Source organism: Centropristis striata, chromosome 7 (genome assembly GCF_030273125.1).
Source record: "Centropristis striata isolate RG_2023a ecotype Rhode Island chromosome 7, C.striata_1.0, whole genome shotgun sequence".
Classification (NCBI taxonomy): Eukaryota; Metazoa; Chordata; class Actinopteri; order Perciformes; family Serranidae; genus Centropristis; species Centropristis striata.
Genome location: NC_081523.1, coordinates 27,854,638 through 27,906,642, shown reverse-complemented (window position 1 = coordinate 27,906,642; position 52,005 = coordinate 27,854,638). Strand labels below are relative to the sequence as shown.

The window sequence follows — 52,005 nt, the reverse complement described above, 5'->3', positions numbered from 1 at the left end:
ATAATTTGCCTATTAAATCAAGACTTTGGTAACTTTAAGAAGAGGGAACAATGTAACCTTCTCTTGACAGAAAAGTCAGAAAAGGTGAATTTGTTAATAATAAAATAAAGCCTTACTCAATTCAGTACACTTAAACCTTTGTTACTGCCTCACCTGGTCTGGTGATATGCTGGCTAATGTCATCAGACTTTAGACACTGCTGTGTAGCTGACATCACTGCCTTGTTTGGCTGTCTTTATGGTTCTTCTCTTGTGCTACATTTGAACATGTTACAGATTTAAAGCAAGACTATGCAATTTTTGCTGAACATCAACTACTGTGGCCAAAAATATTAAAATATTGAACTGGTAATGTATTAATTAACAGATAATAATACGCCTTAAAATGTAATATTAATGTCATATTAGTCTAAAAGGCACTAGATTAACTTGGTACTATAGACTGTAAAAGACAGATAGACATAGTCACCATGACATTGCCCATTGCTTTTGAATGAAGCCTTGAATTTTGCATTTTGATTGTCGCTATCTTGGTTTTTTTGTCCAGAAGTGACCATATTTGGATGAGAAGGTGGATCTGGGAGCATCACAGGAGCCGAACCAACCCTGGATAAGATGAAGAAAATTGATGCATTGATGGATGGACGGGACTATAATTTACAAAATGAACATATATCAACTTGCAACTGAGACCATAATCTCTTAAAAAAAATGTTTACTGCGATATTAAATCAAGTGTGAAGTCGGGTTGTTTCCTCATAGACCCCATTAATCTTCTTCAAGCAACCATTGGGCAACCTCAAGGGCTGAAAAACAAGTCAAATTATATTACATTATATAACATGTGAACACAAATAATGTCTAAAAGTCTTGTCACTTTCCATTGACCGCACAATGACAGCCATCCCTGCAGTTCATAAGTCTTACTCCAATTATTATTATTATTACATAGAAGAAAAAAGTAAATTGAGATTTTGATTTAACATTTGTTCCTTATTGATCCAGTAGTCCAGGCTGCTAGGTTGTAAAACAAAGCCTTGATGTATATCTCTATACTAGGATTAATATCATCTGCTCTCAAAGTCTCCGTTTTCCTGTCAGTCACCATTGTCCATAAGATTTACGGATCAAATACAGCAAAGTCCTTTCAAAGCTGCTTAGTAAAACAAGAATGCAGGTTATAATCCCTCCTGTAGGTTTATAAAGCCTTGCATACATTCTCTGTTATTTACAGCTAGAAAATCCAAACACAGATTGTTCAAGATAAAAGGTAGTGTTTAACCTGACCTTTGCTGATATGATTACACATATACAGGATGTGCTCAAAATAAGCGGACAATGGCCTACCTTATCACTCTTTATTTGTTTGTTTCCTCAACTACCATATATGCATTTACCTTATAAAATATTCAGTAAGTGCAAACCATTAACATAATAAACCACCACACCAAGACTCTGTAGTGTACTCATGTAATCTTCAGACCGCATCAATACAATAAGGTGTAACACAGACAATCAGGATTTTGCATCAATTTTAGCTGATCATCATTTTGAAATACTAGCATGTTTGACTGCTTCTTCTTATCAGCATGTGTCAGTCATCTAATATTATAAAATAAAAAACTGAATTAGAAATGATAGAAACACCAAACTAATGTATTCTCAAAATTTAAGCAAGAACAGAGTTTGTAGGATTAGAGTAAATAAATTAGTTGATAACAGGAACATGCTTACTTTCTTAGATGCCAGGATTGTTGATGACAAATTAGGCATGGGACTAATTTGCACCCTTGCAGTATTAATTCATCAATACTGACTGTTGAGGTGTTGCACCTGTGAGCTCAGTCTGACAGCATGTGACACTATGAGTAGGATTCACCTGACAAATATTGACTTTTTAAATGTGGTACTTTGACAGAGCCAGCATTCACCGAAAGCAAAATTATTTACTTTTTCGAGGTAGATATATATATTTAGATGTTGGCTGAGAAAACTTTCAATCTCAGCACCAATAAGCAACTATTGTGCATGCTGGCTCACTCTCACACTGTCATGGCTAACTGGGTCACTTGAATACAGCAGAGCCATTGCTAATGTTATTAGTAATTTGATTTTCCTTCAAGTCAAATTTCAAGGTTTCATACCCGACCTTCCTTCCAAATAAAATCATTGTAATTTGTGACAGCTGGGGACTCTACAGCCAAGGGAGGGCAAATACTTTCACATGTTTATACCAACTGTTTTAATTAGAGAATAGATTAGATTATCTTAAGGCTGTCTCACAGAAGATATTTTGACTTGTCATTGGGGGGAAAGCACAGGTGGTACTAATAACATTAATAATAGTTGTCTTATTTTCAAGTTTCCCAGGAGAGAGAGAAAACAAATTTCTCATCTGGGCAGAACTTTTTTCTTGTGTGATGTCCAAGAACTATTGTGTGATTGATCAGAAATTTGAATTTGACGTGTGCTGCAGTGGGAGGGCCCTATGGGGACTTCCCGGGAGTTCTGTACTTGAGTTTCTGGTGAAGTATGCCACCTTGAGTGGCAAGAACAAATATCTCTGTTCTTGCAGAGTATGTATTAGCCTTGGGTGTGACAGTGAGCCAGCATGCAATACCAGAATTCAGTTCAGTTATCATGACTCCATGCCTCTGCTTTTCCTATCAAAATGTATTCAATGAAAAAGGCCAATTTAAATGTAATCAGCAATAATAGTTTTATTATATTTTTATCAAATCACATTTTCTTGCAATTGCATGACCATTAAAATGTGTTTTACTCAATTAATATGTTTAAAAGCTTATATAACTTTATTTATGTTTTAATTTAAAGTATACCTTAAAAGTAAGATAAATAAAAATACTCTTACATTTAAGTATATTCCAGCTTTTAGTTATGTAATACTATTTGAATTTAAAAATGTAAATTCAAAACTAATTTTAAAATTGCTTTTGAGTTTTACTGTCTGTTATTCCACTGAATTGCCTTCATCAGTATTCATTTGTTTTCTACTAATTTAAGTCTAACCGGAAGAGCTGCTGAAATGAAGCTTTCAATGGACAGCTGTTATGTGTGGGCGGGAGTCTTGTGTGTCAGAGCTAATTACTGTTATTAATTGCACATGTGCTTTTCCTGTAATGACACGTAAAAATGACTGCAACGGAAAACCACTTTGGTTTGACATACAGAGCTGCATCCTTTTCATCATAAAATCCCAAGAAACAAAAAATATTATTGAGCCACTTTTAATGAAACTTCGAAAGATATTTTGACAGCCACGGTAAGACGAGCCCGGGTATAAATAATATTAATGATCACACACGTCTTTCAGAGATATGTGTTTAGTGAGAAAGCGTATTTCATTATTTCATTATTTCTATAAGCTACATATTTAACAAACTGAAATTATCATCTCATTTCTCTCAAGAAAGCCATTTCCCATGCATGCAACCAGGTATGTAGTCTTACAAATATGTTTCTTGGCCTATCATTTTTTTTTGAAGTGTAATCGCATTGCTCTTGTATTATGTCGGGAGGTACGTTACCTTTTCCCAGCTTTGATTCAAACTTCTCATTGGTCATTTTCACCAAAAACTACAGACAGAGGTGTCGCGCAGCAGGGCCTGACAACGCTGAGAGCTGCGTCAAGTTACTTACACCAGGATAAGACCAAAGATTATGCCAGTGTACGACAATAAAAGCGCCATATTAATATAAAAAATACTAATATCAAGATAACGGGACTGAACTCTGAGTAAAAGTTTTGACGTAAATTAAACTGACTTGTAAGGAGATTTATTCTGGTTGGCACCGAAGGCGCAGATATCTCTTTTACTGCCTGGCTGGAGGACAAATCCGGTGATGGGCATAGTTCCAAGTTGTTACTTTCATTCACTGTTTTGTTTGTGTGAACACGTTTTCTGTATCTTTTTCGTTGCTCCGCAGAGCATATTCTATATTTCTACTTTCATTGTCATCAACGGAATGGGTTTGTAAAAAGAAACATACATTTTTTGTATAAAATCCTCAACGCTATTCTTACAGTGAAACTATTTTTTATGTCTTATTTTGAAAAGCACAGCCGGAAAATAGGTTTGCGGCTAGCCTGGTCTGTAAGAAAAGGCTGTTTTTAAAGGGAAACCAAGGTTGTTGAGGTCTGTGGTGGGCATAGCAGGTTGAAGGTAGGTGCATACTGCTTTTTGTGTACTGACTGTCCCAGAAGCATCAGTGTTCTGGTCCTCTAACTGTCTTTTGTTTAGCATCTTGTCGCTTAGTTTAGCGGAAATGAAGAAGCGGTTAAGTCAAGACAGCTGGTAAAGTGCAGGCTAACTAGCTAGCTAGGATGAAGCTAACAAGGCTAACGGTACCGTTACCAGGTTCAAGAGAGCCAGCAGCCGAACTCAGACAGAGGTGATGCTCCTTCTGTTTGGACGCGATTCTCCGCTGTGGATGAGTGGATACATTTAATTCGGTGTTTATTAAAGTAAATTGTTACAGTTTTATCGAGTCTTACAAGTACAGTGGCGAATATTTCCTCTGAATGGCTGCGGGGGTTGGGGGTGTTATGGCCCCCCGTACATATATACAAAGCATTGACAGGATATCATCACACTGTTAAAATAATCGCCCAAGTCATTTTTTCAAGTTTTGTATGGATGCAACAAAGGATGGCTATTGGCATAGTATTAACACTGTGTGTAAATTATGTAACTTAAGATAAATAAAAGACTTAGGCAAGTTTTTGAACATGCTTTTGTGACTTAAGCAAGATATGGTAACACTTTATTTTGAAGGTGTCTACATAAGAGTCACAATTTTGACAAAAAATGACTTGGGCAATTATTTTAACAGTGTGACGATATAAAGAGTCCATGGCACAAACAGACAGACAGTTATGATTAACAAGGTGAATTTAAGCTACTCAATGAAGGCTAGTTATGAACAATTCAAGAAATATAGTTAAGTAATGCTATATATTACTACTGAGAGTAGTTGACTCATACTATATAACATAGACTTAAACTAAAGCTGCAACCGGTTTTAGAGAGGAAACATTTACCAATTGCCAATATGTTGTTATAGTGTATTGTTTAGCTGGAATAAAAATAGATATTTTCTATGTGGATTGTGAACCAACATGACTATACAGAGGCTCTTTTCATAAACAAATAACTTTATTAGAGAAATATGTAACATTATAAATTACTTATATAATATTATAATGTGAGGCAGTTCTAGAAATGCAAAATGTTGAAGAGTAAAACTTTTTTATTAAATAGATAAACATCAGTACTGCATGTTCAGTATCAGTCAATTGATGCCTTTAATTAACCAATATCATCCAATAATGTCTGCCAAGTTAATCAGGCTCTAACTGTGAGGTGTTAAATTTTGTCTCTTGATATTAACAAGTAAACACAAAAGGTGTTATGTGGGTCATATTCCAAGGCCCAAACGTATATGTATATGTTGAATAACTAATATTGATGATTTGACAACTGACATCACAATACAAAAAGCAATTACATTTTTAAAATCCAAGTTATTTACCAACCATTATCAATTAAATTTTCATGCCGATTTGTTGTATTTGAAGCAAATAAAGAACAAGACTGTCAATTCTAAGATTTAACTGTTATTAATTACAGATGTTTAAAAAACAAACAAACAAATAAACAAATTATGTAAGAAATCATATAAACTGCTCAAGTCCAGTCACACCCAGGTATTGTCACCATTAGTATTATACCACAATACATTTTTATACTGTAAGCAGGACAATGCACACCTCAGCCCAGGTTTTGTTTTTTATATTAAGACCTTAAAGTGACAGTGGAAAATATCTGGCTTTGTATCTGGTAGTTATGGTTTGCTTGCTGTGGGTCAACAATGAGAGGTGATTGGCTGTTTTTTTATGTGAGCCATGAAGGCTGCTTGTTTTTATTGTTGCCTTTTATATATTCTCCTTGCTGTGATTAGCAAGTTTCACTGTCTGGTGAGAACACTGTAAAACAACATTAACTTGCAGTGAGTTTTCTGGCCTTTGCTCAAAGCGCTGTATTTGACAGCACTTAAAAAGCCTTTGCAAGCACTCTTCTGCTGACTATATATTCCGGAGAGGGAACAACTACACTAAGCCATATGAGGAAACGGCTACACTTGAATGCTGAGGGTAGGAGAGCAACATGGATGTATGAAACAAAGCTGCGTGTGAACATGTCCTAGTGCAAATCTAGTCCGTGTGTGTTTGTGAAAATTACCAGAGAAAAGGAGAATACAATTTAAATATAGGAAATAAACTGAAAACACATTTTACAGGAACAAATGTAGCATAGTGTAATATAATTTAGCATAATAAACGATATAGATGTATCTTCTAATACACTCTTGACTCAATGCTGAAGCCAACAACTACAAATGAAAACTGATTGCTCACAAACTGCAGTTTTTTTAAAAACTAATATAAAAGTAAGAGGGTCTTTCATCTTGGGTGAAGGTTTTATTTTGGAAAGAAAACCAAAGAAAAGATCCTGTCCAACATGTTTGCCTATTTTAAAGTGGATGGAGAGAAAACATTTTTAGTAGTGTTTGGCCAGCAGCACAGTCCAAACAAAGTTCATTAACAAAAGCTGTTGAACTGCTGTCAAATGTGATGTTGAGAGCAAATGTCCGTTCACTCACTGTGACTCAAGGTCTGTTTGTTTAATGATGTCCATGCAGATGGAGGAGCTTGTGTGGCAGATGGTAATGGTCATTGGGGTGGTGTCAGTCATTGTTTTCTGGAGTGTTGGGGGGGGGGTCACTAATAGGCATTTTTATTTCCAATGCTTTATCTTAGTCTTTAAGCACACCCGTTCCCTCCTTAGAAAATCTATACTCCTGGTGACTTCTGACAAGCTTTAGTTGAAAGCCCACTAAAATTCCATACTTGAGTCTCCATTACAGCATCATATAACCATGATAAATAATAATTTATCAGTGGCTTGTAGCCGTATTTCTTACTTGTTTATTCAGTAACTTCTCTATGTACAAACTTTGTAAAAGCATTGACATTGTTTCACATAGTTTTTTACATGGTTTACAGGGCTGCCAATAACAATTGATAAGTTGATTATTTTCTGAATATATAAAATTCTTGTCTATAAAGTGTCTGAAATGGTGAAACATTTTCTCAAGAATAATATAGATGTTTTTTGGCATTGTATGAGCTAGCTGATGCTGTCAGTAAGTCATTAATTACATAACTGATCACTTTTAACAATAGGTCATCTAAAAGTGCTGCATTAAGTGAAGAGAAATGTAAAATAAATAAATAAAAAATAATAAATATATATATATATATATATATACACACATACAAAACACAAACCCCCCATAATTCAATATAGAGCAAAGGTCAAAGCTGCAGCTGGCTTAAAAGTGTTATCACCAATGATCACATGAGGCAGATATTATAAAATGTACATTAGATTAGTTTAAACACTGCCTTATTTCTGACTTTAAGCTTTCTTTTGGAACAAGGGCTCCATTTCATGTGGATTAGTTCAAGACAAGTTCATCTTGGTCACTGTATATTCCCTCTGAGCAAAGGACACACTTGTGACTGTACACTGTGTAAAATGATATGTGTTGTCCCACGCTTCCCTCCACCACAGAGCTGACCTTGGCTGAGTCCTCATTCTCACAAGGGTACACTTTGCCCCAACAGTACCTTTCGCAGCTTTATGTTTGTGTTTATTACTCTTCAAGAGGTGCTTGTCTTTCTTCCTCATAGCACTGCTGTTATTACAGTTGGGGACATTTAGAGAAAAATCACCATAAAACATGGACATCATCAAATTGTAGACAAGGAAGTGAAAACAACCATTTACAGTCAACACTAGGGTTTGTGAAAAACATTTCCACTAATGTTAAACATGATAGAGGAAAATACTGTTGGTTTAGTGAACTGTGAGTCAAGTTTGGTGTAATTTTTTTTTTTGATCCAGTAGTGACCATATTCAAACAATGGTGTTGTAACAGCCTGCATACTAACACTAAGTTACCCGCTAACACTAGCGTTAACTTGTTAGCTTGGTTAACAAGGTGCATCTTTAATTCACTGTGCTGGTTTTGGCTATGGAAAGACAGACTTAAAACAAAATATACTTGCCAGAAAAAATGAACAGTGGACCGCCTAGAGTGTCTTTAAGAGAAGAGATTTTTAGCCGACCAAACTTACAATTCATTTATTTGAACTGAAACACACTGTTAAAAAGAGTCAAATTTCTAAGACAAAAAACACAGACAATACCCAAAAATACTTGACTTAAATAGTGTTTGAGGATTGTTTGCCAAGGTATATAAGTGAAGTGAGAATAGGGTAATTTCCTTATAGAATTGTATTTTATTTATTGTATTATATACAATTTGACTTATTTTATCTCTTAGGGATAATGCAGGTGTAAATCAGGCTGACATTCTAATGTGTCCTATGATAGGCCTTTTCCACTATGCTGAGTGTGCACCAGTTCAACAATTTGCATTCTTTGATCAGACACATTATGAATTTGTTTTTCGGCCGTATGAGAAGAGCTCCACGGATAGTTTTTTTTCCAATATTCTCCTAGGAGTACAATGTACAGACCACGTGTTACTTCCTGTCACGCAAGCAGGACGTACATGCTTGTCAGCTGTCGACTGTAGTCTTTGCTGTGTTAGGCAGTCAGTCTTTGTTGCTCCCTGTTCTTCAAAGTCAGCTTTGTATATCAAGGCAAGTTAGACACAAAGGCAGTACAGTTACAGTGTTGTATTTTGAGCAACATGCAACTGCTATTAAGAACAATGTAGCCTAGTAATGGCTTACACTGAAGGAAAGTGGAAACTCACAAAATGGTCAATTGCAAGTCTTCAGTACAAAGCAACTCCTGGAGTGTAATCACAGATGTATGATTAGTTTGACTGAATGTGTATTTTTCATGTGTAGTAAAACTTCTCCCTTTCTTCTTTCAGGTTGCTGTGGCTGCAGGGCCCTGTGGAGCAGAAGAGCTGTGCCATTCCCCCTTTTTCCTCTCATGTCCCCCCCTGTGTGTTTCCCTGTGTGTTAGTGACCCCGCACCCCCACCCACCCCCCACCTGATCCCTCCTGTCGTGTCGCCACTCCAGCCTGAAGCCCCCCTCTCACCCCATGCTTGGGACAAAGCCAGCTCACTGCCAGCCCAATGACTGCCTGGATCGTCCTGCCTGTCAGCCTGTCTGCCTTCTCCATCACAGGAATATGGATTGTGTGAGTTACATATGGTGTCACATTGAAACATAATGTGTTAATTTTATCAGGTGCACAAATGGGGCAACAAGTGCGTGTTCACTGGTTGTGTAACTGGGTATCAAAAGCTATTTGCACACCAACACATTCCTGTGTGCATTACCATCTTTAATTTTTGATCATGTAAATAATATACTGAGATAGCCACACTGTCAGTTATTATTTGAGTATATTCACATGCTCCAGTGAGTATCCATTCGTGCTGTTGGGTCCTTTCTTTGAAGCCCAGAAAAGGGGTCTTGTTTATTGACAACAGTTCACCTCATGCCATCAGGGATCAGAGCGCTGTGTCTGACCTTTCTTGCTTTAAATTATGGTGTGTTCTTGCCCACAGGTACGCCATGGCTGTGATGAATCACCATGTTTGTCCAGTGGAGAACTGGTGAGTGAGTTTCCTCTTTTGATCTGAAGGAATAAGCACAAGACTCTTAAGATCCCACATCTTAAAATACGGACACAGTCTGATTGCACACACACCAGTAGGGAATGAACTGAACTCATTGTGTCATTGCTTCAGGTCTTACAATGTAACATGCACAGAGGAGCTGCCCCGACCAGGCTTTCCCAAGACATGCTGCACCATCCAGGACATCCCCCTCATCAGGTCTGCTACTTTACCTCTGCTCCTCTCTTTGTTTCTGCAGAATACAAAAGCAATTTTGTGCCAGCAAAGGCCCAGAGGCATGAATTAGCACCTTGTTATGTTGTGGCTCTGTGACAGTCATTAACCCACGCTTTGCATAAACTGCATTAGTTTAATCTGCAAATATGCCTCTAACCACTGGCAGTACAAAAGCACTCTTGTTAGAAGGCATCATGAGACTGGCAGGCTTCTTTACAGAGTATGTAGAGGAAAGGCCTCATCTAAATTTCAGATATGATATCAGGGCAAATTGGTTTTACATCTTTGTATTAGCAAGCATAGTTTACATGTGTGTAATCATAATTTATTTGCTCCCACATATTGACTGTACATGGCTGTCTATACTGACAGATGGTAAGGGGCTGTGGCTTTGCATACAGTGATTCTGTATGTTCGTATAGGTTATTCTGCTACCTATTAATACTGAGAGCTGTTTTGTCTCCATGTGCTCCAGTAAATGTGGCTCCTACCCTCCTGAAAGCTGCCTATTTAGCTTGATCGGCAACGTTGGAGCCTTCATGGGTAAGGCTGTGTTCTAACTGAATTTAAAACAACACACACACACACACACACACACACACAGACTTTTGTCATTGAAAGACAAAAGACAATTGGTTTGAGCAAGTTTATGAATAGCATTAATAAAGAAAATGTAACCAGCCAATTCACGTTTCTGCTGAGTTAGAGAAGATTGAATCCATTCTCATGTCTATGAGGTAAATATGAATGTACTGCCAGTACATGGCTAGCTTATCTTAGTTTAAGGACTGGAAACAGCTAGTTGGGCTCTTTTTTCATACTGGTTCCTTCAAAGCTCACTTATAAATTAAGATGTGGTTTTTACAGGCGGGGTATGTGCTGGATTATTTCTTTGCCCTGGGCAGTGACTTCCCAAGGACTTGATGTCTCTGTTAGGTTGCCGGGCAACCAGTGGAGAATCTGGGAAGTCACTGTGTCCGGAGAAAAATAATTTCAGCGCATAACTCCCCATAAAACAACAACTTCTTGTTTTTACTCTTTAGTTTTTGTACAACAAATCTATAAAAATACAAAATATAATAGATATAATGCATTAATGAGCCTTGAAGGTGCTAAAAAAAAGTTTTTACTTTAGACAGAACGCCAGACTCACTTTTTGCATTCTTTGTGCAATGCTAGGCTAACTGTCTCCTGGCTGTAGCTTTATATTTAGTGTACACAGATATGAGAGTGGTATCAATCATCTGAACTATATCTCAGCAACAAAGAGATTAAGTATATTTCTCAAAATGTGGAATATATATATAAACAATTTTCAATTAAATATTATTTTATGTCTTTACTGTAGTGGATTGTCCAAATATTTCCACAAATATGGTGTAATGGATTGTAAAAATTGGCAAAATCTGATTATTAAATATGTAATGTTGAATTTGTGATCTGTTGCATTTTGCTCTTTAACACAGAGCAATGAATGAATGGTATAGCTGAGGTGTGTTATATTAATCTTCCATGGTGCCCACAGACGTCAGCCAGTAGCCTCCAAGAGATACGGAGGGGCTGGAAATAGCCTGTGCTCTCTAATCAATAATGAATGCGGCTTTCCTTCCACTTCCCCCCTCTGTCCTGCATGTACCCTTCATGGCCTCCCTCCTCTGCTCCCCCTCCTCCTGTCTCGTGTTAACACCACTCAGATATGGCCCAATTTCCCTCCTCCTGCCTTCAATTGCGTCTCGCCTGCTGTTTTCACAATTGATACATAATTCACATAATTTTTTCATTTCATTTTCATTTCTATGTTTAATTTCTGTCTGCCATTCAGTCTATTGTCAGCTTCCTTCTCTCTCACTAGTGTATAAGCTGCCTGGATGCTTTAGTTTGACCTTCTGACCTCCATAGAGTTGTTGAGTTGTTTTACTGTTTTACTGCCTTGGTGGTGGTACTGTAACTTATAGCAACCTGCGGGTTTATAGTTTTCAATGGCAATGACTGCCAGGAAAAGTTCCCCCTCCTGCAAGCAGAGATTTCAATAGTTCACAGAATAAATAGTCTCTGAGACAGCTGTAAAACAAGTGGGATCGTCCAAGCTCAGCAGAATGGGTGCAGTCACATGACAATCCACCAGCTTTAAGTTAAAAGTGTAAACAAGCGAGGAGGGCATCAGGTTCAAGGCATTTTGGAATCTTTAAAAAAAACCTTTGATTCACATTTTAATACCTACACTATTTATATTAACTAAACTATGGTGTTTTAATTGTCCTCCTGTCTTCATATCAAAGGCTTTTACAGTTGTATTGTGCAGTGTTTTTTCTATTTTGTGTGTGGATGCAATGTAAATGTTTATGTTTTCCCCTGTGACCTGCAGTGGTGATGGTGTGCTTTCTGCGATACGCCCAGATAATCGAACACAGCCACCGATGTTGGGTCAACACCAGCGCTCTGGTGTCCGGCTGCACCAACGCTGTCGGTCTGGTCATGGTGGGCAACTTCCAGGTAATTATGAATAAATCAAATTAAAATTTTAGCAACTTTGTGCTTCCTATTTGGACCTGAGATTAGCGGAAACAACCCCTCTGACTGCACGGTTCTGTTTGTCAGGTTGATCACGCCAAATCTTTACACTACGTGGGTGCTGGTGTGGCATTTCCAGCAGGGTTGCTGTTTGTGTGCCTGCAGTGTGTGCTCACCTACCGGGTGGCTGTGACCGCCCTCGACTACTGGATGGCCCATTTCAGAGTGGCTCTAGCACTGGGAGCCATGGTCTCCCTCGTCCTCAGTATCCTTTACTTAGCCGTGGGACGTCCCCCAGTTGTGTAGATTCAACAGTTATGTACTGTATGTTATTTCTAATCTGATGTGTTTTTGGTGTGTAACTGCTTTGTCCTGACTCAGTAACGTGCCTTATTCGTGGGAAGTATTTTTCAACCCAGAACCAATTTTCTCAGGTTTTTGTGATTAAGTGACTAATGGGGACAATAATTATTTTTAAACAATCCAGTATTGAGGAAGAGAGCTACAACTGGCAGTGGTGAAACGACCTATAATGTAAACCGAGGGGGGAATTGCACACGCTTATTTTACTTCCACTAAAAGTGCTTTGTTTTTTGGCCTGTGGAAGCTCATATTGTTATAAGTGTCTGGGAACATTTGGGAATGATTACGTTCTAAAATCTTGTGTGATTCTCAGTGGCAAATACGAGCATAATAATGCATACATTCACAGTGTACAGCTTATGTCACTTCCCTGCATGTCTCTCCCTCATTATTGGACCAATTTCAACTGATTTTCAGTCACTTCAACACAAACATGGGTGAAAAAGGGTCCCAGGTTGAGAAATAACAGTATTCCCCTTCAACCTTGTCATCCTGAGTTCAGTTTACTCACAGTCCAATCAGTGGTGGCGGCATGTTGATAAAACAGTGTAGAGAACCCTTGTTTTCTCCTTTTCACTGCACCAGCCTTGAAACACTACTGCGCAGATTAAGATGTCTGTCCTTTAGCTTTGTCAGGACAGCAAGGCCATGATAACATCTGTTTGGGCTCAGTCTCTTCTCCCCCTCCTGCCCTCCCAACAACAGTGATGCTGATGCTTTACTTCTCTCTTCCCTGCCTGCCTCTCGGAGGCATCCAGGGTCACCAGTCCTCCTCCACCACCGCTCATTGTCTGTATTCCTGTCTGCCCTCTAATGTTTAGTCGCAGGGATGAGAACCTTTCATGTTTATGTTTATGATCTGAGCACAGCCTACCACAGGTGAATACACTGCTCTCACTGACTGGTATCCCATTTTAAAACCCATCTGTTTAATGGAGCTGCAAAGCCAATTTCAATTCAACCCTAATCATGAAATGAATTCACATCTGGCACCCTGAGGTTAAGCTGCTTGTCATATATCTCCTGTCATTATATCATGGATTTGGCTCAGGCTCATGCCATTTTATGCTCTCCTCCTGTGCCACTGTAGATTCCGTGAAATAGGAAAAAGGCGCTGCATTTGTTTTTCCTGTTTGTCCTCTTTGACTTACCGTCCTCCCAGGCGGCATCTTCTTCATCCACGAGAGCTTCGTCCTGCAGCACGCTGCAGCCATCTGTGAGTGGGTCTTCACAGTGGACATCCTGGTCTTCTACGGCACCTTCACCTACGAGTTTGGCACCGTCACCAGCGAGACCATGATGACAGGTTTGCAGCAGAGCCACCACCACGGCTCAGGGGTTATCATGGGTCCCAGGGCCCGGGGCTCGGCACTGGGCGGAGCGACTAAGGGCCTGAAATCCCCAGGGGGAAGCAGCACATCCACACATCTCAACTGTACCCCAGAGAGCATAGCCATGTTGTAGCTGTGCATCGCTGCCCAAAGGTCTGAAAGATCACTGCAGAGATGCATCATGGGCTCCCACAGGAAGGCAAGACGACAGGCAGCATGTGGAGGAAGTTCTGATATCTTATCTTAACCATTGACCCAACACCAGGTTATCCCATCTGTAATGCTGTACTATCTTTATTTTCCCCCCCCCCAATGTTGGTGCGAGCCACTGCAGTCACATGTCCTGTAGCGATGTGTGGAGCCAGTGTGAGTCCTGCAACCATGAATGTTTTCTAAGATGGCTGTAGATTTGGCCAATTCTTCACGGGAGTCTGTTTCCTGAATGCCACTTTTTCTTTTTCTAACTGTGCATCACTGGTGTGCCCACAAAGTTTTTCTCCCCTGCCTAGACACTCCTTCATGAACTACCCAATGCTTTGCGCGGCCCACCTGTTCTGGCCTTTTGCTTATCTCTGCACGGCACACTTTTTGAATGAGAGAATAACAATTTCTGTTTGAGTTTTTGAATTCGCGTAGTAAGTAGAAAATACTGAATGTTTGAGAAGTGACTAGTTAACAGTTATGTATGTTTTACAGGCTGTAAGCATATGGCCTTTTTTTTAAATCAATCAAGCATAAATTATGTGTCAGATGATTGGCAAAAATCATTCATTTCACTTGACAAATTGATTTGGTTGCACAGATGATTTTGAATGCAAAATTTCGATGGTATTTTTTAATTAATTTAGAGACTGTGTATATGTATCTTGAGCCACTATCATTCTTGAGATCATCTCAATCACTTTAACGGAGAATCTCTGAAGTCCCCCCCGATGTCATTCCCTTATCATCCCACATGTTGCATGATCTGATGATTTTTTTGTTGTAACATTTACATTTCAAGCTACCTTTTTTATTTTTTATTAACTGTCATGTCCGGTGCAATAATTCCCATCAATTCTATGATAATTTCTACTCCGTTGGAGTGAATAATGCCTTTTTTTTCAATGTGTTGGAGTTGAAAGCAGGTTTTTTGTTCCTAAAGTGACACCAAGACATTTAAGTGACCTACATCGTATAGTAAAGTGTGATGGTAAAACACATTTACAAAATAGCATAGTTCTCTCCCACACTGATCTGATTCCAGGCTGGACCCTTGGAAGCCTTACTTGAGTTATGAGAATTATTGATGTTCTGTTAATTATGAAAGCGATGTCGAGCCTTCTCAGTAGTTCTAGGAAAAGGTGTGTTGTCATGAGTTAAAAGTATATTATGCAGGAATTTCCTTAAAAACAAAAGACTGTATAAACTCTTACAAAAATAATGAAAACCATCCCTATCAATCACCACTTTTTTAGTTTTGCTGCATTTGGGGCATTTTCTGGTGTCACTCTTTGGGCAGAAAGCTACAAAAATAGTGGACGCAGCACAGAAACAAACACTATTCCTGCATAGTATGCCTTTAACTTTGAGGTGGATATGATGCTTGTCGGCCTTGTGCCATTAACCTCATGGCATCTAAATGTCAATACAGTGTTACAAACATACAGGATGTAGACTGAAGGGAAAGTGTGTCCTATATTGAGGTTTTTCTATTATTTCCTGTTGCCAAGCCCTCTCAAAGTGATATTTACAGTTATGAATTAACACCAGACTGCCACAAACTAAAGCTGACATAATGCCACCCAGTTTAGGTTAAACTCAGAGTACGTTTTTTATTTAAGTGAGTGAGCTATTTCTCTGTGAGCCGTTCGAGAAGTATGTTTCATAACAGTGTTCTGCCCTCTGCGTAGTGTCGATACATTTTTAACTGTCTAACCACTGGATGCCAGCAATACACGTTTTTAAAAAGGTCACATCACCTACCTCTTTTATCTTTTGTGGGTTTGATGTTCTGAAAAGCTAGAGTTCCAACATGTTTTCCATCTCATGGTTTGAGGTCGGGAACAGTATTTAATATGATGGCAGCTCAGCAATCCACAGCTCCATCCACAAAGTCTGAATAAGTGTCAGCATTTGACAGGACAGTGGATGTGCTGTTAACACGAGCTGCATCATGTGTCAGGTCAGTTTTCTTTACTTTCTGTGCAAATAATGTAACTTCCCATTCTGTCTTGTTCTGCAAATCTTGCCAAAAAAGACTGGAGTCCACTTGAGTTTTTGTTGGTTCTCTGTTTGTCAGCAGTAGGTGTATGAATTGGTATGATTGCACTGTTTTAGCCTTATCCCTCGTACTGTGCCAGGGAAACATATTCAGATTTTTTTTTTTTTTTTGATCTTGTGTTCAGCTGTAGCCAATTTCACCAAACTGTAACTAAGTCACACAGTGTGACTACAAATGGCAGCTTGTATGAGCCCTCACATCAGGGTTGGATTTATTCTGTAACACCATCTGTTCCATAACACCATCTTCCACAGGCCAAAACTTAAAGGTGGATTTTACAACTGTTTTTTTTTTTTTCTTTTTCTGTCAAAATGTACACTCCAGTAAACTGTCCTATTGTTGGTGGGAGAATCCTATATTACAAAAGGCTGCCTGACCTGTACATGTCTTGAACTCTTGCAACAGAAAAAATGTCTATAAAAATGTATTAGTCATATTTCCTCGATTTGAAAAATATGTCAAAGATGGTTAATGGAGTCAGAGAAATACCCAAAAACAAGTCAAGACAGATTATTTTGTTTCCTTTTATAAATTCTGTAAATATGTATGATTTGTCTATCATTTAGGTATTTTCATTTGACAGAGATTTATATTCAAATATGAAATAAAAATGATAAATTATTAGATGTTTTGCATGGGTTGTTCTTGAAACAGAAAATTGTCTTTGTATCCCTAAGAACTACAAAAATGTCAAGTTCCTGCTGAAAACATCAAGCAAAATGAAATCAGTCATACGTATTTGGTATATAGACAGTTTGGAATAGTACAAGTACCATCCTGAAACTATGGCCAATAGTCTTTGATTTGCGGTCGTTTCTTTTTATATAAAGAGAAAATGGTTTATTTGCAAGCAGAAATGGAAGCAACTTTTGGCAGAGCACGTGACATGAAAATGACTAACTTGCATACATACATACTGTTGGTTAAAAATCACAGCTGTTCAGTGTTAGCAGGTCCAATGGTGTGTGTTAGCACATGTGCATAAACAGCAAACATTATTGCTGTATTGTGGAAGCATCAAAACATATCCAGACCATACTGGTTATGTTATTTGTTCCTCTGTCCAGGCCAGAAGAGATAAAGACATCATGGGTCAAAGTTAAAGGGGAACCAGACTCATTTTACTCATGAGGATTACTACTCAGCCACTGAAGATAGTTGTATAATGTCTTCTGTGACTCTCCAAGACCTTTGCTTGTGTTAAACTCTGGGCACAGAGTTAAAAAAATGTGTGCCTTCACCAGGAAGAACATAAAAAATGCATATTGAAAAGTGAAGAATAAGGACTAAAGGTCTGGATATGATGGCGATTTTGACATTTCTTCTTTTAATCTGTCGTTAATGAGTGCCCAGAGTTCATGCAGGTGTATATAATTTAGACTACATTTGAACTGCATTGCTAAAATGCACTCATTTCTTTTTGTATGCGTGTTTGGAAAACAAAATAGTCACTTACTTAAATATGTTCCTGACTGAATAATTAATGTAAACTTAAATACAGCTGACATGTTTTTTGTGCGTTTAAAGCTCATAGATTTATATTAAAAAGGAATAAAGAGACTGAACAGAAATGCTTCAGGGCTGCTGTCAACAGCACACTCATCATACATTATATATTCATCCTAACTAAGAAGGAACAAGCATTTAACCAACTTAAAGCATGCATTCATGCCATGTCAAATGAATGAATGAAAAAACAGAAAAAACTAAGCAATCAAACATTGACAGATGGCTACTCCAGTGGGCAGCCTTGTAGTCAAACCAGGATCTTCTTTTTATTGTGTGACATATTTGTAATATTGGATTCTACTGAGACAGACCAACAAATGCTTGTAGTTCTGTGGTTCTTTTAAGGCCAGTTAGGAGATATGGAGATGTTTTAGAAGTACAAATATGAGGCAGACATGGGCGTTAGTTCCCACCCCCTTACTTTACATTCTCTATGAAATGGCATGAATGCAGCCTTATGCATTTCCTGAAGCTTGCTTTTCTTTTCATAATTTTCTGTAAAATGTCACTGTGCCACAAACTTGCACCACAGCACTGTCATGTCATGTGTACATGGATCCATGTAGATCTTCCAGCCGATGCTCCCTCTGTTTTCTCCTCTCCTACAGGACAGAAAACACATTTCAGCCATGGACTGATACCGTATTGAATACAAAGTTAGAACACGAGGATCATTTGTACCATTATATATATATATATATATATATTTAACACACACACTTACCTTGTCTTTTTTAAACTCCTCATACTCTGGATTGTCCGTTGGTAATTCAAGTCGACAGAGTGGGCAGGAGTTAGTCTATGATGGCAAACATACAAAAGACTCATAAGGAATTTTAAGCACCCACTGAAATTTTTACATTACATGTCTGTTGTAGAATAAAACCCTGAAATGCAAATTTGTCAGCTATACCTTGCCCAACCAGGGCAGAATACATCCTGAGTGGAAAAGGTGTTTGCAAGGCATTTCTCGAACCGTCTCCTGTTCTTCAAACTCCAGCAAACACACAGGACACTTGAGACCTTTGTCTGTAAAAACAATCAGCCAGATTAAATACCTCCCTACTTTCCCTGAGCATGTCTGTAACTTAGTCTTTCTCTCTCTCTCTCTCTCTGCCATCACAAAGTTCTTCCTCTACATTTGTTAATTGTCAGTAAAATAAAGTTGGCTGATTGTAAATCTGAATATCAAACATTTCATTCTACTGGATGTGTCACCTGCTTGTTCTGGAGAAATGATGACCACAGTGAGGGTCTGAACAGCAGTTTTGGCAGCTGGAGGGGGAAGACGCTGATCCCAGTCTGATAAGTCGTATGCCCCCGAGTCAAATAAGTCCAAACCCTGCATCAAAGACCTGTACACAAAGACCAAGAGTAAACCACAACACTGTAAACTACTAACTGTATGATGTGTCTGAGGTGTGTTTAGCCTCACCTGGCCAATTCAAGTAAGGCATTCTGGCGATACTGTTCCTCAGGGTTGGTGGGCTCACAGTTGTGTTCATCAAAGTAGGATGCCATTTTGGTCCCGCCAATGTTTGTGTCCTCTTTGCATTAAGATACCAGTCTGTAAAAGAAACCCCAGAAGGGCAGTTTGGACAAATCACTTAAACTTTCTACACCCATCCTTTCCTATGTCCTTGAATGACTATGGCTGTAATTGGTGTATGTGATGGAAATTTTCCTTTCTAAGTAAAAAGATAATTATAAACTAGGACTGCAAGCAGTACTGAACGGCCCTCGCAGTACATGCGTGTCTGGGCATGCTGCCGTCGGGGTGTGTGCGTTACAGGGGTCAGTCTATACCACCCCTATGAATTTCATTGCCTTAAGTGTTATAGTGTGGCCACGGTACCAAATATGAAATTAGACTGCCACCACAGTGCCACCTAGGGGCCGATCAATAAAACCTTAAAGGGTTATCCTCAGGAGAGCATTGACAATAATTGTACCAAGTTTTGTATAATAATGCACAAACTATCCCTTTAATCCTCATACAGTGTCTGAAGGAGAACTGATATGTATATGTTAGAAGAGGCAGGTAGCAATGGTGGAGAGTAACTATGTCCATTTTCTCAAGTACCGGACTTAAAGTACAATTTTGAGGTACTTTTAAGTACATTTTATGTAACTTTATACTTCTACTCCACTACATTTTAAGGCAAATATTGTACTTTTTACTCCTCTACATTTAGCTGACAGCTTTAATTACTTTTCAGGTCAAGATTTAAAATGAAAAACATGATACATTTAAAATTATTACCCATTTTTAGAAATTAAACCACTTAAAAGTTTATTAGGTAGTTAAAATGAGCGGAGTGGAGTCATTTCACAGTGTGGTATTAGTACTTTTACTGTGGCATGCACCACGCAGCGATCCGATTTAATTTTTATTTAACTTGCCATTTCTTAACTCCCACTGTCTTAAGTTGAATGATGTATGATATGTGCCTCTTTTGTGTGCGTGTATGAGGTCTCTATAGTGCAAACAAAATATACCTCTGGGTACAAATAAAGTAACTTGAACTTGATAAAAAACATGACAAATTGAAAGTGATGAGACATTTTTTTATTTATTTAAACTTCATAAACGTATATTAAGTAGTTAAAATGAACCCTATATTGAGAGAAGTAAACACTGTTTACATAAAAACATCAAAAATAAAATAATAACTAGGACTGCAAGCAGTATTGAACGGGCCCCTTAGGTATGTTCAGGCAGTGAAAAATGCGATCATTTGGGAAGAAGAAGAAAAAAAAAAAATAATAATAATCATTCGAAATACAATAGGGACCTCGCAGGTCGTTGCCTGCTCGGGCCCTAAAAATAAAAAAAGATACCTGACAGACGTGCAGATGGAGGTTTACTCATTTGTCAAAAACAGACAATTTAAATTACAGCTTATAATTTGGCCTTTTAAGTGATGAATGAATAATATATACCTGGTGTACTCAATCAATCAATGTGAAATCGATTGACCAAAAGCGTGACCCTCATCACATCACAAGCATTATTATTTACTGCTCTACAACTGAAGACCAACGGACCAAAATACAACTTACAAACTGCGTTCTTTTATATAAAATACGGTTTGAATAGTCTAATAGAAATGTTCTTTTAAAAAAGTTTATGTTAGCTATTGTTATACTCAAAAAGTTCCCTAAATGTTTGATAAACTTAACTCATGAATGCCGAATAGAAAACCCTCACATTAATGAAGATGTATGCGATAACACTGTTAAATCTATGATGAACAATTTATTCATCTTGTACGAATGAAAATATTGTTGTTTAGAAAATAATATATTAATAATTCGTTGCCAGACTTAACAAATTAGCTCCACTTACCAGAAATGTTAGTAAATATGCTCTTCCTAAACCGTCTCTGACGATAGCAACGATAAACAAGTCATTCTTCCGGGTTGGACGACTTAACCACGTGGTACTTTGTCCAATCAAAGTAGGGAATCGCCGAGTTCTTCTTCTTCATCAATATTATAAATGTTGCATTACTGCCACCAGCTGGTACGGGGCGATGCTGCGACTGTAAAGCTATGTATTATAAGTAAAGTCTCTTGTTTTTCAATCAAAACATCTGATTTATGTTCTGATTATTTATTTACTTTGTAGTTTTAATGTGGGGGCTATAGTGATTTTCTACATGCTTATATCATTCATGCATTCAAAATACACACCCAACATCTACTCCCCTTCTTAATGTGCAATTTTCTTGTGCAGTATTTCTAATTTACAATGACAACAAATTGACTCACACTGGATTTTGTTTGTACTCTGAATGTTAGTATGGGGCCAAAGTGCATTAAAAAAAGCATCAAAAGAGAGCTTGTTTATTGTCCCCCTGACAGTGGACCAGATTCAGCCCAGACTGCCACCATGTCAAATTTGACCTGCGTGGGGCTGCTGCAACTGGCTGCAAGGGGCTGAAAAATGTACAGCTAATAAATATTATTGATTGATGTTTGTTTATTAGCTGGCCTCCTGTCAATTTGCAAAATTATCTCTGGACTACAGTATGTGTTCCAAGGCATTTCCTTGAGCCTAAGTGTAAAAAAAAAGCATATCACAAATAAAGCCATTTTAATACCAAAACAGAATTTATTTGCGTAATCAGACCAGAGGTGAGGAATCTCACTATTCATAACTACTGACATTCAGAGTGAAAGGAAAAAAAAGTGAATTGACACAAAAATAAATTCAAAGGTATGGCTTTGGTTAAATAACATTCTACTAAACCGATTCGAAAAAGACAACTGTTACATGATACCTTAAATAGAGTGAGAAAAGATTTAAGGCTCTATTATTCCCTGAACAAGACAAAAGGCCCGATACATCTTCTGCATGTCATGACTACATGTACAGACCCAGCCTGGTGCTCATACAGTAGATGCTACTCAGATGCTGAGGGAAATGAGTCATCAACAGACCACCAGGCTCTTATTTTTTATATTTCTCAGTGGACTCACAGACTAATAATATGAAAACATAACTGTGGACTATTGATCTGTTTGCCAGTGTTATTAGACATGGTAATGATACAATGGCACAGGCAGCCTGTTACTTCTGAAATACACGCTGATGCTGAAATACAAAGTTGTTAAACCACAGTTGCATAGTCATTGGAATATCACAGGCAAATATTCTTGAATTATGTACTTCTTTCAAAATAGTGAGCATTCATCAGCTTCTCAATACAGTAATGTCACCAAAAATATCAAAATATCTTTGCTTTGCCTTCGTACCAGTCCTCTCCCCCTTTGAATGAGTGGTTATCAAACACATGTACATACCAAGCATGCCAGCGCTTTCCTCACATGTAGCTGCATTGGATATTTACAAAAAACTTCTCAGGATGTACGCAGAAACAGTTATGATAGTGTAAGAAATACACAATATACTCCCAGTATGTGTGATTCCACTTCACTGTCTTCACAAGAATCTGTCTTCAGATTTTCTCTTTTCTTCTGTGAAAATACAAGGAATGATTTGGCACCACAGAATCAGAGGTTTGTTCACACATGTAACTGTGGATGGCTACATATTGAATTTCTTCATTAATGATCTCTGTGAAAATATTCATCATTTGCCTTTGGCTAAAAAAAAGGTGTGCTTGACACTGATTTTGGAAAAAGTGTAAAATTGATTAATAAAAAGTAGAATCTTTGTAAAGGCTGGTATCCACAATAAAAAAAAACATAATATATGAGCGCTTTCTTGTGTCTGTAGAAGTGTAAAGACACAACAATCCATTTCACACATCCAAATTATTTTGAATGCTCATTTCCAGTCAATGCTACAGTGATGTTATGGATTTATCCATCTATTCTCTGGGGAAAAAAACCTTCTACCCTCCTCTGTTGTAAAAACAGTTCATAATGATAAACAGTCACCTTCTCGCTACTACAGTTTTTTTATGGTTTCTAAAATGACACTCTCAACCAGTGAGCAACAATGTCAAACAGAGTATTTTGTGGATTTCTACAGTGTTCTGTAAAATTTCACCACCATCTAACACGTTAAAAACTAAAAAGATTTGGAAACACAATTATGGCAGAAATACAGAAAAGGACAGCTCTTTGCCTGATGAAAATATCCAACACATTTCAGAGGATTAAGAATAAAAACGTGTGCATGTCTGTGTTGACTTGAAAAACTCTTGTCACCTTTTGAGTATATCTCTGTCACACACTCAAAACCTGTAAGAGCTTCAAAAATGCCAAGCTGTAACACATTACTTATTAAAAGTATTTTAGTCTGGCAGAAACAGTATGCTGCTTCAACCACATGCACATACCCAATCCATACACACTTCCAATGTCACCATCAGAATACAGACAACCCTCTTTGATACAAGCACAGTGAATCTGATCCCCACCCTACCTGTGTGTATCTAAGCTCCGACCCATACCTGTGAATGCCCTCCCTGACTCTCTAACTGAACAGCTTGACGAAGCAGCCATGGCAGTAGGGTTTGTCGTTCTGTTCTTTAAAGGTGCCTTTGTTCAGTTGTTTCAGGCAGAAGGCGCAGACAAAGTGCTCCGGGTGGAACTTCTTGGTCATGGCTGTGATGCAGCGTCCTGTGATGGGCTTTTGACAGCCAGAGCAGAGGGAGCCGCGGCGCTCGTGGTAGTGCACTTCACAGTAGGGCTGGCCATCGTGCTCAAAGAAACTTCCATTCACAAATGGGGTGAAGCACTCCTGTAAATAAAGACACAGAGAAGATGTTGTTATTGTGAAAGTATTATTCTTATTGCAATGTGTAAAGAAGCACTAAGGTAGATTTTAAAAAACACACCAGAAAAACAAGATACAGACCCTGCAAACAAAACACTCAGGATGCCAGAGGCTGTTCAGCGCTGAGATGTAGTTCTCCAAAATGGCTCTGGCACAGCCGCCACATTTTGGTGCAAACATGTCAAAGTAATCCTTCCTGCAAAAGGCTTTTCCATCCTTTTCATGAAAGCCTTCATAAGAATAACAGAAACAGATTTTAATCAATGAATGCAAACAGAAACTATTGCACATATAACAGTCATAGTAATGATACAATACAACACATCTCAATACCCTCTGGGCCGAAGAAGGATCCACACTGAGCGCAGAAGAAGTGTTCAGGATGCCATGTCCTGTCCAGCGCTGTCACAACTTTCTGTAAAGACATGACACAATTACTGTTGGCTCACTGAAATCTAGAACAGACTGAACCACATACAGAATGTAAACAGCAGTGACTCACATCCAGTATGGGCCCATTGCAGTAGTGGCAGCGCGGGGAGAACAGGTTGTGGTAATCCGTCTCACAGTACGGCTGTCCCTCACGCTCAAAGAAGTTCCTGGAGCCAATCTCCTCTTGACAGTGTGTGCACACAAAGTGTTCAGGGTGCCATGTGCGGCCCATGGCGGTCACCACCTGCACAAACAGAAAAGTGGATTAGCAAGCAAATTCTAGAAAAACATATATATCACCTTAAAAAAGCATCTCACCTGTCCCACAATTGGTTTACAGCAGGCGCCGCAAACTCCTTTAGCAACCGTCTGCACACCCAGTTTGTTGAGGTCAGACTGAAGGCTACCGAGCATGTTGTCCAGCTTGTTGACCTGTGTCGGAGGCCCACCAGGAACACCACCCTTCCCCTGAGCCATAATCTGAAATTTAATTATTTGAAAACTGTGTTGAAGATGTAACTGATAGACAGATATATTACAAAATGAACTCAGTGTGAAGTTTGAGGTTACCAAGATTAAAAAAGTGTGAAAAAGAAGGGATAAGAGACAGGGGTTCATGCCTGCATTGGAGGGAAGATTGGGTCATACTCGGTTTGGCAGCCGACTGACACCAGGACTTTGGGTGCAATTGGTGTCACTGGCTCCACTGGTGGAGGGTAATGGATTGGGGTATTAGGAACAGGTGGAGTGGGTTCTGGTTTGGGGGCAGGAGGTTCCTGGATTGGGGCTGGAGGAGGTGTGGCTTTAATTATTTGCCGAGGTGGAGCACGAACTGGTTCCTGGATGCGTGGTGGTTGTGGAGGGGAAGTGGGAGGTGGAGGAAGAGGTGGTGGTATAGGGATAGGCTGCTGTACTGGGAGTGGTCGTTTAGGTTCTTCTATGATAGGAGGGCGACGGGGGGCGGGGGGCGAGGGAGGTGGAATCACCTTCCTCACAGGGACAGGCGACTCTGGGGGAATAATGATCTAGAAAAGAGAAGAGGAAAAGCAGAGAGAAGGGAAGAAACACAGAGCAAAGTGTGTAGGAAACTAAAGATGAATTAATGAGGAAAATAAATAATTTGGAAAACTATGGAGCACACTGAAGCCAACCTTGTCAACCTCACTGCCGGCCCCATCAGCACGGAAACGTTGGGGTTTGGATGTGATGACGACACCCTCCGTCAGCCAGTCATCAGACTGTTTACGTCTCCGCTCTGAGCGACCGATCCCGAACTTTCCCTGAAGCTCCTCTATGAGCCGGTCCTGAGAAGTGTTTTTGTTTACAATGACAGGTCCCATCTTCCTGCGCAGATGACCATCTCGGAACATGGGGTGCACGTTGGGAGTCTCCTTAGTGCGCCTAATCACTGATTTTATCTAAGAGGGAATGGTGAGCATCTTGTCATACGTGCACACCAAACACAACCAGCTGAAGCGGTTACAGCAGAGCTCTGAGGCAGCAGGTGAGTCACACAAAATCACGGACAGCCCGGGACGCTGTGGTCAGTGGGCTCAGAGTCACACTTCATGCATTTCTTGCAAGCTAATGTCAGGTGCCATCAAAACCCTACCCATGATCCTTCCTCCCCAGCTGTCGCAGGAGAAGGAATGTTGGTTTACATGTGCCATGCTAAGTACTGGTGAGTCATTTTTTCTAATAAAATGTAGTATCAAAGCAAAAACTCTTGATTATAAAGAGCATCTCTGTTTCTAAAACAGATACTATTTATATATGGTATATTTTACTTATATAAAATAATATAAAACACAGCAAAGGAAGCAAACCTTAACTTTTCATGCTCGTGTTAATTAATTTCAGTCAATCAACTGATTCATTATTTGACTAATTTGACTGCTTCAGAGCCACTTGATAGTGCAAACCAAGATTTGAGGGATAATATTAAATGCTAACAAAACAATCTGTCTTTTTTGTGTTAAAATGACAATATGTGTGAATTATAGTGGTGAGCAAAATTTGTTATCATGTTTCAGCTTTTCAAAAGCAAAAATGAGGGAAGCTAGTGTGGAAGCATCAGTCTCTTAAACAAAACCATGTGAGCAAAACAAGCCCAAGTTGTGTCAAGCAGGCATGGAGATGCATACATGTCCAGAAGCAGAGACTCTGTCTATATTGGGCGTCTGCAGCAGGGGCAGGTCCAGGGCCACGTCAGGAGTCCCGGGGCATGAAGACGGGGTCATGGACTCATCCATCCAGCTGGCCTCTGTCAACGGGGTCATGCTGCCATCTGTGTACGGCCTCTCAGTGTAAGGCGTCATGGTGCCATCCAGTCCATCGTGGAAGGACATGGACAGCTCCTCGTCAGCCCAGTCCAGATCTCCATTCCCATCTGTGCCTCCGTCCACCGAGTCATCCGTGATGGTGTTTGTGGCGCTGGTGAAGGTGTCAGGCTGCATGCTGTTTCTGTCCAATGGCAGGATGAGCTCCTCCTGCACCTCCTGCACTCCTCTGCTGAGGCACTGCGTCTCCATCTTCAGCTGTGGTTCCTCCATATGTGCTGCTGAGTGATTCTGTGCAAAACTCATGGCCAGAAGCTTGTCTAGTGCCTCATCCAGGGACGGCTCCGCCATGGGGGGTTGCTGTATGGTGAAGGGGCTGGCTCTCTGGGCCGGGATAACCGACTCCAACAGCTGTCTGTTGGGGCTAATGGAGGCCAATGAAGAGGGGACCATCAATGGAGAAACTGGAGATGGTGAGGATGTTTTTGAGGAAACATGCGCAGAAGGTGGAGGTATGTAGAGAGCAGCAGGGATGGGTGAAGGAGTCTTTGGAGCGGAGAGAGGAGGGGTGAGGTTTTTAAAAGGAGGTGGAGTGGAGAAAGAAGCAGATAGAGTGCTCATAGTCTCAGGAGCACAAGGGACTTTACCAAAAGTACTTGAGGGTGAGACCCGCTCTACAGATGGACTAGGGGACTTGGAGGACTTGTGGTCCAGGATGGTGTTAACTGAAGTAAGTGAGGGTGTGGTTGTGGTATTGGAAGGACTTGGGCTATTTCTCATAAGGTTAGAGATAGAGGAAGCAGCTTGAGAGAGGACTAGTAGAGACTTGGTTTGAGAGGACAGCATGGAGGCAGAGACATCTATGACAGAGTCCAGCTCTAGGTCACTGGCTGCAGAAAGTGAAGATATAGGACTGTGGGGACAGAGACGGCGGGGCATTGACATGCCACCGTCTCCTCCATCCTCGTCTATGTGCAGCTCTAGACCAGCAGGTGAAGAGAAAAGAGGAGAGGCACAGGCAGATGGGTGGGACAGACTAGGGAAAGGAGACGCCACTGGGGTGACGGAGGAACAGACTGGAAGATGAGGAGAGCTGGAAGACGCTCCTGCTGGCTCCAGCAGAGAGCCCAAAGAACTGGGCTACAGGACAAAGAAGCAGAAGGAAGATAAGAGGAAGAGGACAGGGAAATGATCAGGAATATAACAGGAGAAGATTGTGTTTTGTTGATAAAGTGAAGCCTTTGCAGTGTTCACTCATGCTGCTCTGTACCTTGAAGTCAGACAAAGAGGCCATCAGCTCGTCTAGCTCTCTTGTGGCACAGGAAGCTGAGATTCTGGCTTGCTGCTGAGAGGCTGTGTCCAAATCACTGTGGCGAGCAGAGGGGCTGGAAAATACAAATTATAATATGATTTGTAGCTACATGCAAACAAAGTCTAGCTAACAACAGAACTCAAAATATCTATTGTCTGAGTTCCCACAAAATTCCAATTCTTTTTCTGCACAGAGAATTATGAGGCGTGTCAAATTTAGTCACGCCTCCAGCTCTCAAAATACTTTTTTCTAACAAGCGTTGTACTTGGTGGATTTCTGTCATTTGTAACGGACATTGCTATACAACGCTGATGTGATAGTGCTGTACTATACACAACACAGTACACCAGGAAAAAAACAAAATTCCAAACATTCCGAAACATAAAGGCAAACGTCATAATTTGTCTTTTTGATGGTTTAATATAGTTTTACATTGTCAGCTGTCATTTATAAATGTTGTTGCAACTGGCAGCCAAAGTTTATGAATTAACTCTCTGTAGAATGGGATACATCCTCCTTTCAAACTCTGTGGATACAGAGTACTTTACACCTCACCTTCAAATGTAGCAACTGGATAACACATTTTTGCTTTCAGATTCGGTCAGACAACATGCAGTATGAACAGGTTTTCATAATGCAAGAAAACCTTTTTCTAATTCATCTTAATAAGGGTCATGAGCCGTTTTCATACTGTGTTCCACAAAAGTGCTGTAACAAGCAGTGCTGTCATTTCGCCTTCAGACATTCATACTGATTTTACAACGGCATAATATTGGCGTCAATTCACATTACAATCCTGCATTGTGGAAAGAAGTGGGAAGAGACTGCAGTGCCATGTAACAGAGAAGTGGCAGTTTGTGGACAATAAACGATGCCATCTGTGAGTACATCCAAAACATTAATGGCGGAAGAACTGTGCATCGTGCTGTTTCTCACTCTAGAGATTCTACATACACGAGCAAAGTTGTTCTGCTTCTTCTGTTCAACATGATTCGAATTACTGTTGAACTCAAGTGAGAGGCTTGCCACTTCCTTTCTTATTAACTGGATGTTGGTCACACAAATAACATGCGTCACATTTTTTCCCTCTTGCAGGCTCTGTCGGTTCAGGCGGCTTGAAACTGCAGTCTGGAAGGGGCTATGGAAACCTTCATCTTACTTATAAAATACACACTAAGTTAGAGACCAGCTGCAGAGGAGAGACCTTGTGTACCTGGGTGAAGGCACTGAGCCCTCCAGCTCGTCCAGCAGACTCTCCACGGTGGGTCGGGGCTCATCCAGTCTTGTTCCGTTCCTCTTGGGTTTCTCCTGAGGGGGGGGGCTCACCATGATGTCAGGCGCGCTGCCGTTCTCATAGTGGGTGATGCTGCAGGATGGTAAGGGTGGAGCTGCCTCCTCTGTGGACACATAACTGTATAATTAATCCCACTCATGACAAACAGAATGATAAAGCTGGGTGCTCCGTGTGTACCTGTGGTGGGGAATGAAGGGGAGCTCTGTTGCACCGCGTTGAGTTCCAGCAGCAGCCTGTCGAGCTCTGAGAGGTTACTGCCCATGGCAGAGGTCATGGCTGCTGTTGACGTGTCTGACTTCTGTTTGTTTGGGAAACTGAAGAGGAGACAGACAGAGACGACTGTTCATAGCAATTACAGGTCAAAAATGACAAATAATGCGCTCAACTTCATACACACAATATTTCAAGTGTGCAGCAGGATACCTGTAGACGTGGTCCTCTTCAATGTGAGACAACGGAGAGCTGCTACTGTCCCTCGACCATGAGCTCTTCTGGGCTGAACCTAACGACTGCAGAGGATACATCAGTCACACATACTGAGAAAACCCGTGCCGAGTTTTCTGAACTGGCTTTCAATTTGACAGTGTGTAAAAGAGCCTTAAGACTCAACATTCCTGCTCATACTTACTATGATTTGTGCAGTGTCATTACTTCATGCTTGTTGAGCATTTTATTACAAACCTATTGAAGAAGTATTATTTCTACTGCACTACATTACCTGCTGAGAGGAGTGGTGAGAGTCTGGCTGATCTATCAGGGACCCGTTCAGAGCCTCTGCTGAGGGTGGAGGAGGGACTGGAGGTGGAACCGACACATCCTGGTAGGAATGTCCTCCGGTGGGGATGGAATAGGGCGTCTCCTCGGGCAAGAACACGGGACGCTTTGAGATATGGGACGTAGTTGATTCCAGGTCCGCCAGCAACGCGTCTGAAAGATATAATTAAAGTTTTACCTTAGGTCACAATACAATGGTGCCAGTCAAATAAACAATATTTGTATTCCATTCTTTATTTATATAGCAATCTTCATGAAAACTCATTAAACACAGTAAATCCTAACGTATTTGGAGTGAAAACATCAGACAAATTCCTGAATTGTTTTTGCAAGCAAACATTGTTGGACTGGAGACCAATTCATTCTTTACTGGGCTGTTGGGCGCTCTGAGGCGACTGCTGACTGTGGTATCAGGCTGTAAGCAGACAATGGCAGCTAGTCCGAGTCGATCACTCATTCCAAGCTGTCACCAAAAAAACAACAACTATTCTTTGGTGCAGATCATTCAACACAAAGGTTAGGCCTTGTCACCATCACATCATTGTACAATACATCACTAAGCCTACCTTCATACCTAAACCCATCAGCCTTCATAAAATATCCCTCGGAAATCCCCAACATACTATTTCCATCAGTCCAGCCTATAAATAAAACCCTGCTGACAACAAGAGCTACCTGTGTCATTTCTTATCTTATACTTCTGGGAGCAATGTATGCCTTTCTCTGTTTTATGAGAATATTTCAGTGTGAATTTAACAAGACAGTCTGATCAGAACAAAGCAGCAGACAGACCAAGTGTTTCTGACTCCGGTCCAGGGTTGAGGGGGTACAGTGCAACCCGCTGAGTGTTCACAGGAACGCAGGAGCAAAATAGACTCTGACATCACACAATCCATCCATCCTCAGCCTGTCCAGAATAGACCGCCATCACCGGCTGCATACTGTTACACTACAGAAGCTTAAAGCGGATACAGTCTGTTTCAAGGAATCGCTGCACTTTTTAACTCATAACACCAGAGAAGCAGGGTCAAAAACTGTCCTACTAACCAGCAGAGTCTGAAATAAAATATATAGAATTCTTGATGTTTGAATAATAGAAGCACATTAGTTTAGTGATTATTGTATGCATTTTTCTGTTATCTGAATCATGATCTTTCTCCAAATACTCCACATTTTTTTTCACAAAAGCTTAAGGGAGAGAAAACATAGATACTCAAATACTCAAAAGACCACCTTTGTGCTCAGTGAAGCTGCATCCGTACCATCAAGTGACCATAAAAAAACTCACAATGTCTGAAATAGACTAAACAAGTTTCTCCTTCGTCTGTGTCAACAAGGAAAGTTCTAACAAGAAGGCATTCACAATGCAATCTTAACATTAAACAACAAAGCAGTTCCCAGTAATCAAGGAATACAAACATTCAACTTTTAAAATAGTGAAAAAGCCAGTAGATGTACTCACATTATTGCTGTATCTGTAATGTCTTCCACGCAGGATTATGTGTGTTTGCATGTGTGTGTGAAGTAGACAGCAGTACAGACAAAGATAGTGTGAGCAACAAGGGGTGATAGCATGTTGCCAGTCTGCTGGGGGGAGTGGTTTGAGGGCCAAAATTGGTTGACAGTATTCTTTCAATAACGGTATCCTTTCAGTGCAACTTTATTTTGAAAACAAACACTTAAAATGAATATAATTACTACATTCTCACCCTCAAATCTGCATTTACGAATAAATACAGCGAATAGGATTGTTTATTTACATACAGCCTTTGGATGAAATTTAACATAACAGACAAATCTGTTATAACTGCTAAACTCTCACACGTCAAACTACCATCCACTCTTCTTAGGAGTCTGCGGTCCAAAAGGAGCTCCTTCCCAGAAGCTAAATGTTCAAGTCATGTAGTTTGACGTAAACCACATGGGAGCACAAGCCTATTTAAAGCGGTTAGCTCGGTGAGTAGCCCATGTCTGTGCAAATGTGCTGAAATATCATGACAAGCTCAAAATAATCTGCACCTGGTGCCGACATGCTGAACAAGGTCTTACTGAAGTTGACTTTGTCACTCATAAAACAAAGCCTCCGCATAGAAAAATACCACAGCTGGTTTTTGGACAAAGGTGAGTCTTATAAAATACAGTGTAGGATTTAGATTTTCATTTGGCTTGTAGCTTAGCAGATCCTAAAAGCTATCAAATGAAAAACAGGCCTCAAGAAAGCCTAATTATGGTAATGTATTCCTAGAAAGTTCATCACGGCCTTGACAGAGAGGACAGCCGTACTGCCTAAGGCCTATAAAACACTCGCCAAGTTTTTGAGACTTGTTCTATTAAAGTGTCTGCACTCATTATATCCCCCTCCCACCTACTGATACTACACATCTGTGACTCAGGCACAGGCCCACATCACCCACAGGGGACATCCCCACAGTTAGTTTCACTGTTTAAACTATTAAACCACTTACAGTCCTAAAATCAACAACATTAGGGACAGAGCAAACAGTGTAACCTGACGGGTGACCATTACGCTTCTGCGACAACACCACTGGTTGGGAAGGCGTTATCAGCCACAAGCGCCACCTGAGAGCAGTGCAGAGCAGTGGCAGGTGGGACAGATACTGCGACTCACATTCACTAACAATTTTCATCTTGGGTCTTTACATACATGACAGCATATAGAGAAAAATTAAACAACAATAATTATTTTCTTTTTTTACTTACTTACTCACATAATACCTTTGGTAAGCCAACTGCATTTTCAACTCTGATACCAGTTCACGTTGAACTTCACAGTTTATTTTCAGTCCTGTTAAGAATTTTAAAAAGTGCTGAAACCACAGCGACTAGTAGCTGATTTGTACTGCTGATATACTGTTACACCACAATACTGTTTTAGGCTATAGCCCAATTAGAATCTGACCTACAGTAAGCTATACTTTATACAGTAGTGTATTTGAATTCTACACAATAGTACAGTTATTACATCTATTTTATAGTCATAGCCATAGTGTTTTTTTTTGTTTAACTATCCATTTTCTTACTTTGTTAATGTAATAAATATACAAATGTCAATTAGATGGTAATCTTCATTAAAACAAAATCTGTTATAATAACCATCTGCTTATCAGAATCATAATTAGTTGTATTGCCGAGTAGGTTTTCATACATCTGCTAAGAACTTAGCAGTGTTATGTTGGTGCATAAGAATAAACAAGGTACTAAAAATATAAATAGAGATTAAGGTAAGTACTGCAAAAATAGCAGCATGAATAGAAAATAGGAGAATTGAAAAATTGAGCATACAAAAAATATGAATAGATATATAAAAATATGAACAGTAGAAACAATATGTAGAAATATGATGTTACAGTGACAATTTGACCTAGGCAGACGTGATAACTATAGCACTGTCCACTGTAGTAAATACATTCATTAGTCGCTAAATAGATAATTTATCTGCAACTATATTAATAATCAACTAATTGTTAAGTCATCAAGTAAAAATGGCATCCAATCTGTAGTTACAGACCAAAATGTGTTATTTCCCTTGTACTAAACATTGAAGAAGAAAGGAGATTAATTGTTAATAAAAATGAAAGCTGCAGCCCTCATATGGATGCCACTAGAAGCAAAGTGGAAGATGTACCAGCCCAAATTCTGCTTTCTCTATATGTGGATAAAGAAAGGGCAACACAGCCAGATCTGTTTAAATTTAGTATCAGAAAAGTAGGATTTCTTCATCCAAAATTTCCAGCCCACTTCCCTTAGTAGATTACGACTCAGCACACACATACACACAATTCCACAAAGTGCATCTGTTTGATATAACTGAATGCAGGTCATAAAAGGATACAGACTGAAGGTGCTACTGTAACTGTTTTACTTCCCACATTTCCCCTGAAGAGGGCAGCATTGAGTCTGACATGAGGATGGACAACAAGCCTTAGTCAGTCTCATACAAGTGTGGTCCACGACCAGTTTTAGGCATTAAGAATGCAAACGTGCACTGTAAGCCAAGTTACAGGCTAATCTTTTCCATTTCAGACAGGGGGTAGGAGCCACAGTGGACAAAGTCCAATTCTGCTCCAACAGCATCCTGACTCAATAGTCCATTGTGCGAGGTCTGGAGAAATAAAGCTGTCATCAAAAAGGATATGACTGGCACTAATAACACTAGATGAATTCATCAAACGTCAGTCAAACAATATAACAGTGGCTCACACTGTCAGGGGATCCATCTGCGGTCACTCTGTGGTAACTAATCTTCATAACGTTCAACAAACAACTCTCAAGTTATGTGGATACTGTACACATTCTTGTGCCAGTGGGTACATGCACAGTCCTGCCTATGCACAGCCCCCCACCCACCCCACCCCACCCCGACCCAAGGCCCTGCCACAGTCCTGCAGTGTTTATCAGATGGGAGCGAAGGTGAATGGGGAATTCCACACATTCCTCTGTCCGCTTGGGAGAAAGAAAGCAATCAGGCAGGGACACGGGGAAGGTGGCTCTGCGAAAGGTACATACTGTTACCCTGATCCAGGGAAACATCAGTTAACATGCGACCTGTCCTAACTGGAAGCAAAATGATGCTTTGTGATAAAATGTACTCAAGCAGAACACACATTCCTCCAATACCACAGGATTTGAGGTAGAGAGCCGGTGAGGAATGTGCTTGAATACAAAACATCAACTGTCAGTCCAGAAAATGAAAATAATGTGTTGACAATTACAGGAGCTGTTCCACTAACTACAGCATGCTTTGAATTCCAGGATAAGGGAGATGTCAATGTTTTTACTGCTCATTTCCCACAGAGCGTGGAGTACAGTGCAGGCAGGCAGGCAGGCAGGCAGGCAGGCAGGCAGGCAGGCAGGCAGGCAGGCAGGCAGGCAGGGGGGCAGGGAAGGGGAGGAAGGGTAGGAAACCAAGGCTGTCTAATCTTTTCTATTAACATGTGGGCAATGGTGATGGCCCACCAGGGTCCACAGCTCACCTGTTTATAGCCAGGGAGCAAAAGAGCAGAACTGGCTACAGCCCCACACCGAAACCCTACCCCATCAGGCCAACCCGACACGATATTTATATCAAACAAGACAGACAGGGGCCAGGGAGAGGGGGGCGGAGGGTGAGATGCCAGTGAGACAGGCTGGGGAGGCTGGGTAAAAACCAGGGACAGACAAACAGAGAATGTGAGTGAATGAGAGGATATGGAACAACAACAAACATTAAAATGATGGACCATGAGAGAAATATCCAAATAAATGGCAAGCCTTACAGCTTACAGATGGCCACCCGGTTTTACACACAGACCCATACACACAAAGGATGAATGAGTGTAACAGCACACGATTTGAAAGACAGAAGCATCTTAGGGTGATTACTTCAAAATAAACACCTAAAAATACTTTGCCAAGCAGCCCCATATCCGAAAGATGACACGCCCCTTGAGAGAACGGTGGACCAAAATAAAAGCACTTCCCCACAGACCAGTAAATCAGATGACAGGGGAAAGTCTAAAGACTGATGTAACACCCAGTCACTGAGGACACACTCATAGCAACACATGTGTGAGGACCGTATACCAGTCAAGAGGCTTTTGTGCCATAAAAGAGTCTAATTAGGTAGGATTAGGAAGACCCTGTCTCTAAAACACTGTTTGAAAACGCCAAGTCACGCTCCAAACTAGTAGCCATCCCATAGAAAGCAAAGCATAGTCAAAGGATGAGGTTTGTCTGCAGCAACTCAGGCTTGTAACAAATATGGCTGCAACCAAGAATTACATCATTATTCAACCTATCTGATGATTATTTTTTGGAATGGATTGAAATGTCAAAAAATAGTGGATAATTCACAAGTGACTGAAGATACATATTCAGATTGATTGTTTTTCCAAATATGTCCATGTTGTATGACCTGTTGGGAACTGGACAACAGCTCATCCAAAAAATGTATCTCACACTGCACTTCATTGGGTCGATAGCAATACATCCATGACTTCCACGACATAGTTGCATCCCCTCAAAATGCTTAAGTACACATACAATGACATCAAAGCGCAGCTATTTCTTGTTGAACAAAAATGTTCATTGTGAAAGTTACATTGCTAATGTTTGAAATGATAAAGACTTAGCTAGAGTTTGCTAGATAGAAACGTCTCCGGTCTCCCTTCTTCAATACACGACACGGTCTGTATGTAACTATGCACAACTAATAAATATGTTCCGTCAACTGTCAAGAGCTTGCATTGGACACTGCAATTCTTCAGTTCCTTGATAAAACACGGTGGAAGAGTGAAGTCCATCAGATGATGAAATCAAAGGACAAACATACATAGACAGACAGACTTCTGTTTTACAGAGTCAGAGTCAGAAAAATAGTAGCAGATTATTCTTCTGACAATGTTTTAAATGAAATAAAATAGAGCCGATTAGATTTATGCGTTGATATCAAAATGCTCAGCAATCATTTGATGCCGGCTTTTGGTACTTGACAGTTTTCCATGCTGAGTTTTGCAAATTAATTTCACTTATTACCAAAATAAAGCTGAGGTGCAATACCACCCTTGTAGCAAAACAGAGGTGTGAAGTGATAGTGTTTATAGTAAAACAGAAGTAAGAAGTGAGATTTCCTGTCCTGCTCAGAGACGAAGAGAAAAGTTCCCCTGCCTTTGAACATGCCCTCGGGTGTCCCCAGCTTGAGTAATGCTTCAAGAATCCAGCAGGGACTCGGATTCCCACTACATTACCCAAACCTGACAGGAAAATAATCAGCACTGCTCCCTAAGCCAAGTTACAAGGCCAGTGAACAGGGAAGTCGTGGAAACAGCATGAAAAGAGGAAGAGAGTGAAGGGCGCTGCAAGTGAAGCGACAATGTGTTACAGAGGCATTTAAAAGTGAAAACACTGTTCTGGCAGCCGAATCATATGCTGAAGTCCCACAGCTGCCCACTCTGCCCGAGTTTGCTGGCCTCTAGCACTGACTCTGCTCATTGTTTTTCTCCTCTGTTTCCTCAGGATGTGGGGCAGGGTCTGTTGCCTAAGCGATGAGGTCAGCCATGCAGCTCCCTCTTCCCCAGACCCAGAACAGGATGGGTGTGGAGCTCGGGAACAAGACTGATTTACAGTCAGGAGCTTCCCTCTCGCTGAGCAGGCGAGCCCACTGGTTAGGGGCGGTATGCACTAACCTTACAGCTCTCATGGGGTGATGAAAGCTAGTCTGGTAACACTAACTCTGTTCTGCCGACACACTGGGACACGGAGAGCACTTAAGACCTTCTAAGATCTTTCGGTATGCTGTGCAAATGCTGTAAAGATTTAAGACCATGCTGCTTCTACAACAGACAACTTTTATTCCTGCCTAGAGAACAAGACCTTCCTCTGCAAGTTGATCAGCTGATGCTATTACAGTTAATCTAACCAGACTGTTTACAAAAGGCATGTTTAGCAGGTGCTACTGCCTGTTTCAGCCCACATAGCCACATCCCATAGATACACATGGGGCTTGGAGCTGAGCTTCTCAAACTGTTCTAAAGCCTATCTTCATTTGACAATAAATAGTACAAGCTCTGTGCTGGGCTCTTCTCAGAGTAATACAGGTTTGCACATTGATAGGGTAATATACACCACAGTGCAATATTCTGTTTCCTCTTCAGTAATTGAGTTGCTTGAATGTAAATAAAGATTCGGCAAGTTTGTCTTCTGCAGTATACATTACCCTACTATTTCAATTTTTTTTTATTTTATAGCTGCTGTGTGCTTTTATTTCTGCATGTTGGCATTACAAAGTTAGCAAGTCTAACTATTACCAGTCTTGTAACTCAATGGCTAACGGTCTGACAGTGATATAGCCTCTGGCGGCAACAGCCAATAATTGATGGGGTTCCCATAACCAGTAGATAACAGATACTGTCTAGAGCTGACTAAACTCTATAAACAGGAGTCTGTGTCGACTCACTTGGGTTCCCCAAGTTAGTTTGGTTATAGTTTAACACAATTCAATAAAAGAAATTCACTTTGTAAGTGTACTTAATACTAAAAACTATATTTCAACAATGGGCCTTTCTGCAAAACAGGGCTTTAATAGTGCATGACATTAAACAGTGCACCTGGGGTTTTTGTGGGCCCTTGGCCTCTTTGGTGTGTCAGTAATCCTGCCCTCGATTTGACTCACTGGTAATCTGTGAACAGCCAATTTACAGGGAATTTACAACCAAAGGGAGAGTCTATCATGTTTGAGTGTTTTTCTCACTTTCGTCTTAATGCATGTCTGTACTAATCCAATTTCTTCACCGTTAACCTTCAGAAAATGGAGCTGGCCCTCCACAGCCCAGTGAGGTCAACCTGTCTGAATCTCACACAATCCTGAGGAATTCACAGTGAGCGGAGTTTAGCTACATACGCCACAAACATGAAACACAGGAGCAGAACAAGCTGAAGAAAAGTTTGTCACGTGAGGTCAAAGGGCAACATCTAGTCCCCTTTGGCCACATCAGTAAAGAGAGCCAGGCTAGGCCTGGCTGCCACCTGGTCTGGACTGAAAAGACTGATCAGGGAAAGCCGGTGGAAAACTCTGACTCAGAAGAACAGACTGAAAGAGTGCTCACATTATACTGAGGGAATTCCTTCCTCGAGTGTTAAGCAGATCAATACACACAGAATGTAAGAAGACGTTAAGAGTGGAGCGTGATCAGGTTTCCAAACAACTCCATGTAGACCTGTCAGTCATCAATAAGCCTCAAGGCAACAGCCTGTGGAGGCTTGTTATCTGGGGGTTTACTCTAAGTACAGTAAACCACAGTCATAAATGATTTACAACACTTCACATGGTTTGTTATTGCATATTTAGGAAGGGGTCTGCTACATGATGTGGACAAAAACATTTAAATCGTAACAGTAAGCACTTTAACTTGGTTCTGTAATCGTCAGGACAGCAGAACTCAAAGCGCAAAACATTTTAAAAAATCTATAAATGTTTGCAATTACCAGAGGACCCATTTTGAGGAGTGAAACAGACAGCCCTCCCTCTGGTGGCAGCATGCACGGGGCCGAGAGTAGTAGTAGGAGGTGAGTCATGACCCAGAGAGTATTTGGCCTTGGACCCCGACACAGAGTGATGTTCGACATTCCTCAGCAGCCTCGCCCCCTCCTTCAGCCTGCTGTTCACGCTGCTTCAGTGAGACTGCAGGCTCCCTCTTAACCAACAATCAGCCCTTTCAGTGGCCCATGTCAGCTCGAGCATCTAATGTGCCCTGGAGGTATTCTCATATCGGGCCAAACTCAAAATGCGGCCCATCGTCTTTCCACTTAAACAATTCACAAACCCATTTTATTGACTTTGTGCTTTGGGAGGTCAGTACAATAGAAGGCTTTCCACAGATACCTGACAGAGGCTTAAGAAGTGATTGATTCTGAATTAGCAAGGTAAATATAGAAAACCGACCAGCTGGTGAAACTATAACAACCAGAATTAGAAGTTCAGAGGTTCAGTGCCAAAGGTCAAGGGCCAATGAACTGAAGAGGTGACTGGTTAATGAGGCACAAAAAATAGATGGAGCTGATAGACCGTATGGAGCAACACATAGCCGGTGTATGTCATCGATTATCATCAATGCTGATAGTGGGTACAGGGCACATAAAAGGCTGTAATAGTGCTGAAAAGATTAGTTGATTCAATGACTGACAGAACACTAATTGTCAGCCATTTTGATAATTGAAAATAGGCCAAAAATTGATTGGTTTCAAGTGGCCAGATCCTGGGAAATGGCTGCCTCCAACCTCTCTGTTATATTTCAGATCAGTGTGCCTCATTCCCCCATTAAACTTATTCTAAATGATCTGTCCAAGCAGGGCTTGGAGGGCTTTGGGGTTGCAAAAAAAACATTGCTTGAGGGGATTTAAAAATTATGTAAAATATTTTTTTTCCTCTATCACCTAAAGATAAGTGAAACGTGACAGCAAGCAGGCAGTAAGATGCGGGACTACTTCTCAAAATCTGGTGATGTAGTGACAATGTAATACATTGTACGTGCAATGTATAATGATGCTAAATATTATTTAAGAAAACAGCCTTCACAGTACCTTTGTACAGTCCTACTGCTGCAAAATCGGTATCAGTCTTAAAATAGAGTTAAGAAAAGAAATGTGGAGATCAGTCTTGGTACCTTAATGGCCCTTTGGAATAAACAATTTGTCAGGAGTTGTGGTCTGGATCCTGGGGGGGCTGAGGTTGGTGGTGGTCCTTAAGTGGATGGCTGTTTTTGCTTTTCATTCCTTCTTCTTACTACTATTTTTCCTTTTGAATACCGACCGCCTGCATTGTTGTAACTCACTTCAAGAATTACTTTTGTTGGTGTTTAACTTAATTTTCAATTTAATAAAAGTGTTTCAGTCACTAAAATGTGAGGATTTGTTTTTCTCAGGCTAAATTGTATCACTGAGAGTATCTGTCTCCCACAGTGTTAATTTACAGTTTTCAGTAAATGACAAATCACGGCCAGCATCAAAATGTGGATATGAATAAATATTAAACCAGCCACCATCCAATAGTTAATAGGTCTTAATCTTACTTGTTTTTTTAATTTATTCTAACAGCAATTTTGGCAAATAACCGAACATGATCCAAGGTTATTTTTTTATTCCAAAAATCAGTCATAATAATGAATAATAGTGAATGAAATGTTTTACTTGAACTCTGTTGGTAGACAAAAGCTATCCTAGTTCGTGCCCGCTTACCACATAATTTGAAAGCAAATCCGAATGTTAATGTGCAATTATTAATCAATAAAAAAGGCAATTGTGCCCCACTCAACTTATTCAAGGTCTCTAATGCATGGACACAGATACAGAAACACTAATCTAATATATAAAACCTTCCCTGTAGCAGAAATCAACAGGATACAGCCCCGGGGTCATGAACCTACAATCATTTCTACTGTTTCACCTCCTGTGGAAAGAGTTGACAGTACCTTTGACATAGTAAAATTAAATGTCAGGTTTCTTTGGGGTGGGTTATTTTCTTTCTAATTAAATATATGGCTTCCACATTTCTAACACTGTATTTTGCATACAATACAATTTCCCGTTTTTCTTTTGTCCCAGTCACCTCTTTGTCTCCTGTATCAAGACTTTCCATTTGAAAAAAAGAACAGCAAAGTAGATTATATGGTCAGTAATTAAGTATCACTGGCAGTTTAGTGTGCTCCATCAGACTGGAGATACATTATAAGCCAGCCAAGCCAGGGTTCAGCTCACATTGTGCTGTACTGAGCAGTCTAAATGGGGAGGCCTGTTGACTCCACCACTTCAAAGCTGGAATGAATAGCCTGGGGGCAAAAGTTGAGGAGGTAATGCTGAAGCTCTGTGTCAAAATGTCAGCCAAATATCTCCTCCCTTTGGCACATATATTGAGAAAAAATAGTTAATTTAAATGCGCAGGAAAGCGTATTACTAACAGAGACATTAACTTTACTACAGAGAGGGAGAGTTTAAAAGGAGGTGGTGGTAAAGGCTAACGATGTCCAGCCGCTAAGTCACTACGATGCTTATATAAATCAAAGTGGGTGAATTGTGCCAAACATTAATTCTGCCACACTGTAACGTCACTGTAACATTTCTGTCAGAAAACAGCGAACATTTCCGAAGGAGCTAAGGTGACCCACAAACTGCCTTTTCAACATAAAATCTCGTCGTAACGTGAAGTCCTCCACCCTGCTATCGGCTCCTCACAGAGACTGTAGGAAAAACACAGCGTTTTAAAAACAACTCCATAACTTACCTAAATCCTCCATAGTGGCTGCCTGCCTTTGGCCTGTGTCACTTTAATGTTTGGTGAGCTTCTCAACTGTTTACGAAGTCTGAGTTTTCCTCTGCAAACTTCACCACTGCTGCTGCTCTGCAAGTTGGTCAGGGGGGCTCTCGGGAACGCGCCGCAATATGTGCATGTGTACTTCACCAGAGCGCGCGTTGACTAAGGCTCAGTAATTAGCGACATCTAGCGGCCAGATGCTGCAATTACATCAAGTATCACTGCAGGGACATTTTCATTATAATGTGTGTAATGGCAAAAGGTGTTACACAAGCATATCGTCACACTGTTAAAATAATCGCCTAAGTCATTTTTTGTGAAAATTGTTTTTGTTTGTTTTGCCTGAATCATCTCCTCATGATGCCAGCCACCTATGGTAAAATCGCCTACATCCTCAGTTGATCAGATCATGTGATTTTACCCCTTTAAGATAATGGCCTATGTCAAGTGTGTGACTTAAGCGGATTTATTATGCCCAAGTCAAAATAAAATGTTACTTTGGCAATTTTTTGAACATGCCTTTGTGACTTAAGCAAGATATGGTAACACTTTATTTTGACTCTACATAAGAGTGACATGAGCGTGTCATAAACATGACATGGGACGTGTCATGAATATTAATGACACTTTGAAGTAACATTAATTCTCATGATACTTGTCATGTCATGTTTCTGACAGGCTTGTGTGACTCTTATGTAGACACCTTCAAAATAAAGTGTTACCATATCTTGCTTAAGTCACAAAGGCATGTTCAAAAAATTGGCTAAGTCATTTATTTCTCTTAAGCTACATATTTACACAGTGTTATTACTGTGCCAATAGCCATCCTTTGTTACATCCTTTTTGAGTGAAATGATCAATAAATGTCATATGTTACACTTTTGGTGTAATTTTTTTGTGTTTCCTGCAAAACTTGCAAAAATTAGTTAGGCGATTATTTTAACAGGGTGACGATATACGTGTTCTTTTCTATTATATTGTTATTGTTGGTCACTTGGGCAGTTTATATGAATTTATTCATGATTTATATATTCATCTTTTTTCATATGTGTACATAATAGTCCTCTATATGCCATACCTTTATTTGCCTATCTTTGTTGTCTTTGCACTTAGCTGTTATATCTGTCTGAGTTCATTGAGAGCACAGCCAAAAGAAAAACGTGTATGGCCACTGTTGGAAGGAAAGATTTTTTACTTAAGTAAAATAAGTAATACCTTCATAAAACTTCTTTGTTACAAGTCAAATTCCTGCATTCAACATTTTATCTAAAAGTACAAAAGTATACTAAAGCAATAAAATATCTGTACGGTACAGAAAGTAAAAGTATTCACTAGTATCATATATATTACTGGATTATAATTAGCAATTAATCAATGTTGAGGGGCAAATTTGGAATTACTTTATATACTGCTGGATAGCCTATACATAATAATTTATTAGTTGATTTATTAGTTTATATATACTAATATATACTTCCTAGCTCCTGGAGTAGAAGCATAAAGTTTCTTATAATACTTAAGTAAATCTAAGTAGTTACTCTGTGCTTGGTCAAAAAAATGTGATTGTGATTTTAATGGGGTTGTCACTGGGTTTTAAGACTCAACTGATATATTTCATTAATAAATACTGCTCATCTGAATGATATGGGACAATGCATTTATTAAGTTAAAGTTCATAAAACACGTTGTAATGTGACCACAACTGCATTGGAACATAAGAAATAGCCTAAAATAAAGAAATAAAACATGCCAGTGAGAGATTTCATTGCTGCTGAAAAATTCACAACCATCTCACAAAAATATATCCTTGTCTCTGCACGTCACATACCTGTTGGTGTTCACTAAAGAAATGAGTCTTAAGCATGTGTGCTTTATGCTGTTTGCTAATGTTTTAAAAAATTGTAAAACTGATAAAATTGACCAATAAAGAAAAAGTTTCACCATCTTTGTGGGTATTACAGAAGGCCAAATACAACGAAATCAATTGACACATGTACTAATAATCTCTTATTGAACATTAACTTAACACAAAATATCATTGGTAAGCATGTCTACATAGTATCTCATTGATTCCTGACTATCAAATGGGAAACAGCAATGAATGTAATTTCTATGCTGTGAAGAAGACTCACTGGTCTGAGAGCTTTTCTTCATTTCATTATATTAAAATATTCCATGTCAACTTTTAATAAATATTACATTGATGATAACTGAAAACAAATTAGATTAGTCTTTCTTATTGTAAAAGACAACAAATGTGGTTTATTCTAAAGTGGTATTAAATCATTAGTCCTAGTGGAAATAAAGCAGAGGGTAATAATCATCAAAAGTCTACAGATTTCATCTTCCTCTCTTCCTTCTCAGTAAGGGGCTGCTGGGTGAGGATTTTGTCATGCAGGCGGTGGTGTTTCCCGATGCCCAGCTTCGGCAGACCTCGGTTCAGCCCCTCCAGCAGCACACATGACTTGCACAGAGCCTGGCTGGAGATGTAGCCACAGCGCTTGCAGGTCCCCTGTACAGGCATCTTCACCCCCTCCCGCACAGACAGGTTCTCCCCTGAGTGGATGATGTCCATTATGGCGCTAGACCTAATGCTCTCCAGGTCCTTTAAAAAGGTCCTCGCATGGCCACGATAAGCGTTGGGAGAGTAGATACATTCAGTGGAAAAGTAGTCCAATCGCTTAAAGTAAGCGTACAGAACAATCTCTTTTTCATACGCATATTTGAGCGGCTTGCAGCGTGGCACGACCCCGTCACCTTCGCTAGTTGTGGAGATGGCAGTGCAGCGGCGCAGACGAGCTATGTCCCCTCGCAAGAAGTTCATCAAAACTGTCTCCGCCACATCATCAGCATTGTGACCTGTAAAAATAAAAACCAACACATCCAGCCAGTGTAATTAAATATATATATATCTTACATTAACGCAAAGACTGCTAGGTCCCATTTCAAGGTAAAAACACTTGCATCCATGTATTTACAATGCTATTTGAAGTTACCTGTACATATCTTGTCCACTTTCAGCATGATGGCACCTCTGTCTAACGCCTGCCTTCTGAACACCCCACAGAAGGTGCAGTTATTTTTCAGTCCCACCTGCTTGACTATAGCATCCATAGTCCAGCCATATAGCTCCTCATACGACACAATCTTCAGCGGCAGCTCATACTGTTGCTGATTCCTCTTCACTGTCTCCAAGGAATCATCTCTGTATCCTGAGATCCCTTCATCCACTGACAGAAGCATAAGTTCAAGGCCATAGTTGTATCGCTCATTGAGGAGCTTCATAACATGTGCGAGCACTGTGGAGTCCTTTCCACCCGAGGCAGCAATTCCTACTTTTTCCCCATGTTTGAACAGCTTTGCTGCCTGGATCGTCTGATGCACCTCCTCCTCAAAGGCCCAGAAGAAGCACTGCTTGCACAGCGAGTGGCCCGTTTTTGGACGTTTCAGCACAGCACGCTTGTCAGCGCAGCTACTGCACATGACAGGCATCTTGACTGTTAGAGGAAGTTTTTTTTTTAAAAAAAGGATGACAATATTTGAATTAGTTACATATTTTCATGTCAATTAAAATAAAACATATCTACAAAGGTCCATATTTTTTGTTGCAGAATCTTACAGCTGAACCACATGTTTAGGTGTCAATTAATTTTTCTCTTTAATCATTCACTTATTGTAAGTGATCTTATACTATGATTTTAGTAAAGTGAATCTCTCTATAGTTTAATAATTTTGCTGTCTGTGCTTTGGAAAAGCCATTATCCCACAAATACATGACTTTTCTAAGAAAGTGAACATCACAAAAAATACAAAAAAATCTGGCATTTACACTAATTTGAGATATTTATTGGAAAACTACTGTCCCAATTTACCAATAAACAGTAATTATAACCAGGTTATGAGTGCAGTGTGTTAAGTTGGAAAAATGACAATTCAGTACACTTAAGGCTGCCAATTGCATACTAAAGAAACTTTATATATATATATATATATATAATTAACTTTGTTTTAATGTGATTTTTATGAATACCATTTTCCCACAATGCACTAGTTCCGTAACAGAACTGGGAGAACTGTTTACAAGGTTACAACTTGCGGGCTACCTCGCCAACTAGCTACAAAGGTATCAGTTAAAAAGAAAGTAAATAACTTATACAAGACTACATTTTTATTTTTTATTTATTTATATTATTATAGGTCTAGTTTGGTTTTGAGAATTGTCGAATTTAAAAGTAGAACACAAAGACACTTGAACGTCTTTTAACATCGTCTAACAGCATGGACTTTTGGCAACCAACTAATTGTGTGTACGTAACGTTAACTGACAGTTTTGAAGGTGAATCTTCGCGAGCTAAATTATATGCGAGGTTGACTCTGGTCAAGATTTAAAACAACACAAACCTAGAGGTATGAAGGTGAAACAAACAACCCCTCAAACTTTTTACAGAACTGTTTAAATCACGTTATATAATTAAAGCAAACGGCAGTTTACTTTCTCTTCTGCCACATTATTAAAAGTCCGACGCTACCAAACCTTTCTGACTAGACGGTGAACATTATATCCTCGTGTTTCCACGTTTCTAATAGGTAACATTTTCATACCTAGTTTCCGATGAACCGATGTCTGATTTGAGAATGTTGGGATGAAGAATACCGGGAATAACACTTTTAACACGTAATTTTTCCTACTTAAACGACGTGGAGATTAAAACGATCAGATACAGTGGCATGTTGTTTCATCATGTGTAGTTAGCTCTTCACCGAAAAACAGGAAGTGACGGTAGTTTTTAGCCCGTGCAGCACCGCCTGTTGGTCGGAGTTTAACAGTGCACATGAAACTGCAACATTAACAGCACTGAACGTTTTTTAATGGACTTTTTATAGCCTACACTGTAAATAAAAAAAACGGTAATAAACCGGCAGCTGTGGTTGCCAGAACTTTACCGTAATACATACGGTGCAACTTTTTGTAAAATGACGGTAAAATTATATTAGCACTGTTAATTTCCTGTTTAAGATTGTCATTTTATTCCACATTTTACCGTAAAAAAATAAAGTTTTTCCATCAAACGCTGTTCTGCCATATAATTGACAAGAAAATACTTTATAAATGCCGCATGAATTAAAGATTTTACCATTAAATATTACAGTATGTTCCTGTAGAGATATGGTGTTTAGTACATTTAACAGTTAGAAAAAGTATTTTTACAAAAAGTTAATGCAAAAATGATGGCTTGTATATATATATATATATATATATATATATATATATATATATATATATATATATATGCCAGTGTATTTTACAATGAAATAAAACATTTTTTAAAAAATACTGTTTTGGCTGATATATACATTTACGGTGTTTCATTGTTACTGAAACTGAATCAACCCATTTGTCATTCGTGGTTTAGCAGTTTTTCACCGTAAAATCTACAGACATTTTTACAGTGTACTTTAATGATTTAACATAACTGCCGTATATTTAATTCTCCCTGTGATGTTCCTTTAAGATGTTGGTGGGATGTCTGGCAGGCACAGGGCAAAACAGAGGTTAAAAAAAACCCAGAGGTAAATCTCACAACCAGGTCAAAGGTAAGCAATAAGGATTTATTAGTTTGCTTCAAAGAATGTCACTACTGCAACAGCTGCAGTAGATATCAAAATGCTGTATGGTGTAAATGAAGGACAAAGGGGTTTGATGCTGGAAGGGAGCAAGGCTGCTGAGGTCAGGGTTCATGACAGGAAAGAGTCACAAGCTTAGTTGACGGGGTGAAAAGCACCCCTCTGATGCCACTGCATGTCTCTGATGCGCCGAACCGATTGGATCTGAGGAATCTGGGCTCCGAACTCGGTGCTGTCCTTATACTCCCCCTTTTCAAACAGGTACTGATAGCCTCTGTATCCTGGATACTGATAGCCCACCCAACTGGTGCACCAGGAGCACAGAGAGGGGAAAGCAGGTAAAAAAAGAAAAAAAAAGTTATAGATGACAAGAGACTTATTTAAGTTATTTGCAGTATCACACAACATTTGCAGGGAGGATGGACTCACGTGCCACTCTGAACCCGAACAGAGGAGACCTTCTCCTGGTAGCCGTGTGCGTGAAAGCTGGGGACATCGTCATCTATGATTTCTATCTTCTTCCCTGCAAAGCTGGGGTTTTCGTAAAGGACAATCTTGTGCTCCTGGCTGTCCTGAGAGAGGAGCAGAGCATTGATTCAGTGGATGATTTTTTAAGCAACTGATGGGACAACTGTAATAGTAAAAAGTGTGCTTTCTTACCACTTTAATCGGGCGGAATGCAACAATGGTGTCACTACGCCTGCTGTTGGTCCAGGAATCCCAGCGAGGATACTCCCCCTTCTCAAACACATACTGCTCCCCCTTACAGCTGGCCTGCTCGTATCCCACCCATCTGAGTGGGCAGAGGAGAAAGAGAGGGATAGTTCTGATTGGTGGCAGGAAATAAAGCTAGCAGCACATTTTTTTATTGTTTTCTGGCCTTTTTCCTCCCTTCCATCCCATACTCAGAGTAAGTCCCCTTTTCTCTGACTGGCCCACCCTCTATGTCCCTGCCTCTCTGCATGTTTGGTTTCTGTCTGTCTCTGACCCACACTCACGGTCCACACAGCACCAGTATGGAGCCCACTTTCTCCACGCCTGCTTCCTGGAGGTTATTGCAGGGACCAGTCAGCTCATGGCAGCGTCCCTGGAAGTTTTCCTGCTCATAGATAACCAGCTGTGCACCAATGGGAGGAAAGGAGAGAAAATTAGCTTTTTAACACACACTGAATGAAAGCTCTGTGAGTGTCGTGCTACTGGTCTCCATTTTAGGAGCACCAATCTGTTTCCAGTCTGATGTTCTCAGGATGCAAGGAGCACAAGTGATTTCTCCAATGAGGAAGTTGTAAATTGTTATTGAATTGGTGTCTGTGTGCATTTCCTCTCACCTTAAATGCACTGGTGCCTGGCTGCTGCTGCTTGGATGCAGGGTTCTGGTGGTCTGTGGCCATAGTGAACGGATTGGCAAAGATGAAACTGAAAAGAAAATTTAAAATAGTTTTTGATAAATATCTATGGATGATTACATGGTTTGCAAGATGTTAAATATTTAAATCTAAAATATGAGCAGGTCAAACTGCTCTTAATCCAATTTTCATATTATTTTGTCACACACAAAAGTGGCCGTCCCACTCCCTCTAAAGCAATATTCAGAAGTTCACAGCCGTTTGAACACAGAATTACAGCACAGCAACATGGGAGACACGTTGTAAAAGATTAAACCGAAAATAAAGTAGTAAAATGGAAACAAATATAAAAATGATAAACGTAAACTTTATAAAAATACAGCTAACGGACATGAACCTCTTACCAGTACCTGTCTGTGCCAGTGTGTTTGTGATGGCACGATGAGCTCAATATATACGGGACGCCCAGGGGTGGAAACTCTGCCAACAGTACCCACAGTGTCCAAGCTGGCCTGCAGATCGGCCTGCCATAGGCCCAGCAGACTGAAATGAGGGGTCACCGTGTAGCCTCCCCCCACCCCGGGGTATCACAGTCCCACAAAGTTATTTCATTAGTTGTCAGTTTTGTCCAGCCAGTCATTGTTCGTGATCCACATGATTCAGCACAAACAGTGCCAAGAGTCCCACACCTACAATGAGGGAGAGAGAGAGAGAGAAGGATTGTAAAAGATGGGGTTTACAGTGCTGGAGAGATTCAGACTCATTTGAATAACAGTCCAAAATACTGCTGAATATTTCCACAAGAGTAGGTTTATTTCATATTAGATTTCTAGAAAACACGGTTAAGGTTTCATGTCAAAATGTGTTGTCTCTGCTGTTTGGAAGCTCCACAGCCTGTATTTTTCACTGAAACCTGTGTACCACACGCTATTTTTCTCCTGTTGGAAGTCGGAAAGTTAAAATGCAAACAATATGGCATATTTCAACAATTAATTTAATTTAATTGCATTGTGCATGTTAATAATCCTGCAAGGGGACATAAGTTAATATTGTCTTCTATTGTGTGTTAATATGGACATGTGTACATTTAGACTATAAATAATACTAAAATTCAAAATGTTTCACTTTTGAGGACAAATATAATTTATTATTTTTACATTTTAGATTATATATGAGATGTTTTGCAGTGGATTGGATGCAATTAAGTGCATTTCTGAAGTTATATATTTATATGCATTTTCAACAACCAGTGCTTTATTTAAATATTTTATTCAAGATTCACGATTTCTTTATTGTCATTCCACAGTGCATAATAGAATGAATGTATGAGCAAAGGTCACTGATTAAGAACACCACAGAATAATTACAAAAGAGATATAACAGTTAAGTAAGCAGAAAAAAATATTCATACATACTTCATTTAACTTTTGTTCACTTCACCAATTACACAGAACTGATTACCTTTATATATTTATATATATACACACACAGACACATACACACATATGTATATATGTATATATATAATATGTATACATACAGATTTATGTAGTCAATTATGTTGTAAAAAAAGAAAAGTGTTAAACAAACCAGAATATGTTTTATATTTTAGATTATTCGAAGTAGCCACCTTTTGCTTTGATGACAGCTTTGCACACTTCTGGCATTCTCTCAGATTCATGAGGTGTTACCTGGTTGGTTTTCAGTTAACAGGTGCTCCTTGTCAAGAGTTAATTTGTGGAAATTTTTACCTTCTTAATGTGTTTGAGACCAGCAAAGCAAAAAAAGTTGCTACTTTGAAGAATCTAAAACATAACATATTGTGGTTTGTTTGACATGTTTTTGTTTATTACATAATTTCGTATGTCTTCCATTATAGTTCTTTTAAAAAAAACATTGATCTACAATGTTATTATTATTAATAATAATAATAATAATAATAATAATTTAAATAATTAAAAAACATTGAATGAGAAGGTCCAAACTTTTGACTGGTAGTGTATATCTTATATTATCTTATAATGTTTGTGAGTATTTGATTTCATCTTATTTTTATATTATTTTAATCATCAGATTTTATTTGCATTAAGGACTTTGTATTATGCAGTATAGATATTACTATCAAGATTATTTATTTTACAGTTACAAGTTGCTTTGCAAGATGAGGTTATAGATGTTAATCATGGGAGAATTAAATATGAAATATTGATCTACAGTAGCAAGCAATATTTGGAGTAACTTGAGACCATCTTCTGATGTGATCACAGGTCACCACTGAGCCAGTGGGGGGTAATGGCAACTCAGCCTTCATTTTTATTAGTTAATTACACCTGTAAAGTTTTTATATCTGTATCTTTCAAAGTTAATGAGCCAGGGGCTTAAACTGTGGGGGGCCAAGGCCCATGCCCTACCTCCTAACCACCCCCCTCGAGTGCTCCGACCACACCCAAATTCTAAGTCAGCCTTTGATCTCAACTACACACCTGCACAGTTTTTGGTTGTACCTTTCACAGCTGTGATGCTATCATGTGAAAAAAATCTGGGTAACGCTTTATAATAAGGTCCTTAATAACCATTAATTAACAAGTAATAAGGCATTGTTCTCGCTTTAGATCAGGTAGTTGCAAAAAGCATAGTTAACTTATAGTTAACTTATAATAGATGAGCAATAAAGTATATTTTAATATCAATAAGCAAACAAAATAAGATTAATAAAGGAATGGCAAAGACATAATGGGTGGGTCATGGGTGTTTGTAATGCCATTATTAACACTTATATAAGCTTATAAACACACAATAATGTTAATAAGCATCTTGTAAGGCCTTATTACTTGTTAATTCATGGTTATTACAAGGACCTTAATATAAAGCGTTACCAAAATCTGTCCATAGACCAACATATAAACATGTACTCAAAGTACTCAAAACCACCTCTGTGGTAGTAGCTGTCCCCAGGATTAACACACACACACACACACAATG

The 52,005-nt window shown here is 39.6% G+C and overlaps 5 protein-coding genes across 6 annotated transcripts; 1 reads left to right on the top strand and 4 right to left on the bottom strand.

Moving 5' to 3' along the window:
* Positions 1 to 3,144: 3,144 nt before the first annotated feature.
* Positions 3,145 to 17,020, top strand: LOC131974531 (transmembrane protein 150A-like). Of its 2 annotated transcripts, none has more exons than XM_059336876.1 (8): positions 3,145 to 3,282; positions 8,994 to 9,267; positions 9,641 to 9,688; positions 9,824 to 9,910; positions 10,404 to 10,471; positions 12,294 to 12,421; positions 12,527 to 12,704; positions 13,965 to 17,020. In XM_059336876.1, the coding sequence occupies exons 2-8, from the start codon at positions 9,203 to 9,205 to the stop codon at positions 14,264 to 14,266; spliced, it is 876 nt and encodes a 291-aa protein (XP_059192859.1). In that variant the 5' UTR covers positions 3,145 to 3,282; positions 8,994 to 9,202; the 3' UTR covers positions 14,267 to 17,020. The 2 variants fall into 2 exon arrangements, with proteins under 2 accessions (XP_059192859.1, XP_059192858.1); XM_059336875.1 differs by lacking the exon at positions 3,145 to 3,282 and adding an exon at positions 4,121 to 4,183.
* A 1,175-nt stretch (positions 17,021 to 18,195) lies between these two features.
* Positions 18,196 to 21,330, bottom strand: rnf181 (ring finger protein 181). Its single transcript, XM_059336877.1, has 6 exons — positions 21,255 to 21,330; positions 19,341 to 19,472; positions 19,124 to 19,260; positions 18,819 to 18,934; positions 18,630 to 18,704; positions 18,196 to 18,507 (listed from the first exon to the last, which is right to left on the bottom strand). Exons 2-6 carry the CDS (start codon positions 19,424 to 19,426, stop codon positions 18,448 to 18,450), a joined length of 474 nt encoding a protein of 157 aa, XP_059192860.1. The 5' UTR covers positions 19,427 to 19,472; positions 21,255 to 21,330; the 3' UTR covers positions 18,196 to 18,447.
* Positions 21,331 to 21,999: 669 nt separating this feature from the next.
* Positions 22,000 to 42,150, bottom strand: LOC131974448 (paxillin-like). The gene is made up of 11 exons (XM_059336758.1): positions 42,023 to 42,150; positions 30,194 to 30,402; positions 29,899 to 29,984; positions 29,653 to 29,789; positions 29,395 to 29,578; positions 28,140 to 28,254; positions 24,909 to 25,070; positions 24,661 to 24,834; positions 24,492 to 24,573; positions 24,240 to 24,388; positions 22,000 to 24,122 (listed from the first exon to the last, which is right to left on the bottom strand). Exons 1-11 carry the CDS (start codon positions 42,033 to 42,035, stop codon positions 23,856 to 23,858), a joined length of 1,578 nt encoding a protein of 525 aa, XP_059192741.1. The 5' UTR covers positions 42,036 to 42,150; the 3' UTR covers positions 22,000 to 23,855.
* A 1,542-nt stretch (positions 42,151 to 43,692) lies between these two features.
* Positions 43,693 to 46,839, bottom strand: ctu1 (cytosolic thiouridylase subunit 1 homolog (S. pombe)). Its single transcript, XM_059336759.1, has 3 exons — positions 46,655 to 46,839; positions 45,049 to 45,549; positions 43,693 to 44,911 (listed from the first exon to the last, which is right to left on the bottom strand). Exons 2-3 carry the CDS (start codon positions 45,542 to 45,544, stop codon positions 44,376 to 44,378), a joined length of 1,032 nt encoding a protein of 343 aa, XP_059192742.1. The 5' UTR covers positions 45,545 to 45,549; positions 46,655 to 46,839; the 3' UTR covers positions 43,693 to 44,375.
* An 812-nt stretch (positions 46,840 to 47,651) lies between these two features.
* Positions 47,652 to 49,088, bottom strand: crybb2 (crystallin, beta B2). The gene is made up of 5 exons (XM_059336761.1): positions 49,006 to 49,088; positions 48,676 to 48,794; positions 48,338 to 48,470; positions 48,107 to 48,249; positions 47,652 to 47,981 (listed from the first exon to the last, which is right to left on the bottom strand). Exons 1-5 carry the CDS (start codon positions 49,066 to 49,068, stop codon positions 47,813 to 47,815), a joined length of 627 nt encoding a protein of 208 aa, XP_059192744.1. The 5' UTR covers positions 49,069 to 49,088; the 3' UTR covers positions 47,652 to 47,812.
* Positions 49,089 to 52,005: the final 2,917 nt, after the last annotated feature.

Excerpts from the sequence above, each read along its gene's own strand:
- LOC131974448 (XM_059336758.1), bottom strand. Across the intron at positions 24,835-24,908 it reads GTAAACCAATTGTGGGACAG|GTGGTGACCGCCATGGGCCG; the intron begins GTGAGATGCTTT and ends CTGTTTGTGCAG. Across the intron at positions 24,123-24,239 it reads CTGAGTGTTTTGTTTGCAGG|GAGTGCTTCACCCCATTTGT; the intron begins GTCTGTATCTTG and ends CTTTATTTACAG.
- ctu1 (XM_059336759.1), bottom strand. The coding sequence starts at position 45,544 with ATGCCTGTCATGTGCAGTAGCTGCGCTGACAAGCGTGCTGTGCTGAAA. Across the intron at positions 44,912-45,048 it reads AGTGGACAAGATATGTACAG|GTCACAATGCTGATGATGTG; the intron begins GTAACTTCAAAT and ends TTATTTTTACAG.
- crybb2 (XM_059336761.1), bottom strand. The coding sequence starts at position 49,068 with ATGGCCACAGACCACCAGAACCCTGCATCCAAGCAGCAGCAGCCAGGC. Across the intron at positions 48,471-48,675 it reads ATACTGGTGCTGTGTGGACC|ATGGGTGGGATACGAGCAGG; the intron begins GTGAGTGTGGGT and ends CTGCCCACTCAG. Across the intron at positions 48,250-48,337 it reads CATTCCGCCCGATTAAAGTG|GACAGCCAGGAGCACAAGAT; the intron begins GTAAGAAAGCAC and ends CTCCTCTCTCAG.
- LOC131974531 (XM_059336876.1), top strand. The coding sequence starts at position 9,203 with ATGACTGCCTGGATCGTCCTGCCTGTCAGCCTGTCTGCCTTCTCCATC. Across the intron at positions 9,268-9,640 it reads ATCACAGGAATATGGATTGT|GTACGCCATGGCTGTGATGA; the intron begins GTGAGTTACATA and ends TCTTGCCCACAG. Across the intron at positions 9,911-10,403 it reads CAGGACATCCCCCTCATCAG|TAAATGTGGCTCCTACCCTC; the intron begins GTCTGCTACTTT and ends CATGTGCTCCAG.
- rnf181 (XM_059336877.1), bottom strand. The coding sequence starts at position 19,426 with ATGGCATCCTACTTTGATGAACACAACTGTGAGCCCACCAACCCTGAG. Across the intron at positions 18,935-19,123 it reads CATTTCTCCAGAACAAGCAG|ACAAAGGTCTCAAGTGTCCT; the intron begins GTGACACATCCA and ends TTGTTTTTACAG. Across the intron at positions 18,705-18,818 it reads TTCTGCCCTGGTTGGGCAAG|ACTAACTCCTGCCCACTCTG; the intron begins GTATAGCTGACA and ends TTGCCATCATAG.